At 39.1% G+C, this 72089-nt stretch overlaps 2 protein-coding genes across 3 annotated transcripts in view; both read right to left on the reverse strand.

Moving 5' to 3' along the window:
* Positions 1-15104, reverse strand: part of ywhag1 (3-monooxygenase/tryptophan 5-monooxygenase activation protein, gamma polypeptide 1) — a 21216-nt gene extending 6112 nt beyond the window's left edge. The window contains exon 1 of the mRNA XM_007255824.4: positions 14795-15104. Within this exon, the coding sequence (XP_007255886.1) occupies positions 14795-14881 (87 nt within the window). The 5' untranslated portion in view covers positions 14882-15104. The remainder of the gene's footprint in view (positions 1-14794) is intronic.
* A 4004-nt stretch (positions 15105-19108) lies between these two features.
* Positions 19109-57962, reverse strand: LOC103022596 (scavenger receptor cysteine-rich domain-containing group B protein). Of its 2 annotated transcripts, none has more exons than XM_022665825.2 (12): positions 57731-57962; positions 52661-52805; positions 48855-48887; positions 42713-42748; positions 39067-39369; positions 37473-37544; positions 33918-34232; positions 31545-31622; positions 30085-30153; positions 28185-28499; positions 22821-22898; positions 19109-21914 (listed from the first exon to the last, which is right to left on the reverse strand). In XM_022665825.2, exons 2-12 carry the CDS (start codon positions 52773-52775, stop codon positions 21598-21600), a joined length of 1731 nt encoding a protein of 576 aa, XP_022521546.2. In that variant the 5' UTR covers positions 52776-52805; positions 57731-57962; the 3' UTR covers positions 19109-21597. The 2 variants fall into 2 exon arrangements, with proteins under 2 accessions (XP_022521546.2, XP_049322335.1); XM_049466378.1 differs by lacking the exon at positions 57731-57962 and adding an exon at positions 52892-53040.
* Between the last annotated feature and the right edge of the window lie 14127 nt (positions 57963-72089).

The following is a 72089-nucleotide window of genomic DNA, read 5'->3' on the forward strand; positions in this document are numbered from 1 at the left end:
TTACACATTTAAACAACATCCAGACATTTAAATGCTTTTTAAATCTTATGTTCAGCTGTTTCTATCGTTTTTAGAGATGGAGTACAAGGCAGAAATAATCGTTAAATAATCGTTAAATAATCGAAAAAATAGTCATCAGATTAGTCAACTACCAAAATAATCATTAGTTGCAGCCTTTTTAACGAAAGTGCAACATAGAACTTTAACACTACAATATATACAATAAATACAACAGACAAGAGACTGTCTAACAGACAGGACAGTGCAGTACCAATACGGTATAATGAAATGTGCATGGTGAGGATAAGGTGCAGAGATGTGTAACAACATACTGTAACATATAGAACATACATGATCACAGCAGTTACTGAGGTAGAGAGTTTATAGTTTTTTAGAATGAGCAGCAAATATTGCTGATAGGGATAGAGACATTTCAGTCTCTGTGTGCTGAGTGTGTGTGTAGAGTGATGGATGGGATCAGTACAGTCTGGGTTCAGTACGGTCAGTCCCGTCAAGCTGAATGGTAGAGTCTTTTCTATATAACCTTTTTCTCACTATATTCGACCATATATTTTTGGCACAATAAAAATGAAAAGGCTGAATCTAAAAAGCGTCAGAACTGCCAACAGCAACAGAGTATGTAGAAACTCTCCAAGCTGCTCCCTGCCAATGATTTTCTGGGCTGTAATTTAACAATTTGCCAGCAAGAGGATTGCTGGCTGTAATTCAGTTTCTGCTCCCCTCCCTCTCTCTTTTCTCTTTTATCTTCCTTCAGCCATCTCCTGTGCTACCTTTGTGGAGCAATTCTCTTTTCTGCTGCATCATTCTGTCTCCTCACATCTGAAGGAGAATGCACTATTGCTATGAGTCATTTCCAAATTTAATACAGACAACAGCAGATGATGAGCGTCCGTCTCTTAATAAGAGTGATGAGTCTTCCTGCTATTTTCTCCTACCCTGTAAGCTGATCAAACTACAGGAGCCAAATGACAATTCTGTAAGTCACTGGTTGAACTCAGAAAGGTCATATTCACACAAACACACACATATACACAAACCTGCACACACACACAATTCTTGAAGATTGAAGACAAATTGCTCTTAATTATTTCAAAATCAAGAGTGTTTAACCTGATTAATTCAGGTGTTCTCTCATTTTAAAAGAATAATTTACTCTATTTAATACATAATGATCTAAAGCAGCACTCAATGTTAAATATTTTGTATAATACTCTTAAAAAGGAGCATAGTTATTTGTGATTACATAGAACCATTTTTTTATTTCATAAAGAACCACTTTTCTACCTTTAATTGGCAAAGGACTTTACATCCAATATGGGTTACCTGTAACGTATGCCACTCATAAAAATTGTTCTTTATTCCAACAATGCTTGGTAAATATCATTACTCAAAGCACATTTAATAAGAGTGTACAATATGTTATGCTATTTTATAATTTATGCTATATCAAAAAAAGTGTTTGAAGTGACACAAATCGAATTTATCTTAAAAACATGCTTTTTAAGACTTTTTTTTAGACCGCAAGACATATGATTTAAGTCCCAAAAATGTAGTCATATTTGCTTTTGTAGAAAATAATTTGTTGTATTGGAATTTAAAACTTAACGTAGCTAACTCGCCACTAAGGCTAATATGTTTTCTAGCTCGCCGCAAATGTTAGCTAGCTTGCTGCTAACCTTAGTTCTCTCCCTGGTAACTTAGGTAACTCGCCACTAATGTTATGTTAGCTAGCTTACCGCTAATGTTACTATGTTAGCTAGCTCTTCACTAACCTTCTCTACCCAGTAATGGAGCTAGATAACTAGCTGCTAATGTTAGCATGTTAGCTAGCTCACCGTTAACATTAGCTAGCTCTATGCTAACCTTAGTTGTCTTTCTGGTAACGTTAGCTAACTCACTGCTAAAGTTAGCATGTGTTTTCCCACCGGCATTAGACACACAGTCTGATTTTTTTTTATACCTACAGCAAATTTACAGTAAATTTAAGACAATTTAAGACCTTAATTACCCGGATTGTAATGTAAGATATTTTAAGACTTTTTAAGGACCTGCAGGAACCCTGTAAAAACCTGATCTGAGTCAGAACAGGTTTAGTGTCTTTGAATGTGTTTTGCCTGTACACATGAGCTTAATGCTGTTGGTAATGGAGGCCAAAGTCCCTATAGCAATGTCTGTTCACTCAACTGACATCTCTGCCATGCTGCTGGGCAATTACTTCTAAAACAATAAAAGACCAGACTCTATTAATGGGGAAAGACAAAAGCACTCAAACAAAAGGTTCCATCACTATCTCAAAACCATGTTTTAAAAGCATTAACAAAATCTGATAAATAAATTATGTTTACTGTCTGGCTTAATAATGCACAAAAATATGACTTTTCAGCTTGTCCTGTGCTTGCACAGATCTGCAAATCAACCCTTTTCCACTTATGACGTAAACTAGCAAGCTGATTGGCTCTTTTTGTTGAAATAGACACCAATGCCGAGCCCTACAAAAACTCTAATACACTCATAATTCATATTTCAATCGATGTCTGATCTCCACTTTATAATATTTCTATGGAGGCAACGTGCATAAACGGATCAATGTAAGCAAGTGCATGTTAATCCTTTCAGACATAAAAGGCTTTTTTTCCATAATGATGTAAGCTTTATCATATCTATTATTTAATAATGTTAGTAGGTGGAAGGTTTTCCTTGCTTGGGTGCCGTACAGGTTGGTTAATGAAGAAATATATAATCAAATAATACAGTGTCCACTGGATTGAATAAATCTGAATGTTACCAGGCCTAGACCCAGCTTTGCAGAACAACTACAGTTTTGTACATCACTTCCTATGTAGTACTCCCCGGAAATCATCCTTTCTTTTTAGAAAATGATGAGATTTTCTCTTCAAACACTAGTGCAAGGTGAGAAATGAGGAAAAACTCAAGTTTCTCACAGTGACCATTGTAACCTTAAAGGATTAAGGGACAGATTCATCCACAACTCAGACAGATACAGTTTATATGCATGTATTAATGTGAAACATCCCAATAATCAAAACTGGTCTGAGCAAAAATACAAATACAATTTATCTACAAATAGGGAAAAATCCAGAATCTCAGGACTTCAAAGGAAACAGCTTCACAACTATTTATCACACTATTCCAGCAACATGCTTTTGTCATTGCATGCCACCACACTGCTACCACCTTCAGCATCCTCCCTACACACACATACACATACACACACCTCTTTTCTTTCCCAGATGCTGAGGGTAAGCCAAGAGCAATATATCGCACACCATCTTCTGTTACCATAGAAACAGGGCGATCTTCTTTGTTTGCGCGCTTTCTACCGCAGCCCTGGATACAGCAGCAGCGTCCACACGTTCGCAGAGCTGCATGCATGCCTTCATGTAGGCATGCACGAGCAGCGAATACGTGCCATATAGGACAGTAGAGAGAGAGTATGAACGGCTAGAATGTGCGTGGGAGTGTGTTAACTGGAGAAACAGTGCGTGTTCCTGTATGTGATGGAGCGTGTGAGTGTGTGTGTGTGTGTGAGCTTAGCGCAGAAGTGCATTAGGGTGTGTGGGTGTGCAGGGTGGGGGCTGGGTAAAGGAGGAGAAGGCTGCAGCAGCTAGCTGGCTCGTTGGCAGCAGCAGACGATCCTCCTTTACTCCATCGGTCAGTTCATATCCCCCATAGTCACATGACCTTTACTCTCTTTCAGGCCCTTTCAAGCCTTCTACACCTTACCAACCATCTCCTGAGACCCAAACCTACTGCAGAGAAGCACAAACTGCTTTACTCCACTCAGCAACTACAGCAGAAGTGAATGGATCTCTGCTTTAACATACAGCCATGTCCAACAACTAGGGCTGATTATTTTGGCAGTCTACCTATCTGATGATTATTTTTTTAATGTTTTCGATTAGTCAATTACTTATAGATTATTTCTGGCAAGTCTTTCATCTCTAAAAATGATAAAAAAGCGCAACATGAGATTTACACTATGAGTAAATGGCACAATCACAGTGTACACTCAACTTAGTCTGTGTCTCCAAAAGTGCCCAAACTCAATAGATTTATATTATATTTAATCACTAAATATTAATAATTTCCATGTTTAAACGACATCTACACATTTAAATGCCTTTTAAATCTCATGACCAGCTTTTTTAGAGGTGGAGGACATGGCAGAAATAATCATTGACTAATCGACTAATCGAAAAAATAATCATCAGATTAGTTGACTACCAAAATAATCATTAGTTGCAGCCCTAGTTCAGTACCAAACATTTAACATTACCTACTACTTGAATTATATATACATACCAGTATTCTAACAGTCAGACTGGCTCTATAATCTAGATATCAGTTACACTACTTATGGGACAAAGAGTTGAGGCCAACTTCAGATGTCTCCAGTCTTCTTTTTGGCATATCAGAGTTTGCTAGCTTGCAGGCTTAGTCTTAGGAACCAAACAATTCCATTTGGTCACTATTTACGATAATGTGTAAGTAAGGCTTTATTTGGTGACAACTGGAGAAAAAAAACTATGCTGATACTGAATGTTAGAATACTGCCCATACCTATATACAAGCTGAAGAAAGCAGGCCATCCTTCTATATTAGCTTTGATTGCAGCTCTGTTACAAGACTATATGCACTCAAAAAACAGTTTAGCAGTCTAATGGTTGCACTAGTATTTCACAATCTGACTTGCAAAACACTGCATGGACATAACCATGCACTGTCCATGAGCTCTTTGTAGTAGCGCTGAGATTTCTAGTCGTAATCTCAGGGTGAAAGTTGCACAATAAGACCCATCATAAAGCTGGCAGCCAGCCGTTAAACGAGCAAGCACTGGACTTTGGACCTCCATTGTAGGTTATGACAAATCGAGAAATAATGAAAGGAACAAAAAGAAAAGCAGCGAGAAAAAAGGAGGTAGAGTAAAGGGAAAGCTGAAGAATAAAAGGTACAATGGTGAATGTTAGAAAACTATATACTGAGATTTATAATAATTTTACACTTTATACTGTTTAGACTTTTATAGAGGCCCTTGTGAAAAGGAAATATACTTAAGAGCATTATAGGTATGTTCAAATTAGGTTAAGAATACTAAAAGTGCATTTCATTTTAATATACTTTATGAAAATACACATTAAACATACTTTCTCTGTATTTCCATAAAATGTATTTTTAAGCAATATGCTTTAAATTATATGTTGTGTAGATAGAAAATATATGTAGTGGATTAAATACAGCATTTAAGTGCATTTTATTGTATTTTATTCCAGTAGCAATAAGGTGTGCACAAGATGTGCATCAATAAGCAAAGTAGTACATTTACAATATATTTTAGGTGTATTAAAACTTAAGTTCACAGAAGTTGTATGAAAAATGCACTCAAAAGCACAATTTAATGCCATACGTTGTTCCAAAATAGTACATTTAGTATGTTTTTAAGTACATATTTTACTATTAAAAAGTATGTACTTTTCCATGTTAAGTATATTTTTACTTCTAAGGGGGGGGCGGGCTGTTTCTTCTTTAAATTATTTTTGTCAGTTTTAACAGTTTGCACTATTTTTGAAATGTAATTTATTGGTCATATAAGCCTAGTTTAATTCAGTACTGACTATACTGAATGTAATGTAAAGTAATGTAAAGAATGAATAGAAGTATGTAGGCGATGATAATTACATTATTTAAATTAGATGAATTCATTTTCCTATGTAAAAGATTATGTATGAGCCTTTACAGGTGTGAGTCTTTGGGAAATCTTGGACCTAGTTTAACTTAATGTACCTGAAAACCAAGACAACTCCGTTTAACATCTTCAAAATCCTGTTTTCTGAGCATATTTGTGTTTTGTTCTGCCAGAACAAAGCCCATATTATTCATATCTAAAAGCATCTTCGGCAGAAATGTTCCAAATACAAATGAGGCCACAATTAATTAATTAACGCTTCAGACTGTCCACTATCTGCATTTATTTATTTAAAGCCTGGAGCGGTGAGAATCAGCACACCCAGCTTCAGGAACAGGCACCTCAGTGGCCTTGTTTGATCTGTGCTCTGCAGGCCAGCGGCTCCGACTAGAAAAGCGGTGATAACACAATGATAAAGAAGCTCTCTGTTCCCCCATAAAGCTCCGGCTTGTGCTGTATCTAAACATCACAACCTCCCTATCACAAGCATGACAACAAGCATAAGCCCAAAAAAAGAAAATGAATAATGCTGAACAGTACTCAGCATTGTATCTAAAAACAGACTTTCTGTGGAGTAATAATGTTTTAAGAATTGCTTGTTCAAAATTACACACCAGATACAGATCATGTTTAACAGAGAAATCTAATTTGAGACTGCAGTGAATTTCTATGTCGTAAAGTGGAAATGAATAGTAGTATAGGTTGTGTGGGCTGCAGGAAGGAATGACTAAGAGTGAAAGTACATGTAGACCAGCTTCTCTAAAGTTCTTATAGACAAGTCTGTTCACTCAATGGCTTTTTGCATCTTTGCAATTCTGCTCATCTGATATTTTCAGTCATACAAGAGCAGATTGTAGTGTTTCACTTAATGCAAAAATATATACCACTTAAAAATTATTAGTTTCTTTGATTTTACCAAAGTGAAAACCTCTGGAATATAATCAAGAGGAATATGGATGATCACAAGCCATCAAACCAAACTGAACTGCTCGAACTTCTCCAGGAGTGGCATAAAGTTATCCAAAAGCAGTGTGTAAGACTGGTGGAGGATAACATGCCATAATGCATGAAAACTGTGATTAGAAACCAGGGTTATTCCACCAAATATTGATTTTTGAACTCTTAAAACTGAAAATGTGAACTTGTTTTCTTTGCATTATTTAAGGTCTAAAAGCTCTGCATCTTTTTCAGCCATTTCTTATTTTCTGCAAATAAAAGCTTTAAATAACAATATCTTTATTTGGAATTTGGGGGAATTGTGTCCGTAGTTTATAGAATAAAAACAACAATGTTCATTTTACTCAAACATGTACCTATAAATAGCAATCAGATAAACTGATTCAGAAACTGAAGTGGTCCCTTATTTTTTTCCAGAGCTGTATATTTTTTGCCATGTTTAAGCTACTGCTCTTTTGCACAGATCTCCACTTCTAACATGCTGATCCAACAATGCTCATAGCCCATTCAACACACTAAGAGAAAAAAACTCTTTTTGCTTAAAAAAAAGGGTGGGACCTTATCTGTGAACAATTTGTAAATTGGTTAATTAGAACTTCCACTGGTAATGAAACTTATAGGTGAGTTTAGTAAGTAGATTTATATTTAGTGAGTAAATATGTATTCCGTTGTGTTTGGGCACTTTTGGAGACAGACTCAAATTAACGATTGGTTGTCAAAAAAAATTTGTAGTCGACAAATTTAAATAATTGAATAATCATTGCAGCCCAATCAAACAACTACATTATGCAAAAGGAAAATGCTTCCAAGCTTGTTTGTTAATGGATTTATTCACAATGAAATTTGAATCTTGCTTTCGAAAAAATTATTAGCCCAGAAAAAATACAATTATAAAAGTGATTAATTTTCATTTTTAAAAACACACTACTGCATCAAAATTAATATAACATTTTATGGAACTTGTAGACTGACAAAAGATGATAATTAACACTTTGTTGCTGCTGACAATCAATAATTATGGATGAACAATAATACTGGACTTATATCAGCAGAAATCAATATGTGGTGATGTATTTACTGAACTCCAGACATTCAATAAATACTAAAATATTTACTTTTGCATTACTTATAATTTCATAATGAATAAATGTCTGTGATCTTAGTCTTGTCCTATCATTTTTAATTAGTAGAGCCCTAATCTGGCGGGAATGGGCAAAATAAGGGGTTGGTAGTTGTAATGGTAGTGGTAATGGTAGTAGAAGAGACCAAAAATGAGCATCACTAACACCTAATCTGCATTGGTTTGCAAGTTTTAAAACAGTATAACTTATGCTATAAAATTTTAAATAAGGTCAATAACCACACCCTGCACAACTAAATGCAATTATTTTTTACTCTACTGCTGTAAAATACAAATCATGATGCAAGCTCCCTCTCCTGTACAGCTGTACATTTGTGTATTTGCTGACAGGTTGGGAGAACAGTCACCTGAAGTGAAATAAGAATGTGGACTGAGTCTTATTACAGGTTTTTACACTAATATGACTTTGAATTGTGCATTTTTATGCAGTTCTGGGCAGAAGTTTTGTTCGGCTTCATCAAAGTTACATTGTGCAGTAGTGTCAACCTGATATTAAAGCTGCTAATTTAAAGTAAAATGCAACATAATGATGCTTTTAGTGAAAATCTATCTCTACAGACAAACCCTCAGAGATGCCCCATTATATTATTTTTTTTCTATTCTGCACTACTAGTTTATTTACTGTCCACGGTTTACATCTCTACAAATTTGCACTATTAAATTAAATTATTATATGACTGTGTATTTGCAATGTCTGTTTGGCTGACATTAGTTATCCTCAAAATATGCACATCAACTGGTGTTCACTGTTCACAGACACTAAAGACTTATATATACTTTTATATACTTTTTTATATTTTATTGCATGTTATATGTATCATTATATCTTATTCTTCAATGTAACTTTTGTCTGTCTGTCTGTCTATCTATCTGTCTATGAATCTATACATCCATCTGCCACGATGACTGCTCTGCACCAGTGGTCAGTCTCACTGCATTTACTCTGTCTCTACTGAACATTTCTATTTCTCGTCTGTGTGTCCTTGTCTGGCACTTTCTCTCTCCTACTTTCTTATGAACATGATGTGACAACCCTTCCTCCATGGTGAGGGAGGGAGAGAGACACTGAGGGATACCTGGTGTGACATTATGAATGTGAACGGGACACATTCAGAGATAAGTGAGCGAGTGAATGAATGAATGAATGAATGACTGCATGCTGGGAACAGAGAAGGGCAAATTGAGGTCTAAATGAATGACTGAAGGAATGAATGAATAAACAAATAAACTGAAAGCAGTAAATGTGCAGGAGGCTGAGGGGTTGGGGGTATTCTTGCTTGATGTAGCTCACTGTTACGCAATCATAAAGTGACTGAATCTTTTAAAGATCCCTGAAGCTGCTGCATGTTTCTAAAAATAAAGCACATAAATGCTTTATAACTTGGAGGCTTTGGAAGAACATGAACTGCTGCGCTCCAGTGTCTCAGAGCCATGGCTGTGGTGGTGCCTGCTGAAAGAGCATGTGGGAGGATGAGAGCTGTGTGTTCTGCATTTGCAATATTAAAAATCACACTCTTGTGGGGAGCACTTAAACACGGCAGCTCCTTCACTGCTCATGAGGCATAAGGTAGAGTGTAATAATCGGTTTATCAAAGGGCAGCAGCAGCATCAGTCATTTCCGCCAGTGCTGGCTTACAGTGATAAAATTACTAAAAGTGACAGCATGGCGACATGGCACTAAGCCTGTTAGAGTATTGATTTTGACTAGACGATATAGTGGCTTGAAACATAAAAAACAATATTATTGTCATTTTAATACCAATTTATTCCACTGATACAATGATAATATAATGCCCTAATGAAGCAATCACATTGTTTTAAAAAGTATGCAATTTTGATAGCTAATTGGGAATTTTCACACATTGCTGTTAGAATATAAAATGTTTAAATGTCTTAAAAATAAAACTGAATGCATGGAATATTCTACAACAAAACTTGTTTACCTGAAGTTAACAAGAAAAAGCACTTTAGCTGTTCATACGATTAAGTAAAAATACCAAATAATTTATAGCAAACAACAATGTCAGCGGGGATGTTAAAAATGTTCAAATAAAAAAAGTGTTAAATAAATATTTTTTATATATATATTTTACTTTTTTTTTTACTTTCATCTGACATTTCAGTGCATACCCACTCATTAAATACACAATGGTCAATATTGATTAAGGTCAATTATATTGATTTTCAACATTGTGATAAGGGCTTTAGTCACTGATCAGATGGGGCCCTATTTATTAATTGTTAATATTGACTTTAAATTTAAATAGAATTCCACATATTTTATCAGGGATAGGTCTGATCACAGCAGTATGTGGATGAGCACTGTCCTGTTGGGATAGGGTACACTTCGGTATCTCTATCCCAACAGGACAATGCTCATCCACAAACTGCAATAATATAAAGCTCTGGAAAAAAAAAACACTTACAAATTATGAGTTTCTTTGATTTTACCAATCAAGGGGGAGATGGATGATCACAAGCCATCAAACAAACCTGAACTGCTTGATTTTTTGCACCAAGAGTGGAATAAAGTTATCCAAAAGCAGTGTGTAAGACTAGTGAAGGAGAATATGCCAAGATGCAGGAAAACTGTGATTAAAAACCAGGGTTATTCCACCAAATATTGTTTTTTGAACTCTTAAAACTTTATGAACATGAACCTGTTTTCTTTGCATTATTTGAGGTCTGAAATCTCTCTCTGCATCTTTTTTATGTCAGCATTTTCTCATTTTTTGCAAATAAATGCTCTAAATGACAATACTTTTATTTGGAATTTGGGAGAGCCCAGTGGTTTATAGAATAAAACAACAATGTTCATATTACTCAAACATATACCTATAAATAGCAAAATCAAAAAGCTTATTCAGAAACTGAAGTGGTTCATAGATTAGAGACTCAACAAACACACTTCTTTCTGTTTGGGAGGTCTGCAGTTTTATGAATCCATCACTGACGCCTTGATTTATGAGGGGAGAAGGCAGTTTGCTTTTGCTGAATAAATGTAACTGACCTGAGCTAAGCCCTGACCCAAAGGCATGAACACGTAACGCCAGTGTGACAGCTAGGCCACAACATGTCAGAATGAATTTGCCACTGGTACATTAATACAAAAGGGTGCCTTACCACACCAGGGCCTACTCCTGCTACTAAAAACAAATTACACTGTAAATACTCTTATCTTTGGAAAACAAATAAATGCGCCTCATTAACCACACTGTATTTTAAATCTGCTTTCCTGAGCTATTCATGTTCACTTTCATGTTCTAAATATACTCACAAGAGTTGTCTCTGTAAGCTGTAATAAATGTCTGCTGATGTGGAAAGGGACAGACAGATTGTATGCTTTTTTTAGATAGCAATTATAGTAGACTAGACGTAGTAAGGGGAAAGTAGGTTAGTAGTAATGAGCAATTAATAGTGGCATTAGTGACGGCAGCAGTGCACTATAGCAGTCATGGTGTCAGTGTTTTAATACAGCCCTACTACAGCTTGATGTCGTAATCACCAAGTCCTCCCCCATCACTCTGATTAATTTATTACATTTCTGCCTCGCAGGAGGGAGGGATTATGATATTTTATTAGGTCAGAGAGGAGTGAGGGATTCCCCATGGGAGGAAAAAAAGAAACAGGCATGGGTTTTGATACACCCTACTGGCCTTCTGCTGCAGAGGGACCCTGCTAATTCTCCCATATGGACCACATCCTTAACCCTGCCTTGATTTCTTAGGCTGTAGGGTCACTACAATATGCAGAAACATTGAGGGGTCATCAAAGGTGCCATTCTGCAGTGTTAAAAAAGACAGTTGGCTTTTACAGAGTGGAATAGTGCCCTACCTTGGGAAGGACTCAACACACAGCTAATAGCACTGTTAGCTGATCTTATGGATATGAACATGGTTTTATTAACAGGAAGACAATGTTTCTGGACACTATCAGATTCAAGTCTGATAAGACTATGATCTGACCAGACATATCACTTTTGACGTCTGTAGGTTGATATTTGTGTTATGCTTTGTGTAAAGTAGGGTGGGAAAAAATATCGATAACGCAATATATCATAACACTTTGATATTCACAATATATTATTCAAACATGGCATCAATTATCGATATTTTTGTTAAAACTCAGGTCCTCTAAACTGCCTAAGACTCGACCACCAATTTGACTTATTAAAGGCACTGCTTTATTACTTCACATGGTGGCGCTATAATCAAATGAATTGGGTTAACCTGCTGTGAAGAATGTTGGCTGTCAAATTCCTGATATTTAATTATTTGGGAGTATTTTATCCTCTTCAGTAACACAGATTCTATGAAGTATCATAGAGAATTGTCTTGCGATAGATTGAGTATCAAAGAAAATCACAGTATCATGATATCATCATCATCATCATGGCCAATGTATTGTGATAATATTGTACTAAAGGATGTAAAAAGCATGCATTACAAACTTTATTCCCATACAGCCTTAAGTCCCATAAACGTGGAAAATAAAGCACAAAGATTGGCTTAATGTATGAGTTACAACTATATAATATACATGGATGCACAATAATGGTGAAACCATATTCTACACTATTTATACTCAATTGTACTGAATCGTTTAGTCCAGTCCTTCAGCAATTCTATGCTAAAGTGCTAAACTGCCTTGATGTTATTCATTTACTGCTTTTGCATGTGTAATGATTGCCAGCCACATCCCTTCATTATAGATGGAATACCAATTTCTACATCTAATGAAAGCAATAACTGCATATAAGAATATGCATCAGCATAAGCAGACTTATCGATTAAAAATATCAACCCAGATTTCCCACATCAGTGCATCTCTAACCATATCCATAGCCATATCTAATCTGTTACATTACCCCTTAAAAGGATCTAATCGAAATGGCGATCATTACGTGCTAATGGCACATCAGACAGTGCACCAAAGAGCAGCGCACTTCGTCCCATCCCCTCCGTCACGTTCCATTTGGAGATAAGAGATGCTGGTTTACGCCCTCCCCCAAGAAAAGCCACCATCGGACCATGACGGAGCATTTTTCATCAACACACAGCCTGCTGTCCTCATTGCTTCCTAATGGACTAGTGCACTTTTCCGCTCAAGAGAGCCGGACACGAGGGGATGGGTGAGCCTGAGGCGAGAGACCTCGACATGCAGCGGTTTATCCTACAAAGCACACATCTCTTACGGTTGTAATAATTAGGGCCTATAGTAGACAGTTTAGTTAGAAGATTAATAGAAGATGGCTAGTTAGTAATTTGATTTGCAGGAAATGTAGGAGATACTGAATTACTGTGTTTCAATATGCTAGACCTATTTAAGTATGGGTAAAATCAGCTGGACGAAGATGAGGTGGGTGGGGTGCTGACATTAGGAAGGTTTAGCCATGTGTATGCTAGTACAGTCTCTGAGGGTTTAAGTACTTATTAGAGGAGGGTGTGTTGAATCCCATCCTATCTGGATGAGGTGAGGTGAGGGTTGATGAATTGTACAAAATGGTGCAATACGGGTGCTGCTGCACCACGACACGCCTAGTGGGAGACATGCATCCATGCACGCTTTATATATATATATATATATATATATATATATATATATATATATATATATATATATATATATATATATATATATATATAGGTTATAGATGTATAGTGGATCATGCACACATATAAGTACTTAGATAATAATGTGGAGTATACATTGTATATCAAGTAAATGATACAGAATTACAGCACGTTCACCACATTCAGGTTTTGTCTCAGTCATCCCACCCGAGACACAAAGCCATACTGAGGGCAGTGTGAGAGAGGAGAATGAGTGTAGACACTGGCTTGGCTGAATCTCAAATGACTCCCTACTCCCTATTAAGTGCACTAGCTATGTGGGTCATAGAATAACACCATGGTTTTCACACCAGCATAATAGATTAGATATGATATATATGTTTGAGTCTCTCTATATATATTTAACATGTATGCTACACAATTTCAGTGCAAACCATTCAATCTACTAATATAATAAATATGTATACTATCTACATAGTGAATAGTGAGCCAACTAGAAATCTGTGATTGGACATACTATGCAGATATCAGCATCCTTCAACCTGACAAGCACCTTGCCTCCACTAGTCTGAGGAAAGAATGTATTTATTTAACATTTCTACTGAATCACATCAATGGAGGTGAGAGAAGCTATGCTTCTGGTGCTGGTTTAGGTTCGGAATTGTGCCTTTCAGTCTTTGTACAGCAATGTAAGCTTGCTATGGCTGGTAGCCTAGAGGTTTGTTCTGGTACAAGGCACCGCCCCGACATCAAATAGCCCGCATTCACCCAGTACTGAAACTGGACCGGCTGGCGTCGACAACCAAAATTCAGAACATACAGAAAAAAACGATAGGTTATTTTATTTACATTTTTGGAGGGGTTTTAATTTAGTTTTATTAGCTCAAAACGAACGTTAATTAAGCTAATAGTTAGCTAACATGTTCTGTCCAATTTGACTAGTCGTGTAAACCCAAGTAAGGGGCGTTCCTGTGGTGAAATATGGTGAATTCACGCATGCTTTTCACACTATAATACAATTTCTGTGGAATATAGCCGTTAAACTTCAAACACGCATTCAAATTTTTGAATGTTAACGGATTAAATTTGAAATTTTGAGACGGTTGAAGGCAGCTGAAGGCTGGAACCGCGTCAGTAACGTTTTACACACATAGGTAACTTACAAAATGCGAATAAAAAGGCAAATATTAGCCGGTAAAACCGTTAAAATTCAAATTTTTTGAATGGTAACAGTTCAAATTTAAACTGTTAAGTCGTATAATGGCAGCTGAAGGATGGGACAGCTTCTGTAAATGTATTTAGAAGCAAATGGGCGTAAAAACGCGTAAGATAACACGTTAAATAACGCTTTAATCGGTCAGTTTATGTCACAATTTAATGTTTTAGCGTCCAACTTACCGATTTCATGGCAGCTGCCATGTCGTCGTATCTCTCAGCCTGCTCGGCCAGCCTGGCTTTCTGAACCAGCTGTTCGCGGTCCACCATGGTCGGTTCTTATGGGTTTTTTTGTGGGGTGCCTTTTCGTGGCTCGCGCGGCTCGAGCTGAAGTCTGAGGGGGGACCTGCTGAAGGTGTGTGCGGTGGCTCGTGGGCTCTCGGTGACGATGCGGTAGACAGCTAGCGTTAACGAACACGGCGGCGCGTGCGTCCCGGACCTGCTCCTGCTCGCTGCTGCAGCTGCTCCCCGCTGTGAGCGCGTGCACTACGGACCCCCTCTCACGCTTTCACACGATTGCGTCACCGCCGCCCAGAGGGCGGGACACGGGAGGCTGAGGTATACCGCCTTATTTGGGTAGGGGGGCGTTGGATTGAAAATGATGCAGCCAGTCAGGAGTGGCCTCTGAAATCAGGAGCTCGGATCCTCCCTCCTTAACCCCGCCTCTTCTTGTGCAGGGATGCTGGGTAATGTAGTCTTTTTTTAATGTCTTACTTTGCCAACGCTGACACGCCCCAAAATCAGTCACTGCTGCAGACTGTCTGTGGGATTTTTTTAGGATGTCTCTCTCTCTTTCCCTATGATCTTCCCTCTTTATCTCACTCTCCAATTTCTATCCATGTTCTACCCCATATGATCATCTCTCTCTATTTCTATCTCTCCTGTCTCTACCTATGATTTCTATCGCTTTTGTCCTTTGTGTGACCACTCTGTCTTTCCCTAGACTTTTTTTCTGCTTGCTTTTTCCATTTGAAACCCACCTGTCTCGCTATCTAGTTCCTTTTTCCCATCTAGGTTCAGAGCTCATCCTCAGTAGAGACTACTCTTTTGATCAGTATAACTAATGCCTGCCCTGTAGACTGCTCTTTTCTCCCTATGAACCCAAATCTTTGTGTAGACCAACCATTTCTCACTATGAGCCCAACTTTTTGTGTGGACTACCATTTTCTTCCAATGACCCCAACGTTTTGTGTAGACCACACTTTTTTGACCACCAGCCTCTCTCTGTAGACCACCCTTTTCTCCCTATGGCCACCAGCCTCTTTTCTGTAGACCACAGTTTAGTTTTCTTCCTATGACCACCAGCCTCTTTTTGTAGACAACAGTTTATTTTTTCTCCTTATGACAACCAGCCTCTCTCTAGTTTTCTCCCTATGGCCACCAGCCTCTTTCTGTAGACCACAATTTATTTTTTCTCCCTATGACCACCAGCCTCTCTCTGTAGACGGCAGTTTAGTTTTCTCTCTGTGACCACCAGCCTCTATCTGTAGAACACATTTTAGTTTTTTTCCCTATGACCACCAGCCTCTTTCTGTAGACCACAGTTTAGTTTTCACCTTATGACCACCAGCCTCTCTCTGTAGACTGTTCTTTTCTTTCTATGACCACCAGCCTCTTTCTGTAGACCACAGTTTAGTTTTTCTCTCTATGACCACAAGCCTCTTTCTGTAGACCACAATTTATTTTTTCTCCCTATGACCACCAGCCTCTCTCTGTAGACGGCAGTTTAGTTTTCTCTCTGTGACCACCAGCCTCTATCTGTAGAACACATTTTAGTTTTTTTCCCTATGACCACCAGCCTCTTTCTGTAGACCACAGTTAAGTTTTCACCTTATGACCACCAGCCTCTCTCTGTAGACTGTTCTTTTCTTTCTATGACCACCAGCCTCTTTCTGTAGACCACAGTTTAGTTTTTCTCTCTATGACCACAAGCCTCTCTCTGTAGACCACAGTTTAGTTTCACACTATGACCACAAGCCTCTTTCTGTAGACTGTTCTTTTCTTTCTATGACCACCAGCCTCTCTCTGTAGACCGTTCTTCTCTCCCTATGACCACCAGCCTCTCTCTGTAGATAGCCTTTTTCTCCCGATGACCACCAGCCTCTCTCTGTAGACCACAGTTTAGTTTTCACCCTATGACCACCAGCCTCTCTCTCTAGACCGTCCTTCTCTCCTTATGACCACCAGCCTCTCTTTGTAGATCACCTTTTTCTTTTGATGACCAACACCCTCTCCTGTAGACCACAGTTTATTGTTTTCCCTATGGCCACCAGCCTCTCTCTGTAGACCACAGTTTAGTTTTCACCCTATGACCTCCAGCCTCTCTCTCTAGACCGTCCTTCTCTCCTTATGACCACCAGCCTCTCTTTGTAGATCGCCTTTTTCTTCTGATGACCAACACCCTCTCCTGTAGACCACAGTTTATTTTTTTCCCTATGGCCACCAGCCTCTCTCTGTAGACCACAGTTTATTTTTTTCCCTATGGCCACCAGCCTCTCTCTGTAGACCACAGTTTATTTTTTTCCCTATGACCACCAGCCTCTCTCTATAGGCCACAGCTTAGTTTTCACTCTTTTCTACCTTTCTTGTCATTTTTCTCATCTTTGACATCTCTAGCCCACTTCTTCCAATCTCTGATCATCATTATCTTTCTGAAGACCATACTTCTTTCAAAGACCACCACTCTCCCATTTAAAACACCTGTTTCTCACTCTGATCAGCACTCTCTCCATCTTTGTAGACCGACTTTTACCATTTTTCTCTGTGCAGACCACCATTTTCCTTCATGTGTCCTTCACTTTCTCTGTGTACACCACACCATATCTTCTTTACACCATCATTTTCTGGACATGATCTCTTGCTGTAGAGCACCTTTTGCTCCCTATTACCACAACTCACTATCTCTTTCTTTCTCTGTATCACCATTTTCTCTCTATGACTACAACTCAATTTCTCTTTCTTTGTAGTCCACTTTCCCAAATCTGACAACAACTCTCTAGCCTGCTCATTTCAATCTAAGACCATCTGTCCTGTTTTAAAGACCATACTTTTCTCTGAAATACCACTAATCTCTGACTGTAGACCACTCTTTTCTTTCTATGTCCTCCACTTTCTCTGTGTACACCACACCATTTCTCTCTATCGCCAACTTAGACTATCCTCATTGACCTCTATGAACTCATTTTCTTTTTCTTTGTAGTCCACACTTTTCGGTGTCTATTAGTCACCATTTCTAAAGACCATACTTTTCTCTGTAGACCACTCTATGATCACACTTGCTCTCTTTTTCTATCTGTGACAATCAGCTTCTTCAGCATGCAATTCTCATTGCAGGCAAGCACACCTTTCTCTCCCTCTCTCTCCCTCTCTCTCTCTCTTTCTGGTTATCTTTATTGCAGCATCTCTTCCATTTTGTCTGATCTCAGCACAGCATGATGCAGCAGTGAGCAGCTGTTTTGGAGATGAGGCATTTATTTATTTGTTTATTTATTTATTGCTGGTTCTTCTGAAGGTGAGTGCCAAATGACAGCAGGGTCCCAGTAATCCTGGAGAAGCCTGTTCTCAGCAGCTTAGTGCTCAGGAAGAGGGCCCTGGGCCAAGAATCCAACAGACCTCTGGCTGTAGGCCGCCAGAGCCGGAGCCCAGCACAAACATGCTCTTACACTTACTCAGAGGACCACTGTGTTTTACCATCCTGGTCTGGACCTGCAGTTTCTAATCCTACTCCTAAACCCAACCCCAGCCTTAGGCCCCATCCATAAGAATCCAGATATGTTTTTAAATGTGACGTTTTTGTCTCCGTTTTGGCCTTGCATCCACACAAAACAGCATTTTCGGTCACTGAAAACTGAGCTTTTCCGAATTTTTTGAAAATTCTGCTACCAGGAGCCACGTGGAAGGGGAAAAGTTCACATTAGCTTAGCCTGTTCAGAATGAGTCTGAAACATGGGAAGCACCTGGATTGGTTCTCTTCTCTCTGCAATTTGCAGATTAATAACATGTTTACAGCTTAATTTAATGTTACTCTCACATTACCTAACACAGCGGAGGCACCAAAATGCACCAAAATTATTTTTTTCCAATCCTCCTATCTGGAGGTACAAATCTTACCGAGAACAGAGATTCTGGACCCGGCCTGGACCAACAAGCACCTGGTGGGCCAATTTCGAAAATGAAGTAGTTGTTGCTGAGAAGTGATGAGAAAACTTTGAATGTCAAGAAAATCCTTTGTGTCTTTGAGTGAAATGCTTCGATCTTGCTTTAAAGGGAAAACAACTGTTATTATATTGCTTGTTATTAATTTGCATGCACGCTTTTCTATCTCAGCGACAAAGGAAGAGCAGTATAGGGTTTCCATGTGGACAAAGATATTTTTAAAAAACGAAGATAAAAACCTCAGTTTTAAAAAATTTACAGGTTTGTGTGGATGGAGCCCCAATCTGACCCTAGCTATTATCTAGTCTATAAACCTAAGGAATAAAAACATGCAAACACAAATGTGATGAAACCTTTAATAAAATCTTCAGCACCACATATTTTAAAAAATAAATATCTAATGACTTATTGTAGCTTTTCATTTAGAGTATTTTAGTGAAATTCCAGAAGCAGTCACATTCTTGAAAGAGAAATACAGGAGATTAATTAATTCCCATCAAGCACATTGATGCCACATTTTATAAAGGTATGTAAATGACAACATTTCATGAGCTTTTCATGAGAAAAAAACTTTTTTTTTGAGTGAAATGTATCCTATATTATTGATGATTAAGGTTCTTTCTTTACTATTACAAAGTAATAAGTTCACACATACACTTCATCAAATCATTTTCAGAATAAACAACCTCTAATATCCCCTCACTCTCTTTAAATCTGAGCAATGTGCTAAGATAAAGCTAACTCAGTAAGCATTTTAAGAGCTAACTAGCTATCCAGTTGTGTGTGTGTGTGTTTGTTACACCTTGGTATGAGGTTCATTTACTCAGTTATGTCACAATTTAGTTTGTGTGCATTCTCTGGATTCCCATCCAACAGGAAAGTAGATAGAGCGTCTGACCTTGGGTTGAGTATCATTACGTAGAAACTTGATAGGTTTTTGAGTTTGTCAAGGACACAGTGGTGTCATCTACAACACAATCCAACAAATATAATAAAGTGTATTAGCTACATAACTATTTTCTTTATTTTTTGTAATCTTTTTTTTCACATAAAACTAATTTAGGCCTGGTCTCCATCAGAATAGACCATAATCCAATCAATTAAAAAAAAAATACAATTCAATGAAACAGTAGAGTAGCCCAGCGCACTTAATTTTTATCTAAATTAAGACCACTTTTAATCACTGTTTAGGGATGCAATGAACATAAAAAAAACATAAATAAATACATAAATACATCTTGAGTCCCTTGAGTCGATCCTCTGATGGATTAAAGGGATGTTTAATAGGAGTTGTCTGGTTTGTTGAATGGTGTGTTTTTAACTTTTTTTTATTTACTTTAAATTAAAATCTAATTCTATAGATTTGCCAGTGTTTAAATAACCACTATGGGTCAGTTAGGCAGGGATTAAGGGATTAAGGGACTACACAGCTTTTTTTTTCATTAAATGGAAAATATAGTCTGTGATAGGGGTGTGCCATATCATATCGCACACGATAATAACGTCAACATTTTTGAATATCGTGTACGATATTATACCCTGAAATATCGTGCCATATCACCCACCCTAATTATCACATCAGGGTACTACTTTTTTGCTGTTTTTATCTAAAGAAAAATTCACACTGTTCTCATTTCCCATTATATATCTACTAGAGACAGATTATATCTGTCCAGTATCATTTATTTTTCTATGTAATACTGGATATATGGAGATATGTAGAGCGCATTTTAGTGCCATGACATCCTGGATGATTGACTTCTGTTACAATTTTTTAAATATCTCAGTTAGGGGTGTGTCATATCATATCAAATTCAATAAGAAAATTTAATATTAATTTTGGTGCAGTAGTGTATTCTTGAAATCATTTTGTAAATTCAGTATTTCGTCATATCGTCAAGAGTATCGTTATCGCGATAATAGGGTAGAGAAATCTACCCTATTAGTGGTAATTTAACACTGTGGGTATTACATATTAACATGTATTATTAGGGCTGGACAATAATTCAAAAGCAATAAATATCACAATAGAAAATCTGTCATTAATGTTGATATTACTTTTAAACACATTTCCATGATTTCTACCACTGACGTACATCAGAAATTATTTTGTATGTACAGGCATTTTTGGCCAACTTTCTGTTGCATATGTATTGCTCAAATCAGTATCGGAATTATATTATATAGACCAAAAGGTCCAATGTCATTCAGCCCTAATTTAATGATAAAAGTGTTAAAATGTTTCCGTTTCCTAGTCTTTGGATTAAACTCACAGATATGGGTGCTGGGATGCTGCACGATTTAATGTTAAAATCAGTTTTGTCTTTTTTGTTTCCTAGCGTTGAGTCTGTGAGTATGCAGGGAAACTCTTTTATCTGAATGTGAATAATGAATGTTCTGGAGGCTGCAGAGAATGCAATACGTCTTTCTATGAGACTGCACGACTAGCAGTGTGCACTAAATATTTTAATATTGTACATAGAAAATGAAAGAAAGAAACAAGGACTAAAGCTTTGGTTTCCACTGTATATCAAGCATCCTTCCAAAATGGGTGTGGAGCAAATTGATGCGCATTTATACATACAGTATATATGTATTTGAGTTTCATAGAATTCATAAAGTGCATAATTGAATTATTTGTAATATCTGCCAATAACCATAGGTAAGCATCATTTGTCATTTTCTTTATTTGTATCACTTGCTAGCTATATTTATATCTTCAGAATAACAGCGTGAGCAGTTACTGCAGTTTCTGTATTTACAAAATGTACACAAAAGTCCTGTTATCTAAACCCCTCCCAGGTGGATGGGTGTGGCTCGAGGGAACGGAATCATGAGAGTGAACACGTCACGCCGGCGTCCTCTGAGTGGTTACAGTTGTGGACGTCCCACGATATGTGGGAGCACTGCTGGAGCGAGGCCTCTGTTCCGATACATTTCACATTGTCCAGGAGGATGGTGCCCCAGCCCTGCCCGAAGAAGGCCTCTACCTGAGCGGCTACAGCATCCCCGCAGCCGAGCAGCCTGCACACCACCTGGGCGTCTGGAAGATCCCAGGCATCGTCACATACAGTGCCCCACGCGCCGTTTAGATACAGCTCTACTCTGCCCTCGCAGCGATGATTACCACCAGCCAACCGCATTGCACCTACAGAACAGAATGAAAAAAAAGAGATATTAGACTTAACAGTTCCACCAATGTTAATCCCAATTTAGGTCTAATGCCAACATATTTTTTTCTTAGATAAATGATGACAGCTGATTTAGATATTTTGTTGGTTTTAATACGGGCTGAAATATACAGGGGTTGGACAATGAAACTGAAACACCTGTTTTTAGACCACAATAATTTATTGTGGTGACGGACAGTTCTGGTGGAAACAGGAGAGTTGAGGTGTACATTGAATTCTGCCGTGATTTGAGCAGCCGTGATTTTATGTTGTTTGAATACAATCCGGGTTAGCACCCGAACATCCCTTTCAGACAGCTTCCTCTTGCGTCCACAGTTAATCCTGTTGGATGTGGTTCATCCTTCTTGGTGGTATGCTGACATTACCTTGGATACCGTGGCTCTTGATGCATCACAAAGATTTGCTGTCTTGGTCACAGATGCGCCAGCAAGACGACCAACAATTTGTCCTCTTTTGAACTCTGGCATGTCACCCATAATGTTGTGTGCATTGCAATATTTTGAGCAGAACTGTGCTCTTACTCTGCTAATTGAACCTTCACACTCTGCTCTTACTGGTGCAATGTGCAATTAATGAAGATTGGCGTGTAGTGTGAACCAGGAGTTATGTTGATCATGCTGGTCGACCAGATTGGTCGTAACATACCACATTTAATTCATACCCTGTGTTGGCCAAACGCTGGTCAACCAGCTTAAACATATTAAATTGTTTTTAGCAAGGTAAAGATACATGTCTTTACACCGGTCAACACTGAAAAGACAATGTGATGCCTGATTTGACATCTATATCAAGAAAGCAGATATTACTGCAGTAAAGTCTAATGATTAACCAACATCATTAGAATAACATGTTGGATTTCTTACCCTCTGCAGGAGCTGTGGTGGTGACAACCTTCTCCGTTGCACCAAAACTTCTTGATGTTCCTGCCAAAGGCTGGAAAGCTGAAATGAAAAAAAGAAAAGGTTACTGTGTCACCTTATGTTTCCTAAACATGCTTTTGATTCCCTCTGGTTTGATCAAAACATGCTTTGAATGGAGCCAGGGCAGGGGATCTGTAAACCGAATTCAATATTCCATCTCTCTGACTGAATTGAGATGCATTAGCCTGCATTAGCACATAATGGAGTGAGTGCTCCAGCAGTGTGGCTTCAGCACAGGATATTTCAAACACAGGTCGCTGTGGAGAATAAGGCACCCGGCAGATGAACACTGGGGCATTTTATTGTATCGTGCATCGGCTAGTTGAGCTGCATGGGAAAAACCAACTTGCAATTGCGCGATTGAGGTGATTGGAAAATTATAATGGTGGGGACGGGGAATGCCATGATTGATGGCGGCCTTTCAAATAGTTTTCAAGTCATTTACTAATGCACATCGAGCACTGGCTACACTCAAGCCCAGCTTTTTAGTCATAAATTACACCTGGCTGCAGTGCACTGGTTCCCAATGGCAGTGTATTTTAATCCAACAACAGGCTTAATATGGACCGTCATGCTGTATCTGGAGTTAAACATTAGATTAAATGGGAATTATGTATAGATGAAGATTCATTGGCCCTACTCGACACTCAATCCAACTGTAAAACAGACATTCGCTAGGCTGTTACTTTGTGGTCACTAGATTTAAACTGGGGTGTTTTTATAAGGTGGTTGCTATGATGTTGCCAAACGATTGCTATGGTGTTGCTTTGTAGTTTCTAGAAGGTTGTTACTATTTTGTTCCAGTCGGTTGCTACATTGTTACCGGTTAGTTTGGTTATTTGTCGACATAGCTATAACATGTTGCTAAATGGTTATTATTGTATCCCAGGTGGTTGTTCTGGTGTTGCCAAATGGATGGTAGATGGGTGCTATTGTTAGATTTGTTGCAACATAGAAACCATCCAATCAAAAAGCCTAAATCAAAAAAATCTCAGCAATCTGAAGTTGAAATGATGCCAAAATCTTGTGGAAAACTGTGGAATAAGTTAGTCTGTTGCCATTGGCAGCTTCTTTTACAATGGATTTTGGCACCATTTATTTTCATACTGGGCATGCCCCCCAGTTTCTGACACTCACAATCAGTGTGTGGTCATTTCCCACAGGCTACCTTAGGTAAAACTTGTAGATTGTAGATCATATATTATGATTAACTACAAGGCCTCCAGATGAGTTTAAAATTTTAGGAATCCTCTTTTTTAACTGATTAACTGATTATGTCTTATTGAAGCCAAACGGGTAATAGCACAACCCTGGAAAAAAAAAGAATTACTTAAAAAATATATATATATATAATAATCTATTTTACTAAGGGTAGAATGAAGGAATTTAGAGAGATTTTGGAGGTTTTTCCTGAATTTTTCCTAGAAAGAGGAAGCTTGCTGACTTTGATGACTAATAATTAAGCAAGTTGTACTTTGATTTGATGTAAATATAGCTAGCCTGCTGAAGAAGCCTGAAGAAAAACAGCACAAAAGGACATTCTACAAAAAAAGAACATTAAACACTTTGAATTGTATTTTTATTTCCTTTTTATGTATGATGTTGGTAAGCTGTAAACTTTCTTCATAAAATACTGCTCCAATTTCTTCTGTCATTTTAAAAATCTAATAAAGATATTGTTTAAAATAAAATATCAGGCATCGGTTTTGTAGGCTGTAAGAACAAGCATCATTCTATGAGCTGAAACTTCTGATTTTAGTGAAATTAAATCAAAAAGACAAAATACAAATCAATTTTATTTACCTGACAGTGAATGTTGAAGTACAATTATTGTTCAAAGCAATTGATATTACAAAAAATATCAATCAAATTAACTTTTTCCTAAAATTATTGAAGCAAATTCAACTTATCTAGGCTTACACTGGACTGTAGGAAATCTGCAACTAATTCTCTATCTATAATGCACCACTTTATAACCACACTGAATATGTGTGTTCAGTGTTTCACACTAAAAACTGATTTACCTGGTCAAACCTTTAGAAAAATGAGTAGTTATGTAGTTAATGATTTTATGCATTTGTATTGTATGCATTTGTGTTGGATTTTGCCTCCTCATCATCACTGGTCTCGCGGTCTTTAAACTTGTGTATATGGGAATGTGCATGCATATATTTATGGCTGCTCAGCTCCACGTGGCTGAGTGGGATGTGGGTTCTCCCCCCTGTGGGCCTCAGCTGATGCTGATGTTCCCTGACTGGCCTCTCTATTTTGCATGCATCCATGGAGAACTGCCTCATACAGGGGGATTGTGGAAGTGATGCTGTGACGCTGGTCTGAGGCCAGTTTTGGGCTTTTTCTCAGAAGAGTTAAAAGTTTATGAAGCAGGTGCTGAGTTTGTGTAGATCAGAATCAAGAGTGTGTGGGGCGATTATTCCCAGGCAAGTGTATATCATCGCTGTCCAATGAAAAAAAAAAGTATCTCCATTTTTGTTGATTTTCAGTTTACTACATAACTTGAACAGACAAACTGTGTCTTACACTGTGTCAAAATTTCTAGATGAATGGACCAATAGAAATTCTCCAAAATTACTTGAAATATTTTTTTTTACATTGACTTCCATTGAAAGTTAAGAAGGTTTGATCTCTGTCCTAAAAAGTTGGTAAAGTTCTTGTAAATGTTTTGGAGATACTTCCTATTTGATACGATTCCTATTTTCCCCTCATTATTTACCATATGCGTCTTATAATCTGGTATGCCGGTGTTCTGACGAGTTGTGCTACCCTGTCAAACCGTGCTTCCCGGCTGTATATTAAAACATAAAACATACCAGAAAAGGCACTACATTTAAAAATGGTACCTGCAAAAGTCTCTGTAGGATATTTGGAAAGCCTGAATTAGTATATGAGGCTACAGTTAAGGGAATGGAGCTGATTAGAGCCTTTTTATATTCATATTTTCTATTGTCTATTTATTTATTTTATAATTAACTGCCATTTACACATTTGTAACACCCAGACAAATAATGACTGGGTGCTCTGGCTGTTCAATGCATCAAAGTAAATCAGAATTACCATAAAACACATGAAAACCAGAAAATAGATGTTCATTGATTGTGCACCTTATAATATGCTGAGACTTATATTCCATAAAATACTTTGCAGTTGTGTTTAAAGAGTAGATCTCCACATTTTCCAAAGGATTTAAATGTATTTTGAGAATAGTTAAAAACAAAGCTTTCAGGAAGTGATGTAACTGTAGGTTTGTCTGCATTTTGTGTGATTATTTGATGAGAATATTTATGAGCATATAAATCATCCTGTATGGCACCCAAACAAGGAAAACATTCCACCTGCTGCCATGATTAAATACAAAATAGAAGTAATACCACTAGGGTGGAATGAAATATCTATATTGCGATATATCCTATTGTTTATATTTGCTATACAATATTAAGACGTGGCATCAAATATCAATATTTGTTTATTGACACATGGCTGCTCTAAACTCTTAAAACAATTTGACTTACTTGATTTACTGCATCATTACTCTAATCTCAAATAGCGTAAACCAGAGGTGAGGAATATTGGTTGTTAAATTCTGTAAAACTGACACCAAGAAATCCATAATTCCTGGTATTTACCTATTTATTTTCCTTTTCAATAACATATGTAGATGTCACAAAATATAATAGAGAATTGTCTTGGAATATATTGAGTGTATCATGATATTGTTATTGTGGGCAAAGTATTGTGATAATCAGTAAATCTAAAATTTTGCGAGAAATTGTCTGTGAGTGTCTGAAGGGGTTAATAGAGTGCTGGTCGATATGAACGAAAGTTGTGTGGTAAGCAAGAAAGTGTGTGTGTGTGTGTGTGTGTGTGTGTGTGTGTGTTTGTGTGTGTGTTTAAGATGTTAAGAGGAAGAGACAGAGGAATAGAGAAATCAGCATTGCTTGGTTCAGCAGAATAGGGGTCTGGCTCTGTGCAACTTGGCTGTATTTGTTGGGTGGGGGAAGTGCATTAGCCTGGAGAAGAGACTGAAACTGAATGAGGGAAGAGTGGTGTGTGTGTGTGTGTGTGTGTGTGTGTGCACATTCACTGTTGGGTCTTTTATAGTGAATGATGGTGACTGGTGCACAGTCACAGTGTGGGTGTTATGAATGGGGTAGTGACAGTGCAGGAGGTGCAGGAGTGCACTTGGACATTTGCAAAAAGGCCTACAAATAAAATTATATCATATATATTTGGACAAATTTGCCTTTTTTTTTTTTATCGTGAACGATATTATACCCTGAAACATTGTGCCATATCACCCACCCCTAATTGTCACATCAGGGTGCTATATTTTTTATTTTATTTTTGTTTTTATCAAAATATAAATTAACACTGTTCTCATTTTCCATTATATATCTACTAGAGGCAGATTAAATCTGTCCAGTATCATTTATTTTACTTTAATCCTGAATATTTGGAAATAATTGGAGTGCATAATTAGTATCATGATCATAATTCTTGTATTTTTTAATATATCAGGGGTGTGCCATATCATATTGTATGCAATGAAAAAATAGTGTTTTGTCATATCGCCAAGAGTATCATTATAGGGAAAATACCATGAAATATTGTGATATTATTTTAGGGCCATATCGCCCACCCCTACCCCTGACACCACCAGACATCAAGGCTGTAATGCATCCATTTTCACTTCCTTCATGCTCTTTTTTGCCGACAGTCTTGTCTTCTGAAAGTAAAACTCATGATCAGTGTCTTTCTGGTCAGGTGACTGAATTGGTCATTCCAGTTTCTGCTCTGGAAAACTCCAGAACTGCCTTAGTAGAATCTTTAGTAGTTTTAATCAGCTACTTTAGCTTGTACACCTTGCTGACACAGATGTTTAAGGGCCCACCTACACAGCAGTCTGTAATACGTCCTGTTGTCAATATAATAGGACTCTCTGAAGCAGAAAGTGAACAGGGACTCGGTTCTGATACATCAGCTCACAGATGCCTTGTGCTGATTGGCATCACCCTTTGGAGTGATGAAGGGAGAGAGTACCATCTACCCACCCAGAGAGAGCAAGACCAATTGTGCTCTCTCAGGGCTCTGGCAGCTGATGGCAAGCCGCAAAACGGGGATTTGAACAGGGAGCTATCTCCCACTCATAGGGGCAGCATTTTAGACCACTCGGCTCCCCCCACATCCTGCAGTGTTACTGCATAGTCTTGTGTAAAAGTGCCAAATATATTTGGCCATTAATTATACTATTCTAATTATTATATTCTAAATATTTGTCCACTGGTGACTTACTTGAGCAGATGACCCCAGCGTCTTCATGGTGCCCGCAGTTGTGCTGCCCCCAGCCCAGGTTAAAGCAGTCAGCCAGTCCTCCCTCACTGCCCACGCAGTCCACGTTGTCCAGTAAGATGGGGCCGGTGCCATAGCCAAAGTGGGCTAGCGGGAGGGCTGCAAGGGCGGGGCCACACCCCAACTGTCTGCACACCACCTGAGCGTTGTCCATGTCCCAGTCATCGTCACAAACCGTGCCCCAGACGTTTCTGTAGGAGACCTCCACACGGCCCTGACAGCTGCTGTTCCCGTTCATTAAACGCACTGTGGGAAGATCTAAATAGAGAGATGGAAAGATTGGCGAAAGGAGAAGAAGAGAAAAAGACAAATAAAGGTCTGATTAGTACAATTAGCTCTCAGTACTGTCTATAAAATCCATTAGATTGTTTGTTCATATTATCACCTGACTATACATTACCCCTGGCTGATTATAATCAGTCCGAACATATTTTGCATAAAAATATATATTTTAACAAAGTAGGCAGAAGTTATAATCTTAATATACCATTATATATACTTTATAGATGCTTAGATGACAGTTTTGCACATCTTGGCTGGATTTTCTCAGTCAGTTTTATGAGGTAGAGTCACCTGGAATTCAGGCTTTCAGTTAACAGCTGTGCTGAACTTGTAAAGAGTTAATTACTTGAATTTCTTGCACTTTTAATGTGTTTGAGAGCAGTTGCATGATAAGCTTTGAAAGTATCCTCAAAAGCAGTCGAAAAGAGCATCAAAATGGTATGATGAAACTGGCTCTCATCAGGACTGCCCCAGTAAAGGAAGAGAGGGGCTGTTTCTCAATAGGGGGTACACAAGTTTTGAACTCCTGCACTTAGCAAGAACGGACGTGGTAACTTAGAGTCGCGAGTGCATACTTCCAAGGAAGGGAGGATGGGGACTTTTATTCTGTAATTGGAACAGCTGCGTACTTGATGATGTCAGCCTCTCAGGGGAACGGAAAGTGTTGTTTCGAAAATGCGGAAGCACATTTTCACATATAGCCACTTCCATAAAAAATAAACCACAATGCTCTCGCTTAAAAATAACTTTTATTTATTTATTTATTTATTTATTTTTTCAAAAAGTACAACTTACAGGTATATACTTTCTCCTCCGTCATTACAGCTGGGAGGTGCATTCTGGGATGTCGGACTGTAAGAAGTCCACACAAGTCACCTTCCATGCCTCCCACACATAATGTGGGATGAGCAAGAACACATCTGGGTATTTGTAGTGAACTTTGCTAACTGCATTCTTCTAATTGGAACAGTACTTGGGCTGTGAATAATGGCATTTCCACTTGAATACAAGAACAGAGATTAAGAAACGGCACAAGAGTTACCTCTGTTGTACAAGATAATTCATCAGAGTTACCAGCCTCAGAAACCACAATTTAACTGCACTCCTAACTGCTAAGAGCACCTAAATGCTTGACACTATTAAGTCACTAATGATTCTTTATGTATTCCTTCATAGTCTGAATGACTTTAGTATTAATGGTACTGGTACTGTATATCGGCATCGGCAAATATATACACTTGTGTAATATCAGATATCGGCATCAGCTCAGAATTCTCACATTGGTGCATCCCTACAACACACTGAAGCCAAAAACTTTATTTTTAGGAATGCAAGATGTTGGGCATGATATGTTGTTTTGTACTTAAATGAACGAAATTGCATAAAATAAAAGTTCTGTAGTCATTAATTGGGTTTCTTAGACCTGCACATTCAAGCCTGGAACATGTAGTAACTGTTATTTTTAAGACTGGGAGATGGACGTTAGATCTGACAGGGTTAAAGTAAAGACCTTAATAGTATGGCAGTGCATTTGAAGGATGTCTGTCCTCAGTTTTGTTACCTTTTGTGGTCAAGGCTGTGGAGGTCTCAGCTGCAGTGGTCTCAGTGACTGGCATGGTCATTCCTGTGACTGAGACAAATAAGAGAGAAGCGCACAGTGATGCACAGTGACTGGCATGGTCATTCATGTGACTGAGACAAATAAAAGAGACTTGTATAGTGATGCACAATGATGCACAGATAAGTACAGTGATGCAGAGTGATGTTCAGTGATGCACAGGGAAGCACAGTGATGCACAGTGATGTACAGTGATGCATAGTGAAGTACAGTGATGTACAGTGAAGCACAGTAATGCACAGTAAAGCACAGTGATGCACAGTGAAGTACAGTGAAGTACAGTGATGCACAGTGAAGTACATTGATGCACAGTGAAGCACAGTGATGCACAGTAATGCACAGTAAATACAGTGATGCACAGTGAAGTACAGGGATGCACAGTGAAGTACAGTGATAAAAAGTGAAGTACAGTGATGCACAGTAAAGTACAGTGATGTACAGTAAAGCAAAGTGATGCACAGTGATGCACAGTAAAGTACAGTGAAGCACAGGGATGTACAGTGATGCACAGTGAAGCACAGTGATGCACAGTAAAGTACAGTGAAGCACAGGGATGTACAGTGATGCATAGTGAAGTACAGTGATGTACAGTAAAGCACAGAGATGCACAGTAATGCACAGTGAAGCACAGTGATGCACAGTGAAGTACAGTGAAGTACAGTGATGCACAGTGAAGTACATTGATGCACAGTGAAGCACAGTGATGCACAGTAATGCACAGTAAATACAGTGATGCACAGTGAAGTACAGGGATGCACAGTGAAGTACAGTGATAAAAAGTGAAGTACAGTGATGCACAGTAAAGTACAGTGATGTACAGTAAAGCAAAGTGATGCACAGTAATGCACAGTGATGCACAGTAATGCACAGTGAAGCACAGTGATGCACAGTAAAGTACAGTGAAGCACAGGGATGTACAGTGATGCATAGTGAAGTACAGTGATGTACAGTAATGCACAGTGAAGCACAGTGATGCACAGTGAAGCACAGTGATGCACAGTGATGTACAGTGATGCACAGTGATGTACAGTGATGAGGTGAAGCCATATGGTTACAGTAGTACTGAATGAGTGGTGCAGTGGTGCTCGTTCAGCAGTATGCTACCCTCTGGTGGTTCAGCAGAGGTAGTGCAAGCTCCCACCTTCCTGCCTGAAAAGTGACTCCTGCTGGAGTGTGAATGTGAGTGTGCCTGTGAGAGATCACACAGTGTGCATGTGTGTGTGTGTTGTGTCTGTGTGTGTGTAAGTGAATGACAGATGGGCTATTCACTTCGATCCACTGAGAACGCCAGAGCTGTCAGGCAGACTCAGCAGTTCACTACGCTATCTTGGCTCTGCGTTCACCCATATGTGCTTGTGGGCAGCAGGTACAGATATGAACACAAATATAAGCACCATTTATACCTGCTGTGCTCTCTGTATAGAAGAACATTCTACCCATGGTCTCGGTGTCCACAGGAGGAACAGTGGTAGTGCCTGACCCTGCAGAGAAAGAGAGAAAAAAATTAAGAAAGAAATGGTGAAGATTTGTGTGTATTTCTAATATTTTTAACTGCTATTATTAGAAGTGCAAACACCATATTGAATTGCTCCTATTTTTCTTTATCATTATTGTTTTTCTTCTCTAGAAATGTTTGTAGAGTACACACTGTAGATCATCAAGAAACCTGTTTAAAAATTGGTACAAGTGTACAAGAAAACATAACAAATACATCTAGGTTTGTCTGAGGACAACCTAAAGCAATGTGAGATTCTGGCATAAAAGACAACATGTATATCAATGTTTGTCTGAGGACAGCCTTAAGCAATGTGAGGTTCTGTTTAAAAAACAACAACAAGTACATCAATGTTTGTCTGAGCCTTAGTTAATTCAATGTGAGGTTTAGGACTAAAATAAAGAAAAGTACATCAATGTTTGTCTGAGCCTTAGTTAATTCAATGTGAGGTTTAGGACTAAAATAAAGAATAAATCAATGTTTGTCTGAGGATGACCTAAAGCAATATGAGGTTCTGGCTTAAAAGAAAACAAGTACATAAATGTTTGTCTGAGGACAACCTAAAGATTTGTGGAGTTTTAGCTTAAAGGGGACAAGTACATCAATGATTATCTGAGTACAACCTGAAGCAATTTAAGGTTATGGCTTAAAAGACAACAAATACATCAATGTTTTGTCTAAGAATGACCTGAAGCAATTTAAAACTCTGGCTTAAAAGAGATCAAGTACATTAACACTTGTCTGGGGACAGCCTAAACTAATGCACAGTTCTGGCTTAGAAGACAACAAGTACATCAATGTTTGTCTGAGGACAACCTTAAGCAATGCAAGGTCCTGGCTAGAAAGACAAAAATACATTAGTGTTTATCTAAGGACAACTTAAAGCAATGCAAGGTCCTGGTTTAAAAGACAACAAATACATCAACGTTTGTCTGAGGACAGCCTAAAGCCATTAAAGGTTCTAGCTTTAAAGAGAACAAATACATCAACATTTTTCTGAGGGCAACCTAAAGCTTTGTGAAGTTGTAGCTTCACAGTTCAAGTACATACAATAATTATCTAAAACAATGTGAGGTCCTGATTTAAAAGACAACAAAAACATCAAAGTGTGTCTGAGGACAACTTAAAGCAATACAAGGTCCTGGTTTAAAAGACAACAAAAACATTAAAGTTTGTCTGAGGACAGCCTAAAGCCATTAAAAGTTCTAGCTTAAAAGAGAGCAAATACATTAATGTCTGTATGAGGATTAGCTAAAGTAATGTGAGGTTTTGGCATAAAAAACAATAGGTGCATCAATGTTTGTCTGAGGACAAACTAAAGCAATGTAAGGTTCTAGCTTAAAAGAGAGCAACTACATCAATGTTTGTCTGAGGACAACCTAAAGCAATGTGACGTTCTGGCATAGAAAACAACATGTATATCAATGTTTGTCTGAGAACAACTTAAAGCAATGTGAAGTTCTGGCTTAAAGAGAACAAGTACATACATATTTGTCTAAGGACAACCATTACCAATGTGTAGTTCTTGCTTAAAAGGCAACAAATACATAAATGTTTGTCTGAGGACAACCTTAAGCAATGCAAGGTCCTGGCTTAAAAGACAACAAATAGATTAATGTTTGTCTGAGGACAGCCTAGAGCAATGTACGGGGTCCCACTTTATAATAAGTGTCCCTAAGTACTATGTAGTTACATGGTAACAATCCACTATTACACATGTGTAAGTACACACACATTGTTACACATGTGTAAGTACACTTGCTCTATTACTTGTGTAAGTACACTCACCCTGGTACACATGTGTACTTACACAAGTCAAAATTAACCTTAATACACATGTGTAATTACATAACCTGTACCTCTGTAGTTAATCTGTAAGAATGTGTACTTCATCAGTAGTTACACTGTAGTTACATGGATTGTTACTGTGTAACTACATAGTACTTAGGGACACTTCTTATAAAGTGGGACCATGTACGGTTCTGGCATACAAGACAACAAATATGTCAATGTTTTTTATAAGGATGACCTAAAGCAATAAAAAAGTCTGGCTTAAAAGAGAACACATAGATCAAAGTTGGTCTAAGGACAACCTAAAGCAACCTAAAGCCTGTTCTATCTATGGACCAGAAGCAACATAAAGTTCTGACTTAAAAGTACACAAGTACACCAATGTTTGTGTTAATAGTTTAAAATTACTCATACTGCTTGGACCCTAATGACAACTGCTTATTTTAAAATAAATAATAGGACAGTAATAAGATAAGACCTCCTGATCCACCTTTGCAGATGACTCCAGCGTCCTCATGGTGTCCGCAGTTGTGGATGCCCCAGCCCAGGCTGTAGCAGTTGGCCAGTTGGCTCTCATGGCCGTTGCAGTTGACATTGTCCAGCATGATGAGGCCACTGCCATAGCCAAAGTATGCATTGGTGGTATAGGAGTCTGCATTGCCACAGCTGAGCTGTTGGCACACCACCTCGGCATCACGCATCCCCCAATCATCATCACACACCGTCCCCCAGCTTCCCCGGTAGTAGATCTCCACCCGACCCTGGCAGTGGTCTGAACCACCCATCAGCCGGATCGTACCATCTCCTGCAACACAAGATGAACAAACTTTTTAGGAGTCTGTGAGCCTTGACTTGACTTTGGATTCATCAGTCTAAAGCACATCGTCATGGTTTTTGTCTCTAAAAACTTTAATCTTGTTCTGAAATAGTTTTTAATTTGACATCAAGGGTTTCCTCTATGCACACCTCCCATGTGCCTTTACATTAACTGTGGTGAGAGCTACCTGTAGGTCCCTTGGTGATGCCATTTAGGATTGCTGAAGACTTCTAAACACATACAGCTTTGTAAAATAATAAGAGACCACTTAAAAATGATGTGATTCTTTGATTTTACCAAATTGAAAACTGAAAAATTGACAAACTCAGAAATATAATCAAGAGGAAGATGGATGATCACAAGCCATCAAACCCAGCTGAACCACTTGATTTTTTGGCATAAAGTTATCCAAAAGCAGTGTGTAAGACTAGGGGAGGAATACATGCCAAGATGCATAAAAACTGTAATTAAAAACCAGAGTTATTCCACCAAATATTGATTTCTGAACTCTTAAAACTTGTTTTCTCTGCATTATTTGAGGTCTGAAAGCTCTGCATCTTTTTTGTTATTTCAGCCATTTCCATTTTCTGCAAATAAATGCTCTAAATTACAATATTTTTATTTGGAATTTGGGAGAAATGTTGTCTGTAGTTTATAGAATAAAACATCAATGTAGATTTTACTCAAATATATACCTATAAATAGGAATATATTGTGCTTGTCTGGCCTCAGTGTTAAAGGCTATAAAAGCAAGTTACCACTAATTCTAGTGTTAAGCATGGCTTTATGCTGACTAAATGTTATAAAGGCACATGCACTAGTTCAGAATTATTCCATCGTTCCTTGTTAAATAGCCCTAAATTAATATAAAAGTCATGTTGGTTTAATAAATTAAATAATTCAGAATGAGTACATCATTTTTGATAAACTTAATTTTAACAGACTTTTTTGTTGTGTATATTAGATGATGCACATTGTTGTAAGAAAGCATGCTGTACTGGGCCACCCACTGATGCCCCTAAGGACACAGATCTAAAGAATGTATTATGAAGGAAAGGATATGGGGAGATGGATATACTGCTGCATGTGACCAAAAAAGAAAGAGACAGTGTTTTTACTCTCAGGTTGCTAAAGAAGAATGGCTGGACCTCCGGCATCTGGACCTACAACACGAGGACACGTTGAACCAGCTCAAAGACACTGCTGAAGGGCCTTGTTGCTTTCTTTAGACTAGAAGACTGTACGTCACGTTTCTGACACAGGATCTAATGAGTACAAGATCTGAGAGCAAGCCAGGTAAATACAGGGTCTTAACAAAGGGTGGGATCCTTATATGACACTGACCGGGGTTGGTGATAAGTGTTGTTAAAATGCCCTTTAGAGGGATTGAGCCAGGTATACTGTATTATATTATATATGTAATTCTCAAAGATAATATTTCACCTTGTATGTGTATTGGTATATACTGTATTGTATGTGAACTGATCTCACCTCTCTGAACTTAAACCTATATAAATCAAGAAAAATAAACATTTGAATTCCAAAAAAAAGAAGCCCTTTAGAGTAGATGAAAATAGAGAAAAAGTCCCTATTAGCTGCCATTCTTGTGGGGAAAAAATATATAATAATATCTCCTAAAAGAGTTACAATTTTAGAGTTAATTCAACACTGTATGGAGTCATATATTAATTACCCTCAGGGTAAAATAGCTCTCAATTTGTTTTGTTTTTTTAGTTTGTTTGAATTAATTTTTTTTGTATATTTTCTGATTTTCACACGAAACTATATAAAATAGTATCTATAAAACATTATAAAATTTGAGCTATATCAAATTAAAGTCAATAACTTTTTATCATATCTAAGCTTTATTTAGAACAAAGGAGACCCATCAAAAAATGCCAAAAAGCAGTGATACTCCCATAACACAATAACTCTTGTGTGGAGACCCTTATCCACCATCCAACCCAACACCAATAGGGTGAATAACGCTCCACCACCAGGGGAACCACCACACCTAAATTCCATTTACCTACAAACACATATAAGACACAAGCATTTGCATAAAATACATAATAACCCCCCAAAAAAGAATAATGGTGACTGCAGAGCATGCTGAGACTGAAGTAGAATTAAGAGGCGGAGCCTGTTAGACAGAGTTTAATTTTAACCCTGAATAAAAACACCAACTCTGTGGACTGTTTATCACTAAATGTTCCTATCACTAAAACTTCCAGAGAGTTAAAACATCTTTATACTATGATTTTAACACTGTGGATTTTACTGTGTGGTGTCCTACAGGTACCCTCACAATGGGATCAACTATATTTTATGATACAAAACATGGTTAATTGTTGGCAATTTTGGCAGAAAGTAAAAAAAAAACTAACCCAAATATCACACCTGGCGCTGAAAGCGCTTCTGTCTCTCCCACACTCTCTCTAACTGTGATCCCCAGCCTCTGGACTACGATACCCAGAATGCACCTTATACTGACATCGCTCCCTCACACAGTCACCAGACACTGCACACGGCATTTCCAGGAAGTCAATCACCTGAATATTGATTTCACCTGTTCACCTCAATAAATATACACCCTAATTTCACTCACACCTTGCTGAGTTTTGTTTGATTTACTCACTTTACAAAGCATAATTCCATTGCCTTTGTTTGCCTTTTTTTTTTAGATTCCAGAGAACATTGGCAGCACTACTGATACCCTCCTAAGACCCAGATTTGATTGTGCATTTTTTACTCATCCTAGTAAAAATCTATGAGAGTAGTATGACCTGACAAGTATAAAAACTGCCCTCATATGGGGACGGTAGTTCATTTTAACATTTTAAAAATGATCCTTGCCATTTGTAATCAGAAGGACCCAATTAGTCCAGAAACTAAATTTTAAACATTTACTGGCCCATGTTTATGCCTGGACTGGCTGTAGAAACGTTTTACTGGGATTCCCGCCATCTTCCTTTCAATTTAATTGAGTGTAATGTTGTCATGTAACCAGAAGATGGTATGGAAAGTGTCCGCATATGAGGTCAACATTTTAAAAACTGAAGTATTATTGTGCAGAGAAACAAAAATGTAATGTCCTAATATAAGAATGCAGAGTTTAAAAGGGTTCAACTTGTATTTGTTCAATCTATTTAAGTGTTTAGTTTTAGCCACACCCCAGTCCACCACTATGTGTGTGTTTGAGTGTGTGCACATGTGTGTGTGACTTACTTAACCCAACGTTTCTGCGGGACGGAGTGGTGGGCTCCTCAGGGCTTCCTCTAGGTCCTATCACAGTGTTACCTAGAGGAGAGAGAGAAAAAGAGAGAGAGAGAGATGGCGAGAAAGAGAGAGAGTTTGTATCCTGTTGACATTGCCAATGGTGTTACTTTAACGCTTTAACGTGATATCCAATTAGCATTACATGCATGAAGTGTTATATCCAGCTTTTATTAGCATCCTGAAGCTACAGCTGCTGAATAAAGCAATGCAGTGAGGCTGTGTCACTGTGAATTGTCACTCTCCGGGGTTAATTTGTCATGAATTAATAATGGAGCTTGGGAGTCGTGATCCCTAATGACTTAAACACTGGCTCCATATACCATATAAATGGAAAATTGCTTAATTAGAAGCATTTAGATTTTTTTAGAGTTTAACAATGCAAAAAAAATATTTTCAGGCAATGCTGATTTTTCATGTTCACAAAGTATCAAAACTTTGTATAGTTCTGCGTTACCATATTTTTTATTGACTAATAAAGCGCAAAAAAATCCTTTACTTTTCCCAAACATCATCAGTGTGCCTTATAATCCGGTGCACCTTATGTACCAATTTTACCAGTCAGGTATTAAGGAGTAGTAAAGTAAAGTACAGCATTATAAGGGTGTGTTTCAGTAAAGTTTCTCCAACACTAAGGCTGGATGTAGCAGCATTAGCATTAGCTCTTTCTTCATTCATAGGTGAGCATATTGGAATGTAGTCTGCATGTTTGCCATGTTAAAACAAGCTACGTAGGAAGAACCGCTAGCTGATAGCACTGTGGGTTACTGGAACAATCGAGGTTTCTCAGTCTAGCATTATTGGGTGACATTTACGTCCCGCTAGCGCTGTGGCTAGCAGCTAATGCTAATGCTGCAGCACCCAGCCTTAGTGATGGAGAAACTTCACTGAGAACTCACCCTTGTAATTGGAAATATTGGAAATATTGGAAGAAACAAAAATATATTTTTTAAAAGTACTACTCATTAGAAGGAAAACATGGAGACACCCTTGCTCACTTCGGTGTAGGCATCCATACTAGTGTCGCTTAGTGTGCCTTATAATCTGGTGCGCCTTATGTATGAAAATAGACGCTTATTGATAGTGCACTTATAATCCATTGTGCCTTAAAATATGGTATATGTGGATATATTGAAGCAATAATACAAGAGAACGATTGCTATTTCTGTTAATATTGGCACAGTTCCATTATCGCTGTTTATTGAAAAAAAATGAGTTAAAGAGAATAAGAAAATGCAATCTGTTTGGCTATAAAAACTCCATGAGTTAAAATAGTTCCATTGCTGCTCTGTTTTTAGCTGCGCTGTTTTACTGGCAGAATAATACATGGAGAGCTTCGGTTACAGTGCATTACCGGCTGATAATGTCACTCATAAAACACCACTCAGCCAATCGCATTGCAGGGTCGGAACTAATTGTGGTATAATATATATATATATATATCTCTCAGTAATTACATTCATGTCTATAATGAGTTTAAATGGTAGATGTGCCTTTATTTGTACTTGAGCCTCTTGCTGCCTCTCCATCATTGACCTGACCTTACCCTTGCATATAACAGCCACGTCCTCGTAGTGGTAGCAGTTGTGGATGCCCCAGCCTTGGTTGCCGCACTGGCTCAGGTCGATCTCTCCCCCCTTGCAGTCCACGTTGTCCAGAAGGATGGACCCAGAGCCCTGACCATACCTGGAGCTGCTGCCCACAGCCATGGCCAGACCACAGTCCAGCTGCCGGCACACCACATTAGCGTCCACCATGTCCCAGTCATCATCACACACTGTGCCCCAGGTGCCATTATGCAGCACCTCCACACGACCCTCGCACCGGCTTCTGCCGTTCACCAGCCGTACTGCAGGAGATTAAAGAGGGAGGAAGATTAACAGGAGAGTAAAAGTACAGCCAGGGGACAGTGAAGCATAGCCACAGAACTGCAGGGGGTGTACAATATATCATATAAGCATCATTATCATTGCAATGTGTGCATGCACAAAAGTCAGATAAATATATGTAAATATTTAGAAATCAAGAATTTAGAAAATTTAAAGTAAAAATGTGCTATTTTTTGAAAATATTGCAATTTATAATGGAGAGCAACAAAGTATTGCAATGCCAGTTTCTTCCCAATATCTGACACCATGATACTGATGCAAGAGCATCACACATCATTAAACCAAAGAAACACAGAATTAGAACTGAGAAAAGCCGACCATATAAAAGAGTCCTCGCTAAAATCAACAGCCAGTCAGTCATCCTCTATGAAAAGCACATTTTTAGCATGAAAAGTACTTTTTTAGCATTTAAAGTGCAAGTTACTTATCCTCAACAAAAACCTATGGGCTGTTGCTTTAAGAAACACTGTGAGAAAATTCTTTTCCATAGGATGTACCAGAAGATTTACCTACATATCGTTCTGCACAAGCTTATTTTACAGACAATAAGGGCGTTTTCACACCTGTAGTTGGTTTCTATGATCCGGATCAGTTAATGAGTTTGTTTATTAAAATGTTTTCTCACTCTGTTTGGTTTAGTTTTACACAGGCACAAACTTAAACGCACTAAAATGCGCACCAATAAACCATGTGAGGGCATTGTCTCTTCTGATTGGTCAGAGCTGTTTGACGTGGGAGCAAGAAAAAAAATATATAGAGAGAAGATTCTGTGTTACAGCGTGTATATCTGTGCAGTGTGAAGCTGCTTTAACACACATCGCTGAAAATGTGCTGCTGCACTTTTAAACAAAGTGTTTTCAATGAGACGTGCAGCACAGAGTTGCGCAGCTGTGAGCAGCGCATTTCCAAGAAACTCCTAAAGACAGACTTACTCTCCTAACACCTCTAACAAACTACCTTCTACTACCAGATCAGGAGAATCTCTCACTATCTTTAATAAACTCCTGAAGACTGAGCTCTTCAAAGAGCACTTACTCTCCTAACACCTCTAACAAACTACCTTCTACTACCTGATCAGGAGAATCTCTCATTATCTTTAATAAACTCCTGAAGACAGAGCTCTTCAAAGAGCTCTTACTCTCTTAACACCTCTAACTAACTACCTTCTACTACACTCTAAAAAGTGATTCTGTGTTTTAGTCAGTGGAAACTAATATTATTAAGTGGAGTGAACTTATCGGCCAGTATAACTCAATAAAATGAGTTCAGAGAACTTCAACCTGAAAACTTAAAAATGTTGGTTGAACCAATGAAAAAATGTGATTTGAACCAACTTTTAGTCACTACCTGTGTCAATGCTCTTTCTAGAGTGTTGGTTCATGCAGCTTTCCTATAGGCTCCTGGCACCATATATCTGCATATTGGGTGTGGCCTCTTCCTTACTTACCATCTTTGTGTTGTCTGTTGCCCAAAGCTACCTTATCCTAGGCGTGCAATATTATAATATAATTTGATTGCCAGGCCTCAGTGTTTGTGGGCTGTAAGAGCACATTAACTTTATTCTGTGTTTCTAGTGATCACAGTATGCTGGCTTTGAGCTACAGAGTTCACTCTTTACTGAGTTTACTCCAGTATTATACTGTCAGTATTTGCAGTTAAATAATAATATACTAAATATGTTGAGAATACCACATTGAGTTAACTCAGCCTTTTAAGGCAGCAGGAGAACTTATATTGCTGAGTTTAAACAACTTGAAATGTTTTACAGTGTACTTTAAAATTATGAAGCACGTAATTAAGTTGGATAAACTGGATAATTTAAGTTGATTTGCCTTAAATTTAAGTTGAGACAATGAAAACTGTCAACTTGAACGTAATCAAATAATTACGTTGAGCTAACTTAAAGGAATTGTGTTGATCTAACTTGTTTACTTAATTTGTAAAAACTTAATTTATTTATGTGTTACCAATTGAAGTAATTTTTTTAAGTTGGTCCAACAATTCTCTTTTTTCAGTGTACCTGATCAGGAGAATCTCTCACTATCTTTAATAAACTCCTGAAGACAGAGCTCTTCAAAGAGCACTTACTCTCCTAACACCTCTAACTAACTAACTACTTCTAACCTCATTTCCTTCTTCCCCTCCTTCACTTCTCTATCCCTTTATTTCCCTTCGACCTCCTTTAAGCCCTATATAAAAATGTTTTACCTTTAATCTTCTATTACTTTGCACTTGACTATTGTAAGTCGCTTTGGACAAAAGCGGCTGCCAAATGTAATGTAATGAAATGTAATGTAATGAAATGTAATGTAATGAAATGTAATGTAAGCAGCATGGAGCAGCAGAGACAGCGATAGTTTATACCTGTGGTAATTAGTGTTACCTGGCTGATATATCAGATTCAACGTGTTCAAATAAAGCAGGTGTGAAAACAGTAATCGCCCTCTGGTGCAGAACAAAAAAACCAGACCAAGACCTGCTAGAGGAGGTGATCTTGGTCCAGTTTTTTGATCTGCACCCGAGGGTGATTACTGTTTTCACACCTGCTCAATCAAACCACAGTAAGGGTACAAACCAACCAGAGTCTGTTTTAACTGAACCAAATAGTTCTGGTTTAAAAACACCCTAAAAGACACTGAAATGTTTAGGACTGAGGACTGATATGTGAATAATGTCCAGACAGGGCTTTACACGACTACAGTATACTGCATATTAGTATTCACTCAGTTGACTCATTCACACAGGTGAGGATATCTCAATTGTTATTTATGTAATTAGCTTATTATAGACTGCAGGCCTCCGTGTGTATGAGAGTCTTCAGTGCTTTAATGTTAACATGTTGTCCTTTACCAGTCAAACAAAAGGGAACTCTGAGCCGCGTGCCTCTGATATAATGATGGCTAATAACAACAAGAATGCCTCTAATCCTCCTCGATTTAAGGAGAAATAAGGCTAAATATGAAATATGACTCCCAGAAATGAACAAGATGGACGGGCGAGAGCCTGAGACAGAGAGAGAGAGAGAGAGAGACAGAGAGAGAGGTGGCACAGGCATGGAAAAGGGGATTATGTAAATTGAGAGCAAGGGGAAGTGACCTGTTTTTTGTGCCTTGTGGGCTGATGTGATCCTTCCTCTTTTCTCTCTGTATCTCTCTTCCTCCCTCTCATTTCCATAGACCCTCCTATCTTAACCAGTGTGTGTCGTTTTTGAGGTGTGTGTGTGTGTGTGTGTGTGTGTGTTTGTGTGTGTATTAAAAGGAGAAAGTGCATCAGTACAACAGTGAGGCGTGAGAATACACTCACCTTGTGACGAGGTGAAGGCCGTCATGTTGTCATTGGCTGAGAGAGAGAGAGAGAGAGAGAGAGAGAGCGAGAGAGGGAGAGCGCAAGAGAGAAAGAAAAAGAGAGAGAGAGAGAGAGAGAGAGAGAGAGGGAGAGATTTGATCAAATTATTTGTTGAAAGGAGGTTCTTGGCCTTCCATAGCTACAGTACTCAGTATCTACTATATCTATTTTCCTGTAATTTTAGACCTGCTGAAGCAGGAAGCCAATTTAGCCCAGTCTGTGTTAGCAGCCAGACTCACTGCAGAGCAGACCTATTCACAGCCGAGCCAAGCCAAGAAACGTGCTGCTTTTTTAAATGTAGCACAGCCACATAGCGGAAAATTAGACCCGCACATGCACTGCTCATTTGATGCATGCTAATACATTCATCATTTAAAAAATAGTTAAAGTTGTCCAGAAGGACAAGTTGGATTGCAATGCTAAAGGTTACCAGGAAGAATTAACAATTTAAAATTTTAGACTAAAATGGGATCTCTTTGTCTTATATATTGAGTGTTACACATGTCAGACGTCTTGTGATGGAGTTGTAGAGGTTCCTAATGGTGTCCTGCCTTAATCTATCCTATGCAGCTCCAACATTCTCACACAGTTCCTGCAGATTTTGAGGTAGGGCTTTCATCCCACACATTTCCAGTTGGGATAGGTCTGGTGATACGACAGGCATTTTTCTCCCATTAATAGCTAAAATGTGTTACTTTGAAATAAAATGTGTTACTTTGAAGTAATAACACATACAAAACCTTTCGTAACTTTTAAAATATGCTTTTATTTTGGTCATTTCCGCCTCTGCATCACCCTCTCAGGTTCAGCTGTGCTATAGATAAGGACGATGTGTCCGTGTACTTTGGTACGCAAAAACACCACAATATGCAGATCAGTCAGTCAATAATATCAGCCTCCTGCTGTCGTCCAACCATCAGCGTCTCATCGCTATCAGAGACACACTGCTGCTGCTGCAGCTCAGCCAATCAGCTCTCCCTCCTGCCCCGCCCCTAAACCCATACATTACCCAGTTCTCCTCCCAAACTAACCCTCACTTTTTTTAGGATGGAGTTTTTTAAGGGTGGAGTCAGAAAAAAATCAGAGGGCTTTGTTATGTAGTTGTTAAACTTATAGCTGTTGTTACAGTCATCCTGTAGGTGGCATTAGCAATGTGTTAGCTCATGTGAGTTACCCAGTAAAAGAAACAAGAGTTCGAATGCACCTCTGTGTGTGTGTGAGTCACTTTACTGAACAGAGACTTTGCACGCTGTTTTTATACATGTTATCTTAATGAAGACATAACATATTTGGCGACCAGGTGTTTGAATTGCTTTTGGACCCAGCAGAGTGTGTAAGTTGGCTCTAGTTTTTGTTTTGAGAGAGTTTTGGGAAGAAAGCAAGTAACATGGCTGCTACCATTGGCCACATTGAGGTTTTTGATGAGAATATGGAGCAATGGACAACCTACATTGAAAGATTTGAGCATTTTGTGGAGGCAAATAGCATTGAGAGTGGAAAGAAAGTGCCTGTTCTACTGAGTGTAATTGGTTGTAAGACATATGGCCTACTTCGTAGCCTTGTCGCACCGGAGAAGCCTGGAGACAAGAGCTTCAACGAAATAAAAACAGTATTACAGCAGCATTTTTCTCCTAAGCCTCTGGTCATCGCAGAAAGATTTCGCTTCCACAAACGGAATCAAGAGATGGGTGAGTCCGTTTGTCAGTATGTAGCAGTGCTTAAAAAACTTTCTGAGCATTGTGAGTTTGGGGAACAGTTGGAAGATGCGCTCCGAGACAGATTTGTTTGTGGATTGCAGAGTGAAGCTATGCAAAAACGACTGCTCACAGAGGCTTCGCTCACATTTCAAAAAGCGGTCGAAATAGCAGCATCCATGGAAACAGCAGCTCGAGAGTCACAGCAGCTCAGTGGTTCACTAAAGGTGCATGCCCTCTCTCTCTCTCATCAAGCAAAGTCCAAAATAAATGCAAAAGATGTGGGAAAACAAATCATAATGAAGATGATGATAATGAAGAATTGCAATTCGTGTGGAAAAAAGGGACACATAAGTCGTGTTTGCAGATCTAATAAGACGACAATAAAACAAAGTAAAATGAAGAACAGACCAACCAGAGACAAGGGTTCTGCCGAAAGAAAACGTGTGCATCGTGTGGATGCAGGAAGGGTTTCCAGTGATGATACAGACTCTGACCTAGCCCTGCACAAACTTTCTAAAGCAGGAGAAAATGCACGCATCATAGTAAAACCTGAAATTGAGGGAATCTCTTGTGAGATGGAGCTAGACACAGGGGCAGCAGTCTCACTGATGTCAGTAGCCACGTATGAAGCGAAACTGAACCATTTACCCCTACAGCCAACTGACATAGTGTTGAGGACATACACTGGTGAAGCATTGTGTCCACTAGGGGTAGTCAATGTTCAAGTGAAAATGAATAAACAAACTGCTGTGCTTCCTCTGTATGTTGTCCAGGGCGAATATCCACCGTTGTTTGGCAGAGAGTGGTTGCGTCAAATCAAATTGAACTGGAAAGAGATACGGGCAGTTCAAATGGGTACGCTGGATGATGTGTTGCGGAAACATGCTGCAGTGTTCTCTAAAGAGCTAGGAGTGATGAAAGGCATTGAAGCAAATGTGTCACTAAAGCCTGAGCACAAACCCAAGTTTTTCCAGCCGAGAGTGGTCCCATATGCTCTACGCCCAAAGGTTGAAGCTGAATTGACCCGTCTTACTGAAATTGGAGTCCTGTCACCTGTACAATATAGCGAATGGGCAACTCCAATAGTTCCAGTGGTAAAAAAGAATGGAGCAGTGCGCATTTGCTGCGATTTCAAAGTGACAATAAACCCTTTCCTCCAAGTTGAGCAATATCCAATTCCACGTATTGAGGATCTTTTTGCATCCTTGGCAGGAGGACAACGTTTTAGCAAATTGGATCTATCCAATGCCTACCTGCAAATGCAAGTTAACGAGAGCTCGCGAAAACTCCTCACAATCAACACACAGAAAGGTCTCTTCTGTTATAATCGTCTTCCTTTTGGGATTGCCTCGGCTCCAGCCATTTTTCAAAGGGCCATGGACCAGATCTTGCAAGGGCTACCCAACGTACACTGTTATCTGGATGACATATTAGTGACTGGCTGTACTGACGCCGAACACCTACAACATCTTGATGCAGTGCTTGGACGTCTGGAGGAGTTTGGCTTGCGAGTTGAGAAGGACAAATGGGAATTTTTCAAAGACTCTTTGGAGTACCTGAGTCATATAATTGATTCTGCAGGATTGCACAAATCTCCAGAGAAAGTGCGAGCAATTGTCGAAGCACTGGCTCCCATCAATCTCACCCAGTTGAGATCATTCCTGGGTCTGAGAAATTATTATGGGTGCTTCATACCGAATCTTGCAACCATTCTGAATCCTCTGAATGCCCTATTGTGCAAGGAGACACGTTGGCATTGGTCTGTGGAATGTGAATCTGCTTTTAGGTGGGCAAAGGAACAGCTTGTGTCACACAATGTATTGACACATTATGATCCCCAAAACAGCATTCGACTGGCATGTGACGCTTCACCCTATGGAGTAGGGGCAGTAATATCCCATGTGCTACCTAGTGGAGAGGAGAAGCCAGTAGCATTTGCGTCACGGACTCTTAGCAAAGCAGAACAGAATTACGCACAAATTGAGCGCGAGGCCTTGGCGATCATTTTTGGTGTGCGTAAATTCCACCAATATCTCTATGGGCGAAGGTTTACACTTCTCACAGACCATCGCCCCTTGACCACCATCTTTGGAGCACAGAAAGGCGTGCCTTCCATGGCAGCAGCACGCATGCAAAGGTGGGCTCTACTTTTGTCTGCACACAACTACACAATTGAGTACAAGAAAGCAGCTCATCATGCCAATGCTGATGGCCTCTCAAGATTACCTTTGCAGGTGGAACACAGAGACAGAAAAGACACTGTTGATGTATTCTATCTGAAGCAAATGGAAACATTACCAGTCAGTGCTTCTGAAATCCGTTGCGAAACGCAGGCAGACCCAATCTTATCTGCAGTCTTGACAATGGTCACTCAAGGAACTAGAGGATTGAGCAGTGCCAGTACCAGTGAGTTTTCACCATTCATTTCCAGGCGCAATGAGTTGTCAGTGCAGCAAGGATGCCTAATGTGGGGCATAAGAGTCATTGTTCCAGCTACATTAAGACAAAGGATCCTTGAAGAACTGCACAGTGGCCACCCTGGTGTGGTGAGAATGAAAGCCATAGCTCGAAGCTATGTTTGGTGGCCTGGTCTTGATAGCGACATTGAACAACAAGCAAGGAGCTGTCTATCTTGTCAGCAGATCCTGAAAATGCCATGCCAAGCCCCTCTCCACCCATGGGTCTGGCCAAGCAAACCATGGGAACGTATACATGTGGATTTTGCAGGACCAACTGAGGGTCACATGTACATGGTTGTGGTTGATGCTCATTCGAAGTGGCCAGAAGTGCAGATTATGGAGTCCACAACCACAGACAGGACTATTCGTGTTTTGCGGCATCTTTTCAGCCGCTATGGAATTCCTGAAGTCCTTGTCAGCGATAATGGACCTCAGTTCACGGCACAGGAATTTGCCACATTCCTAAAAGCTAACCATGTCAAGCACATTCGCTCAGCTCCGTACCATCCAGCCACTAACGGGCAAGCTGAGAGGTTTGTACAAACTTTGAAACAGGCGTTGAAGTCCTCAAAGCACTCCTCAACCCCTCCCCAACAGAGGTTGGATGCCTTTCTCCTGACCTACCGTAACACACCACACTCAACGACTAAAGAGTCTCCAGCCATGCTTTTTCTGGGCAGACGACTGCGCACTCGTCTGGACGCTGTGAAACCAAGTGTTCAGTCTGCTGTGAGACGCACACAGGAGTCACAGATCCTCCGTAGAGCCTCTCGTTCCAAATTGAGACATTTTGCAGTTGGTGATGTTGTGTTGGCTCGGGATTACAGAGGGGGAGAGAAATGGGCAAAAGGAGTCGTTAGGTATAGCTGAGTGTCGTCAGCAAAGCAGTGGTAGGAAAAACCATGTGAGCGGATAACCCGACCTAGAGAGGTGGTGTATATTGAGAAGAGAAGAGGTCCCAGTACCGAACCCTGGGGAACCCCAGTGCATAACCAGCCCTTTTACAATAACCACACCTTTTTTGAATAGAGCTTAATAACGTTTTAAAAACCGAATTCTGTGGGGATATAAAAAATTGACAATATAAGCAGAGGTTACACTAGCTGTTGCATTTAAATAATGGAGGTAGAATTACAGTATACTGGGAAAAAAACGTGATTGAGAGTTGTCTGTTTTGCCATTGAAACCTATGGGGATGGGTGGAGTTACACAGCTTTCTGCAGCCGAACAGCAGGGGGCGCCCGACCTGTGGTGGCTTCACTTTTGAGAGACGATGCTCTGTCCAGCTATACACAGTCTATGGGTAAATTAATGGAATTAAAGATTAGAGCAAAACTACAAAACAAAGCTAAGTTTATCTTGGCCAGTTAACTCTTTTTGGACATTTTGAGATGAAAAAAGATTCCTCTTTTCTCTTCGACATAAAAACCTTATTGACGCACAATCAAATCTCTTGACGCATACCTGTACCTGTCTTTCATTTCAGGCTTTTATGAAGCTCTTCCACATCCTGTCTATTATGATTCTCTGGGGCCTAATTTAGCTGTATCCTAGATCTTGTTTACTAGACATCATACACAGATCTTTAGGATAAAACTTTCAGATCTCCCTATAGAGGCACACTCTCGAGCTCTGGGTCCTGAGTGTCCAGTTTCAGTACAATAGAAACAAGTCTCTTTACAGTAGAGCTTTTAGGTCATTTCACAGGCTTCTGCTTTTATTACTGATCCCCCGGGGCTGTATTATTCTTAATGCAAAGAACACCAAAACATGTACTCATTGTATATGAACACAAAAGAGCTGTGTACACAAGCAATGATTGATTTCTCTTGATTAAAAATTCATTTATTATTATAAAAATGTCCAATATACTAACCAACTTATGAATGTTTTCTAAAAAACATTTTCTAACAAATAAATGGCCAAAAAGCATAAAATACTTACTGGGAACTGATCGTCGTGTCACTCTGTGATCATCTGTAAGGGAATAAAACAAATAAATCAAATAATATTCTATTAAATATGTATTTGAATGGCTAGAAGACTCAGTGTAAGAATACAGTTTAATAAGAAACCTGTTATAAGTGATTACTTGCCATTAGCAACATTTACTGCACTGCTCTGTTTACCCATTAGCAACATCTACTACACTGCACTGCACTGCTCTGTTTACAGATATATCTTACCTTGTATAGTAAGTTTTTATAGCCTTATATATTTTTCTATTCTTCTGTGTTTTAATTTATGTTTGAATATGTTTCTTATTATATCTACTTATATCTTGATTACATATTATACTGTATAAGAATAAGAACACACAAACACACTGTCAGGCATAGTCAATCACACATCTTAAGGTCATTCATGTATCAATGTAGTCATTTTAGCTCCTCTGAACATCCAGCATACTACATAAGGGAACATCAATGCTATTTTGTTTTTTCTTCTGTTTATTGTTGAGTTAAAAGTTGGGTTTGTACTTTGCAGTGAGTCCGTGTGTGTGTGTGTGTGTGGACTCTGAACCATGGCTGGCCATTGTCTGGGTTAATTTCAGTCAGTGGCGCATCTGTGTTTTCCACTGTCAATATAGTGACACACCAGACATTTACCTGAACACACCTCACTTCCAGACCACCACGCCCATCATTGTAGATTTAATCCTAAACTCCAAAGCTAGGCGTGAAAATAGTGGATGACTACTGACAAGGTCTAAGGCTGCTGTCAGAAAGCAGCAAGTAGAAAGTATAATTTGCAGTTCTAGCCTGGCTGTCCTATTCTTCTTGATAATTAGTGGTTTTCATCTTCTAGTAAAGCATCTGTACTTTTTTTTATGATGGCTTCTGCAAACAGGAAGTTGTTGCTGATGAAGGTTTTTCTATACAACAATGTTTCTGTCATCAACTGCTGTTGTTTTCCTTGGTCTACCTTTTCGACATTTATTACTTAGCACACCAGTGACGACTTTCTTTTTCAGGATATATCTATACATAGATACATTTATCTATTAACCACACAACAGTTTACTCAGGAGTTTGACTAGAACTATGAAACTATGAAATATAAGGTGGGTTGCTGGTGTATTAACGTGCCCAGACAACAGACGGCCAGTCAGGAGGAAACATCACCTGCTGCTGGACCTGTGGACACCAGACGCCCACTAACAGCCATAGCAGTGGGGTAGGTGCCAGAGTCCTGCAGCTACTGCTGGCCAATATATCATCTACAGGTCCTACACAACAACTATAAAGACTGATTTTTTGGTTTAGCTTTCATATTGTCCCAGAAATTTGAGTGTATTGTAAATGTGAATATCCAGTTCTGTCAACTGTCATCAGTTCAGTGAGCTTTTCTGTTAAGGAGAGGTGCCGTTACTTTGCAGGGCAATTACTCTGTAGGGCATAGTCTGTACTGGGCTTTACACATGAGATAAAGAAGAAAGCTATCTTCAATAACACAGAGGCAGCAGAGAACGTCTCTAGAATGCTCTGAATCAAAAGATCAGATCTGTGGGAGGATGCTTCAAGGGCACAAGCTGATGTATCTGATGTTGATAGAACTAAAACATCCAAGGAGTCATACATTACTGACTATGTGGCCTAAATAAGCTTTACAAGAAGTTATTTAATATTATCTACTAAGTTCTGAGACATTAGTTTGTTAGGGCTAATTATGCAACTTTCAAAGCTTGCACTGTAATAATTTTGGCTAGCGTACCTCTTGGTGAAAGATCATTGACTACTAGACATTCACTTTTTTTTACCCAATTGACATTAAAAATTTGGAGAGTGGCACATCATTGGACTGAGAGAAGCAGGATGGTCGTTTTGCTAAATTGAGTACCATTTAGACTGTCCATCAGTTAGTCAACCATGTCTTTGATTGCAACGGTGTTGTGCACAAGAAATCTAGACTTTAACTTGGATTTAACTTGGATCTGTTTGGACTCTGACAATGGACAGGTTTGAGTATGGAGAGCTCATGATTAGATGTTCCATCCTGCCTCTGCTATTAAGTGACATAGGCTATGTTCACATTGCCAGGCTGAAGTGACTCAAATCAGATTTTTTTTGCTCAATGTGGCTCAAATCTGATTTTTACATGGCTGTGTGTACTTGCCAAATCAGATTTGAGTCACTTCCAGATGTGGTCCTAAATTAGATAGGTATCTGATCCATGGACATTTGCGGTCAAATCGGAATTCATGCGTCTTTTTTTCTTTTACGCATGCCCTACATGCTTCTCTCTCGTACCCACACTCTATCTCTTGGTGCAGCTGTGCAGCTATAGCTGCAAAAAACAGCAAAAGCAAACCGCCTGGCCTTTTTCACGACCTGAGCATGAACTTCAGACCAGCTGTTTACTCTCTCTTCACTCTCCAGCAAAATATGCTCCACAACTGCTAACTCATCAATTTCACCTTTATGAAGCTATAAGTCATGAGACGTTTCAGGGACAGACTTGTTCACATTACACACAGATACAGATCACTCACATTTGTGAATGTGAACAGATTTAATACTGTCCCAACTGCTGGTTTGATGACCTTGGGATCCATCACATATGATAGTCGGTCACCTCAGTAGCGATATGAGAGACACTGACAGATCAGTAATATGTGCAGGACATCCTGATTTTCTGATCCTAATTTCAACAGCAGAGTAAAGAATGATTCTCAGCACACCTTACAGCCTTACAGCCCCTCAGCCTAAACATCACTGACAACCTATGGATTAACTCCAAAAGATTAGTGTAATAATATAAAACCTAAGAGAATATATAAGACCTAGAAGCCTTTTGCAAGTACACACTAAGAAAAGTGAGTACAGATTTGAACTTAAAAGGGTACAAAGCTTGTCTCTGGGGCTGTACCTTATATTGAGGGACAAAAAAGTACCTTTCAGTGAAAGTCCTTTTTTGAACCCATGGTTTTTGTGCCAGTAAAGATTATAAACATTATAAACATTATCATCAACTGAATATGTCTCAAAAACTTGATGATGGAAAATTGTCTGGCTTTCAAATAAAAAAATGTGCAAATAAAATATATCTTGTTTATTAGTACAGTGATACAGAATACTGAATGTACCCTTTGGCTGGTTAAATGGTACAAATTTGTACTTATTTCTGTTAGAAATTACTTTGTACTTCAGAGGGAACAAATCTGATCCTGTAAAGACCAATATTGTACCTTTGAGGGTACAATTATAAAGAGTGTACCTCTGAGTACAAAAAAAAGTACTCATGTCGTACCTCTGTTTTTTAGAGTGTAAGAACTGGTAAAATTCTCCAAACAAGAACTTTTGTTGGTCACAAGAACTGTTTATAGGTTCTGGTACTTGATAATAAAAGTGTTATTATGTATTTACTGTGTTTTAAAACTGGAATATGGGAAAAATCTTTTGGATGCCACTTGATGTAAAACCACTAGGATGCTGAATTTGCTGAATCAAACCAGCACCCACCTACATAGCTACACAGGAAATTTGGCAGTGTTAAATCAACACTGTTAGTGTTAAATCAACACTGTTAGTGCTAAATCAACACTTATTAGTGTTAAACTTACACTCTCAGTGTTAATTTAACACTAAAAGTGTTGATTTAACACTACCAAATTTCCTGTATACTTTTAATATAGTGTAAACTACAGCACACCAGCATGTCTAAACCCTGATCTTCAACCACCATGTTCAGACTGTGACTTAACAACACACATATTTGTACATACACACACACACAAAACGTGTACTCACCAGGCCGCAGTAGTACGGTGAAGGCCAGCAGCAGCAGTGAGGCCAGAAAGACAAGGACGCAGGCTGCAGATTTCCAGCGCCTACACACGCTGTTCAATACACCCCGGCCTCGCATGGCAGTCTGAGAAACGACCAAGCTGCTCACCTTAAATATACAAACACACACAATTCAGCACAGTACAAACTGTATTAAACAGGTTTGAGGCTACCCTTGGCTACCCTTTCGTCCACCTTTATCTTGTCTTCTTCTCTCGTCTGGTTTTATCTGTACGTGCTTCTTCCTACACTCACATATTGTAGCGTGCCTCATCATCAGTGTTACGCCAGTATCTGGGCTACTACTGCACTTCGCTCCAATCTGATTGGACAGTGCTCTCCCCCATCGTAGACATTGTTACAATAACAACACAAACGAGAGCCACAACAACACATTTCAGGCCTGCAGGCTAGCCACTGTGGCTTTGGTTAGTGGACAAATCCCAAATGCTGCTGTACTTAACATGTAGTGCACTATGTAGGGCACGTGTTATTGGTTTTTAGACCGCGTGAAGTGCACTAAATATCAAGAACTGTGTTATTTGGGACTCAACCAGAGCTGTATTGATGTAAGAGGTCATTTGGTTTGGCACTGGGGCAAAGACCAATAGCTGGCACTGACACTATGACTTTGAGCACATAAAACAAGAGCTGGAGACTGGTCCATGCATTCTGGTGACTTCTCCTATAGCCCTACAGTCAAGTGGGGCGTTTATGTCTTAGTTTTATGGTTCCTTTAGATCTTATTTGGGTTTATTGTCCGTTCACCATTAGTTTTCTTGTTGTTGATGTGTGTAATAGTGTATGTGTGTATCTGGTTGTGATCATCTGATCGATAGGCAGTTGGCACGTGCCCAGCTTCTAGTATTTGACCTCTTGAAACGTGAGGTCGACCCATTTCCCCAGGCCTCCACACACACGCACACACACACGCACACACACACACTCACACACACACACAAATATAGAGCTGTTACCAAGGCAGAACTAGTTCACTGATGGAGAAGAGTCTCTGTGCTGACAATTTCAAACAGTCCCCAATTATAGCCATGGAGAAATGCCTCACTACAACAGTTTATTTATTTTTATTGTTAATGATTCAATTATAGCATATATGGTATTACTCAGTTTATCTTATATTATCTAGTATTATGATATGATGATACATTAGGAGAATATTATAATAATTATGAACTAGATTCTATTTAAAACCACCAACCATTCGTTATCCTGCGGTTGCTGACTGGTTGCTGACTGAATAAGTTAACAGCCAATCTCCAAAGCTGAACTGCTTTTTTTTGCTGCTGGAGTATACGGCATAAGGTCACCCAAAAGCAGTGTGTAAGACTGGTGGAGGAGAACAACATGCCAAAACAAATCAGGGTTATAAATGAGGGTTATTCCACCAAATATTGATTTCTGGGTTAAATTAGTACATCAGTACTGCTGTTTGTTTTCTTTTCATGTTTTGAGGTGAGAAAGCTCTGCATCTTTGTCACTATTTTGACCATTTCTCATTTTCTGTTAGTAAATGCCGTAAATGACAATATTTTTATTTGGAATTTGGGAGAAATGTTGTCAGTAGTTTATAGAATAAAACAACAATGTTCATTTTACTCAAACATAAACCTCTAAATAGCAAAATCAGAAAAGCTGATGATTTTGAAATTGTCTCTTAATTTATTCTGGAGCTGTGTGTCTGTCAGTCATGCTCGTGATGAATCCACGTGACTGTTTTTCCATTTTTCCCTTTTTTTTTTTTTTTGTTTCTTTCCCAAATCCTTCCTGACCTTCCACTGGAATGTGAGCGAGCAGCAAGGCCGGGGGCTCAGGATCCCAGGGCGAGCGGAGAATTTGATATTCCGGCCGAGCAGATAGTGGACATTCCGAGCCGAGGGCGCACAAAAGCTGTTTCTGCTGCCCGTGGCTGCCGTCGGCGGGGCCTAAGCGCTGCTTCCTGCGAATCTGTCACTGGGGCTCTCCACAACGCTTAGGCAGCTGATGACACCAGCAGGGCGCCTCTCGTCTCCCTCTCTCCAGGGATATGGGGGGGGGGCAGGTGGGCGGCGACCCAAGGGAACCAGAGAGGAATCAACAGAGACTGTGTGCTTACAGTCAGCTGTCAATTCCCTGCTTTTCTACCTAATTAGATGCTGAGTTTTTCCTTAAATATACAGCGTAACAGACTGGAGACAGCTCTGGGTGTGGCAGCCCATGAGTTCACAGCAAATCCTTTGTTTTCTTGTTTAGTTTTAAGATAAAATCACATTTAAAATAAATGAGATTAACATAGGAAAAGGAGTTAATCTCTGTAAGTTTTAACCCCACAAAATATGAACCTTGGGAGTGTGAGCCAATAGAGAACAGAGCAAGGCCAAGCAGGGCTGCACCCAATCAACAGTGCTTTTCTCCCACAAGGCCAATAGCCAGGCAGATGTCCACCCTGAGACAGGTTTCCTAATATGCTCTACATTCTACAAGGTCTTGCTTATAAAGAAGACTTTGAAGATGATGCTAGGTGGTGTCCTTATTGACCTGTTGTGATGCATTTTAACCACAGTAAATCACTTCACTTAATAGATGAAGCCTTTCTGCACTCCTAAGATCACTAAAGTTATTTTTTCTTAAAAACTGTAACTCCTATAGTCTGCAGATGAACTTGTAATAGCTGTAATATTTTTTTGATTAGATCATGGTATTTAATCTCTCAAAATCTCATTTAAAAGCTTTTTTAACTATCAGAGAAGCTTGATGTAATTTTGAATGTTTTATTTATTCATTTTCAAGACTTTTTAGAACTTCATCATGATTTTCTGTTACAATATTATGGGTAGTCGCCAGATTATATAAAAAATATAATATGACAAAAGCGTAGCATTAACATGAGCAAAACGTATACAGTAGTGTTAAGGTTGTTAGCCAATTATTTTGTTGCTGTCCAAATGAAAAAACAAGTATCTCCAAAACAGCACCTTTACGGCAGAGAGATACTGTAAAACCTTTTTAACTTTCAATAGAAGTCGATGTTATTATTATTTTTTTTTTCAGGTAATTTTGGAGAAATTGTATTGGTTCGTTCATCAAATTAATTTGACACAGTTTAAGGAACAGTTGGTTTGTTGAAAATATGTAATAATCTTAGAATCGACAAAAATGGAGATTCATTGGACAGTTACTTTTATTACATCCTAAGGAATACTAGCTGGTTGGGTTGGGTTGGGTAGTCGAGTTTAACGCCACATCAGCTCGTCGGCTATTTCGCGGCAGGAAAGGTACTGTCTAATCACAAGGTTCTACGATCTAAGCCATCGCAAGGCAGACAGACACAGACAGACACACAGACACATTCACTCACACACTCACACCTAAGGGGCAATTTCAATCAAGTTCCAATTAGCCTGAACGTGCCGTCTTTGGACTGTGGGAGGAAACCGGAGAACCCGGAGGAAACCCACGCAGACACGGGGAGAACGTGCAAACTCCACACAGAAAGACCCGGGACGCCCCAGCCGGGAATCGAACCCAGGCCGTCTTGCTGTGAGGCGGAAGTGCACCGCGCCACCGTGCCGCCCGAATACTAGCTGGTAAATACATGCAATATATGAGTTACAAAAGTTACACCATAGAGAAAAAAAGCCAGGAGCCTTAGATAGTTGGATGTTTGTTCTTATCATTATTTTAAAATCTACACAGTATAGACTGGATATACTATAGACAGCTATTGCATCCTGTCTAGAGACACTATTATAAGCTGTATGGATTGCAGGCTTACAGTACAAGCTTACAGGCAAATTTGAAGCAAAGCTTGCTTTATTCAATACCATAGTTCTGGCCTACACTGACCATGGCAAACTACATCCTGGATGGATACTACAACTTGACAAATTTGTTTTTTTTTCCACTGTTCCCAGAAACATAAAGATATGTTGAGGTGTTACAGGCCTTGTATCTTTTAATTCTGTATTAATATTATCAATGCATTTTTGCAACACTACAAATAACTATCATTATGTTCAACTGTTACATCAACTATAATAAAACAAGCAACAATCTTCTTTCCAGTTCTTTCTCTGCACATATTATTTCTCCTCTGCTCTCCTGACTCTGCCGACTACGCCATCCACTGCCTGGGCTCGAACAGCTTAAACTGTGCAGCTCTCTTGTTTGGAAAAAGCCCATCACAGAGCTCATTGTCCCCTCAATTAGGGCCTGCCGATGCTTTAACACTGCCGCAGAGCATTCTGAGCACTGCTCTTGTAAAGTGCTGCGAGCTGGCGGACAAACGCCTCAGTTATGAGGCATGAAAAATAATCTAGTCCCCCAATGTTGTGTTTTTCAATACGCCATTCATGGCTGGATGCAGCACGGATCCGCTGGGGAATAATGTCGCCTTTTGTGTCGTCCCGCACTTCCCCTCCCTCTAGTCTCCTCTCTGACTCTGAGAAACGTCTGAAAGATCTCGGAGAGCGCAGAGGAAAATATACCCCATTTAAAAAGTGCCAGTGAAAAAACATAGAAAAAGAGCTTTTCTATGCTCTTCGGTCATGATTTGGGGAAATTGAAGGATTTTGCATTGGCCTTCAACTTAATTGCATCTGTCATCGAGTTTATCAGATCCATGTAGACCCTGTTTTTGCAGATTCAGTAATATCATGCCAATAGAACTTATGCCAATAAGCAATGAAACTACTCTAATTGCAAAATGAAATACTCTTCTAGATAGATAGATAGATAGATAGATAGATAGATACTTTATTTATCCCGAATGAAATTTAGGAAATCTATGAACATTCCATGGATGTAGAACTGATTCAAGATATATGTATATGTATATTTTTAATCCACAGTAATCCACATTAAACATAAATTAAAGTATATAATCAGCCAGGGACAGAAGTTCTTACAATTATTTCCTAAACCAAAAGTTAAAGTATGTGCAAAAAAGCACAAATCAGTATTTTCCATTCAGCACAAAATTACAAAAGCAAACTCGACCATCCCTGAGAGCATAACAAAATATTTAAAAAAACATACCTCAAAGAAATGTAGCAGTTTTTTTCTTCTCCTTTCCAAACACACAATTTTTTTTTAAATAGAATCCCAACAAAATATGAGCTTTATCACCAACAAAAGCAAGCCAAAAAAAAAGTCCTCTATGATTTCAGACGTCTGAAACTTCACCGGGCTCTTCTTCACCTCTCAGAGTTTGATGCGAGCCCTTGCGCATGAGAACGAGGGGGAAAAACGAGTTGTCCAGCCGCACAGATATGGAGTCTTTCATCTCCGTAACCTTCAGAGGCTATAAGTACCTGTCCTCCTCTCCTATGGGTTACGTAAACCCAGAGAGGGCCTTGCCATTGTGTGTTAATGTATTGCTGTCACACCTGTGCCCTGCCTGCTGTGTGCCTAAGAATGGAGAGTGGTACCAAAGCGAAGGGGGGGGGGTGGGGTGGCAGACAGCTGAAAGCCAATCCTTTACAGGTACCCGAGCATCTCTAGTTTCAGGCTGGGCTCTGGAAAGGCGTGGTCCTTGTTGGTGGCGCGTGTGTGCAACGTGCTAACGTACATGTGGGTGTGGCGGGGTGTAGTGAATGTGGGGAAACGGTCATGGATGTGGAGGATATTTGGGTAATTCAATATGGCAGCAGTAGGTATGTGAGCTCATGTATGTAAAGGTGTTTACAGGTGCACCATTTCACTTTCCTGAGTAAGTTATTGTATGGTTGTACCAATTCAGTACTTTGCACAAAAATTTAAACACAACATTTTTGATTTTGCTCGAATTTTTCATGAGCTGAACTCAAAGATCTACCACTTTTCTCTCAAATTTTGTGAACAATTGGGTGTAAATCTGTGCTATTTAGCACTTTTCCTTTGCAGAAAAAAAAACATCCACGAGTCACAGGTGTAGCATATCAAGATGCTGATTAGACACAGTGATTATTACACAGATGTATCTTGAGCTGGCCACAAGAAAAGTTCACTCTAAAATGTGCAGTTTTGTCTCAAAGCACGATGCCACAGATGTTGCTAAGTTTTATAGGAGCATGCATTTGGCATTCTGACTGCAGGAATGTCCACAAAAAATGTAGAGAAAAAGGCCTTTTGGTTACATAGGAAAAGTCTTTAGGTATAATGAAAAATGGAAGCAAAAGCAAAAGTAGTTGCATTTATATTTTTTTATAACTAATTTATACTCTATTTGTTTTTTTGCAGATCTGTTCCATAAGCTGCCAGTTATTGCTGCAGTAAAAATCACTTCATTTTATATGTGCATAAAGTGTGCACATCTTTTTTATTGCTTATGTGGTTTGCGATCCAATCTAACTGACAAATCTGATGTTATTAAAGCTTTCTTTACTTTTATTTCATTATATTTAGTATAAACCAAAGATATTTAATAGTTTATTTGCTTAACTTTACTTTATTCATTAATATACTACAGCATCTCAAACAATGAAAATATAATTGAAAAGTTAATTTATTTCAGTAATTCATTTAAAATTGTGAAACTCATATATTATATAGATGTATTAAACACAGAGTGATCTATTATAAATGTTTTCTTTATTGATGATGATTACGTTTTACAGCCAATGAAAACCCAAAAATCAGTGTCTCAGAAAATTTGAATATTATATAAGACCAACTGGTACTTTTGGCAGTGTGGGCAGTGTGCCAAGTCCTGCTGGAAAATGAAATCTGCATCTCCATAAAAGTTGTCAGCAGAGGGAAGCATGAAGTGCTGTAAGATTTTGTGGGGAAACAAAACTGCACTGACTTTAGACTTGATAATAAAACACAGTGGATCAACACCAGCAGATGACATGTCTCTCCAAACCATCACTGATCATCAGTAAATTTTACATTTCATTTGTAAATCAAGGGAGCAGAGTCTGGAGGAAGAGTGGAGAGACACACAGTCCAAACTGCTCGAGGTCTAGTGTGAAGTTTCCACAAATTAGTGATGGTTTAGGGAGACATGTCATCAAACCCAGCTTTTACATAAAACTATATATATATATGTATATTCTCTGTTAAAACGTGTCAAAACGTTGCACTGTTAAAATATCAACGCGCCAAAGTCACAGTGTAGTCACTTAAAGAAAAGGAAAACTGGCACATTGATTGGTTTATTTCACATAATGCCCAAAACATACTCATGATTAATTAAGATAATTAGTTCATGTCTTTTGCACATTTTGAGCTGTGAAAGGCTTACTTTTTATTTCTTCACGATACCAACGACGCACCAACATGCCCTAAATTAAGCTGTGTGATCTGCAATGGATGTGTGTGCTATAGATCACTAAAATAGGGCCCTTTAGGTTTAGGTTTTCAACAAGAGGCAACTTTTTGTGAGGTAGATGTGAATCAGACCACTTTTTATTAGGTATCAAAAGCAAAAAGCCTGGGGACTCCAACTGGTTCACTTACTGCACATTTTCTTACAGCTGCATCTATAGGTGCATCTTTATGCTTCCCCAGCGGATTAGGAAGCCATGTAGATATCCCACAAACTTCCTTTCCCTAAGGAGGCTTCCAGGACGTGCTGTTCTGTCTCTGCAGGTTGAAAGATTCTGAATAGGAACGTTTTCACACAGTGTTCAGGGAAGGTGGGACGAAACACATTTGATATGCTTTTGATATGTTTGTCTCTGGTAATATGAGACGATGGGATAGTATTTTTGGAGGGGATTGAGACACATAGTTGCATGTCTGGTGGATTTCAGAAGGTGTTTTTTTATTAACTGTGGGACGGAACAGGAACAGCTTAGAGGGAACGACGTCCTTTAGAGACAAATGTCAGTCGTAGCCATCAGATGTCTTAGATGTCTCATATTTTAAAAAGATATCGCTTTAATTTAGCGAAAAAGAATGAATACCATGCTTCAGCTGCTTTAGAAAGACTGAAATCTAAGTAAGGCCCTGAGCCTCATCATCCTTCATACAGCGACTGCTTCTAAACAAGCTAATCCTCTCTAAATCACAGAGAAGAGAAACGTGCGGACCTTCCTGATCTTTTGTTCAGCTTTTCAAGGGCCAGTTCAGGCCCTGTGCCGATGGTGTGGCCTAGATGGTGGGGCGAATGGATGGGCATGCGATTCTGTTTCACCCAGGATAATCCGTTTGGAACAATGCGCTTTCATCTGAACACTTTGTGCCTTTGTGTCTCATCTCTCTCACAGCTTGTTCAGGCTGGAATTATGCTCACGAAAAAAGGCGAAACCATGGCAGGATAAAAACATGACAGGTTTTTTTTTCGCATATTATCGCTTTAACTAATGCATGCACTATAGGTAAAGCTGTGTCTAGGCCAACGTACTACTGGAACTACTGTAAAACTACTGCTAAAACTACCAAACAAGTACTTATGAGGTTCGGCGGTCGTCCATGGGCATGCTGCAGACTTCCTGTCCATCCATCTCACTCCCTCTCTCCCATAATTCCAGAGGCTTGAGGGGCGGGGAGGTTGGTGGGTGCCGGAGTGGGTGGGACCTTAAAAAGCCAGCAGCAGGAGTTTCTCAGCAGGATGTTGAGTGTTTCCCGTAGTTCTGCTCAGTCTAAGTGGCTTTCGCCATCTTTTCTGTCTGTCTGTCTCTCCCTCCTTCTCTTCCCGATCCTCACTCTCTCTCCAAACCTGTTTTTCACGAGCACTGGCTGCCAGTGAGAGTTACATAATGAAGGAGAGAATAGAAGAAAAGACAGAAGGAACAAAAGGAAGATGGAAACAGAAACTGACTTAATTGTTGAACGGGAAGGTGATAACTGAATATGGTCTGAATAAAAAAAGGCAATCTACCATATTTTTCGCATTATAAGGCGCACTGGATTTTAAGGTGCACCATTAATGAACGTCTATTTTCTGGTCTATTTTCATAAATAAGGTGCACTGGATTATAAGGTGCATTATGCGACACTAGTAAGGAACAGGGGCGTCGCCATGCTTCACTTCTAATTTAGAAGGTCTCACCACTGGATGGTGGTGGTGGTGGTGGTGGGGGTTACTAAATTAAGTAAAGCTAAGCTAAAAAAAAAGTAAAATTCTTAAAAAGTCAAATGAGAGCTGGATGTTAATCTACACAGGTTTCTCTCCTGAAAACTGTTTATTTGGGTGAGTAAAGCGCCTCCGTTAAATTACAGTAAGCTTAGATTTCTCGATTTACACAAAGGCTGAATGCAGTAGCATTAGCAGCTAACCGCTAGCACTAGCTGTGCTTAATGCTAGTATATGCAGCCCGACAGAGCTACACTAAAGAACCCTGAGTGTTCTGTTAATCCACGGTGATATTAGCTAGCGGTTGGTCTCAAGTAGATTGTTTTAACACAGAAAACACACAAGCTACAGTCAGATATACTCGCCTCTGAAAGGTGAAAGAGCAAGTGCATAGTGCAGTTAGTGGCTAATGCTAATGCTGCTCCAGCAGTGCTAGCCAGTGAACGGTGAAAGAGTTAGCGCATAGTGCAGTTAGTGGCTAAAGCTAATGCTGCTCCAGAAGTGCTAGTCAGGGTTAGCAGCAGAAAGAGTTAGCACATATTGTAGTTAATGGCTAATGCTAATGCTGCTCCAGCAGTGCTAGCCAGGGTTAGCAGCAGGCTACAGTGCGATATACTCGCCACTGAATGGTAAAAGAGTTTTTTGCGTAGTGTGGTTAGTGGCTAATACTAATGCTGCTCCAGCAGTGCTAGGCAGGGTTGGCTGCTGTCATCTGGTTCTAAATGAAGTCATGTTTTTTTTTATGAAATGGCAAAGTTTTAAAAGAAGCACCAAAACTGAGGAGTAGCTTGAACTGTAGAGATTACTAAAAACAGTAAAGTAGCTAAAAAGTCAAGTGCTGTTCATAGTTGAAAAGATAAACCTAAAAAAAGACCAGGAGAAGTCTTAGAGATGCCTCAATCACTACCATCCAACTGCAAGATTGACAACAATAAGAGCCAAAATTAATAGATTAGGTCCCTTGATTGAAATGGAAAAATGTGATTTCACTGCAATCCCTCTGTTTTTTAAAAATAATAACAATAACATGTATTATTATAAGTTAGCTCCAGCACTATTGAGGCTGATCTCATTTGGGACTAGGTTTATATGTGAATCAGTGCACTAACACTGCATTCACTGTACGAGACAAAAAGCCCTTTGTACATTAAATGTCCTCTGGTCAGACATCGCTGTACTTTCACATCAGTCTGAACAACCTAATGGTGCCGTGTGGGTCCCCACTGACAGCCTTTTAACTCCATCCTCATCTCTTTTAATCTCTTGATCAGAACACGCAGCTTCTATAGCTTTTGTATCTGATGAATGTCAATTCTGTTGAGATTCACGTCTTATGGATTACCTCTTTAGTCCAACGAACAACAGGCATTTCTATTAGTAATAATTAATCCTGTATTAATCCCACAGTGGGGAAATTTAACCTCCTCTTTTAACCATAACCCATCCATGCAGTGAACACACACACGTATAGATGAGTGAGTACACTCAGAAGACACATGGAACGTGGAACACGTGCTGGAACCCAACAGAAGCATCCTGCCAAACCCAGGAATCGAACCTAAAACTTCACGGAACCACCACTGCCCCACACAGTGACTGGATAGACCAATCGGACAACAGGACCCTCCATGCAGCTTTAAGATGTGGATCAGTGGACCTTTTTTTCTAGAATTATGGAGCTCCATCCAGTACTGTTGAGGAGGGGTGGTGTAGTGATCATCCAACATCATCCGACCTCATGAATACACATGTTGCGTGTTTCACTTTAAAATAAGGCTCCTTTATAAAGGGTTTATAAATAATTTATAAAGGAGTTTATTAATGGTTCTAAATTAGATTAAAAACCTTTAATAAACAGTTACAACACATGAGTAGGAAGGGCACCAGTGGCCTGTTGTGTACCAAATAGTTATTCCACATTCATTTTTACCGTTAAACATCATTAAACCTTAGATTTTACTGGATTCGTATCTGGTAACGCTTTTTAATATAGGCTGCGTTTTAGAGGATAAGTTCCCTTTATTTACGGTGTAACTTGTCTGGACACAATACAAAATTAAAAATAGTAAATACAAAAAACTTATGGGTCCTACATAAACTTAAATATACTGTATGTACAAATAAAGCACAGGAGAACCTGCATTTGTCCTAAACTAGTGATGCAATTTTCATATAAAATAATGTATAATCATGTTGCCCTTTGTTCATGGCAGTTATATTTGGTGGAATAACCCTGGTTTTTAATCACAGTTTTCATGCATCTTGGCATCATGTTCTCCTCCACCAGTCTTACACACTGCTTTTGGATAAATTTATGCCACTCCTGGTGCAAAAGTTTAAGCAGTTCAGTTTGGTTTGATGGCTTGTGATCATCCATCTTCCTCTTGATTATAATTCAGTTTTTTTTTTGTAAAATCAAAAAACACACCTTTTTTCCCAGAGCTGTACAACTATATAGTCATATACACAGAGTACCAGTCAAAGGTTTGGACGCACCAAAAAATTAGCATTTTTTTATTATTATTATTATTGTTTAAACATTTTCTGCATTGTAGATTAACACTAAACTCATATGGAATTATGTAGTGAACTAAAAAGTGTTGCTTAGATGACATTAGTTTTGCACATCTTGGCTGGATTTTCTCAGTCAGTTTTATGAGGTAGAGTCACCTGGAATTCAGGCTTTCAGTTAACAGCTGTGCTGAACTCGTCAAGAGTTAATTACTTGAATTTCTTGTCTCTTAGTGTGTTTGAGAGCATCAGTTGTAAAGTAGTGAAGAGGTAGAGTTACAGGCATACATTGAATTAAGCTCTATTTGAGTAATGTTCTAATACATATTATAGCAAGAACTACTCAACTAAGTAAAGAAAAAATGACTTGAAGAGGAAGAAATGAAGGTCAGTAATCTGAAAAAATGAAAAATTCTTATACTTAAGTGCATTTGCAAAGACCATCAGAACGTTATGATGAAACTGGCTTTCATCAGGAGGAGCAAGGTAAGGAGGAGCAAGAGTTCATCAGAGTTACCAGCTCCCCAGATAAGAGAACCTAAACACCTTACAGAGTATTTTGGTTTGTTTAACACATTTAAGTAACTACATGATTCCTTATGTGTTCCTTTATAGTCTGGATGACTTCAGTATTCATTTATAATGTAAGTTCGACTGGTGCTGTACTTCCACCTACACATCCTTCCTCACAACCATGACAGGAATTAAATCTTTTTTTTATTTTAACTTCCACTGAAAGTTAGGAAAAACATTATTCATATGAATTTTATCTGACTGGTAAAATTCATACATTTTTGGGAAAATTAAAGGATTTGACAGTCTGAAAAATACGGTAATCTTTTGAGACGACAGCAGTATGTGGACGAGCATTGTCCTGTTGTAATATCACACCTGGAAGTGATGTCAGAAAAGGTCAAGCCACTGGTTGTAGGACCCAATCACCACAAATTTTGCCTGTGAAAGTGCCTGTAATGAAAACCAAAAAGGAAAAAAATCTGGCTTTGTACAAAATTGCACTTCTCACCATGACACCAGGACTTTTCACCACTGACCTGATCTTTTTTTTATTTTAACTTCCACTGAAAGTTAGGAAAAACATTATTTATTTCTGCAGTGAAGTAGATATTTTGGAAATCTAAAGTTTCTGTGTGACAGCAAGAGTTTACAGCACAGAAAAGAACCATGCACAGAGATATATTTACACAGTCAAGTGGTTCTGAAGTGTCATGGTTGTATAAAACAACTGCTTTTAGAAAAGGGCACAAATGCACTTAATCAAGCCCTGCAACAGCTAATGTCCAAATAAAAGTGAGAGGAGCAGCAGAAGTCTGATTGCCTGAAAGCAGAACTGCTTACTCACAGCTCCATTACTCTCTGCTCTACATCCAGTTGTTACAGTGCAGCTTGTGTCTGCAGGTTCACGTGTCATGGGAGACACACAGACACACCCTGCTGTGTCTTATCCACCATCATGCTAATCAGTGTTTATCACTGCAGTGCTGAGAATAAATTACCCACAACCCAAATAATACAGGGGTTGGACAATGAAACCGAAACAACTGTCATTTTAGTGTGGGAGGTTTCATAGCTAAATTGGAGCAGCCTGGTGGTCAATCTTCATCAATTGCACATTGCACCAGTAAGAGCAGAGTGTGAAGGTTCAATTAGCAGGGTAAGAGCACAGTTCTGCTCTAAATATTGCAATGAACACAACATTATGGGAGACATACCAGAGTTCAAAGAGGACAAAAACGTCTTGCTGGAGCATCTGTGACCAAGACAGCAAATCTTTGTGATGTATCAACAGTCACGGTATCCAGGGTAATGTCAGCATACCACCAAGAAGCACGACCCACATCCAACAGGATTAACTGTGGACGCTGTAAGAGGAAGCTGTCTGAAAGGGATGTTCGGGTGCTAACCTGGATTGTATCCAAAAAACATAAAACCACGGCTGATCAAATCACGACAGAATTCAATGTGCACCTCAACTCTCCTGTTTCCACCAGAACTGTCCTTCAGGACAGTAAATGATTGTGGTCTAAAAACAGGTGTTTCAGTTTCATTGTCCAACCCCTGTAGGTTCCCTGCTCTGTGGTCGTTTCTCCAGTAAGGGTCCTGACAATTGAAGATCATGGTAAGAGGAGTATAATAAAGTATGCAGAGAAACAAATTAACAAAGTTTTGCTTTTTCTTTTTGTGGCGGGCCCTTAATAGCTTGGTGGTCAAGACATAAAAAAGAACATTTCTCCAACTGGTATGTATGTAAGTTTGTGTGTATGTAAGTTTATGTATGACTGTGTGCCCGGATATGGATTGGCACTGTGTAATGTGTAAAATGCTCTATTGCCCAATGCAGTCATCCAGATGTACGGTTGTTTCTGGTTAAGAGTACGCTGTGCGCTATTGGCTGCCGCTTCTCACTAGTGTGTAGATGAGTGCTGAGTATGAATGGTTGTGTGTAATACTTTAAAGATACTACTGTAAAATTGTAAAGCATCCTTGGGTTTTTAGAAAGGCGCTATGTACAGTAAGTATAACTTCATTCAGTAGCTCATAATATACCACCAAATTCATTATTTGATCTTTGAACTGCAGAAGCTAGTGTCAGCCTCTCTTCAGTATTGTATTAAATGTGTGTCAATGTGTGTAAAGAGCAGAGGGTTTATGTAATGTGCTCCCTGTTCTTTTGGAGAGCAAGCAGTTATGTCACGGTTCTGCAGAAAACAAGAAGAGCAAGGGTCTGCTAGATGCTATTGTTCTTGACCAACATCCATTCGTGACATAACCTGTGACATAACCCACTTCTCTGACTAAGACCAAGATTTGTATCTATTCCTCAGTTCCAGCCATGGCCTACAGGTTAGAGAGGCAGGCTTGGGACCAGAAGGTTAGTAGTTCATGTCCCCTTGGGCTCCTGGTGGTCCTCTGGGCTTGCACAAAGTGGAGGCAGAAGATGGGTGGAAGGAAGTGAACAGCTGAATTTAATAACAATAATAACTATCTAAATAATCTCATTATAAGTGACCGGGTCACACCCACCCTTCTCATTTTCCACTCTTTTCACATACAGACTTTACTTTTCACCAGAAGTGGGTTATGATTAGATTAAAGTGGGTTATGGTGACACTCATTGGATATGACACAGTTTTATTTTATTTTTTTCATTTTAGGGACAATAAGCCGCTATCTTCAAACTGATAGAGTTACATTAGCAGAGGTTGAGTCATACTGTATTTACAGCAAAATATTAAATACACTATAGCTTAGAGTAGTGGTAGTGATTGGCTTCATATATAATGCTTGAAGGTTTGTAAAATCTTTGGACACTTCTCTATTGCTCCATAAATTTGACTGAAAACTGTAGAAAATGTGAATCAATTTTGCTTATTTATTTATTGAAGGGAAATTAGCCAATATTACATGTAAAAATATAGACAATTCAAAAGGGTGTACAAACTTCTTTTTTTGTGGAAGGGACAGAGTGTTGATAGTGGGTCCAATTGCATCCCACATATTTTTAATTGAGGCTATGTCTGTTGGTGTGGCTGGCCATAGCATAGCATCTGTAACTTAAAGGTATTGTATTTTTCACACTATAAAATGCAACGGATAATAAGGTACACTATCAATAAACATCAATTTTCTGGTATATTTTCATACATAAGGTGCACCGGATTATAAGGCGCATTTTATGCGACATTGGTAACAAACAGGGGCGTCTCCATGTTTTCCTTCTAATTCAGCAGGTCTTTAAACCTGTAAAGCAAAGCAAAGTGGAGTAAACAAAACTGTAATTCTTAAAAAAAAAAAAAACATTTCAGATGAGTCAAATGAGCGCTTCGTATCAATCTACATAATTTCTCTCCTGAAAACTGTTTATTTGGGTGAGTAAAGCACTTCTGTTTATTTACAGTAAGCTTAGATTTACAGATTTTCAATAAAGTTGGAGATTAGCATTAGCAGCTAATCAGCTAGCGCAGGTATAATTAATCCTGCTCTAGCAGTGCTAGCTGGGGTTAGCAGCAGGCTACAGGTCAATAATGCTCACCTCTGAACGGCCAAAGACCTAGTGCTTAGCACGGTTAGCGGGTAATTCTAATGCTGCTCTAGTAGTGCTAGCCGGGGTTAACAGCAGGCTACGGGCTGATAATACTCACCTTTGAACAGCCAAAGAGCTAGTGCTTAGCATCATAAGCAGCCAATGCTAACACTGCTGGAGAAACTAAACTGAACTAAAACTCCTGTATAACACTGTACTTCAGTGAAGTGGCTTTACTGCTCCTTATTATCTGACTGGTAAAATTCATACAAAAGGAGCATTTTTGGGAAAATTAAAGGATTTTAAGTGCGCTTTATAGTGCGAAAAATAAGGTAAGCTCTTGAGACAGCAGCAGTATGTAGACAAGCATTGTCCTGTTGTAATATCACACCTGGAAGTGATGTCAGAAAAGGTCAAGCCACTGGTTGTAGGACCCAATCACCACAAATTCTGCCTGTGAAAGTGCCTGTAATGAAGACCAAAGGTAAAAGATCTGGCTTTGTACAAAATTGCACTTCTCACCATGAAACCAGGACTTTTCACCACTGACCTTTGAGATGCACAGTTGTAGAACCGTCCACATCTTATCTCAATAAGACTCAGCAGAGGCAGAAACTTCTAGACTGATGCTCCTCTGTTTGCGTTGCTTGGTCATTCAAAATGTGCTTACGTAATACCCAATATCACAACTCACCTGGACGTTCTCCACCTATGGTACCTGGTTACAAATGCAGTCATACCACACCCGTTATACTGTACCGTCACCTGTACCAGTGTGATTCACCTTTCAAGTCTAACCATTACTGTTTCAGAAATAACACTCTGACATTCGAAACCACACAGACGCTCAGTATCCTTTGTGTACAACAAGCCCAGAACAGACTCAGATGATCCAAACCAGAAGTCGTATTTTGTTGCTTTAGATTATTATGACAGTGTAGAACAATCTGGCACCCTTCATACGGAGGCTTGTTTTGTTGACTCAATAGGGCTGATCCAATTATCCCTGGTGTAGCAGTATTGTGATTCATCTCCTGTCACATAAAAGTACAGGAGAGAGTTATGGTAGTGGTTTCCACCCTCAGGCTTTACTGAGAGTGTATCAACGTTCCTCAGACACTCAACACTAAGGGTGTCACATTGGGTTCTTTCACAGCTCTGCAGAAGCTTCACCTCATATCTGTTGTATTCTGTAAAAAAGAAATTCAGGGGCTCTGAGTGGTCCAGTGGGCTAAGCGCTGCCACTATGATTGGGAGATCGCCGCTTTGAATCCTGTTTGTGCAGCTTGACATCAGATGCTGGAGCCCTGAGAGAGCACAATTGGCCTTGCTCTCTCTGGGTGGGTAGATGGTGCTCTTTTCCCTCATCACTCCAAAGGGTGATGTCGATCAGCACAAGGCATCTGTGAGCTGATGTATCGGAACCGAGTCGCTGCGCTTACCTCCGAATGTGCTGTAATTCTACTCGGCAATGCTGCATCAGCAGCAGTTCAAAAAGAGGTGGTGGCTGAGGTGGTGTCTTTCCCCTCCTGGTGTTGAAGCATCACTAGTGAGTCCTAATGAGTTGGTTGTGTTATTGGCTGTATAAATTGGTGAGAAAATGGGAAAAAAATAGAAATACAATTATAAAACAATAAATATAAGAAATTCAGTGCAGTTTGTTACATTTCAGTCACTGCAGTGCTCAGAATAATGACCCGCTGGCTAATGTTAAAGATTGTTCTCTGGTTTATATGAGTCAATATCAGATCATTTAAATGAATAAGTCAAAACATCTATTTTTTTTTTACTTTTTCTTCCACTCCTGTGTAAGAGTGTGAAATGACCAGAGGTATCAAGTAATGAAGTACAAATACTTATAAAGTACCAACGTTTTATCTTTACTTTTTACATTTTTTTCACATGATTATCTGAACTTTCTACTCCTTGCATTAAAAAAATAGCCTCATTACTCCTGTTTCATTTTAGCTTGTTTTCATTCGGGCTTCCCATCATTCAAAAAACTCTTTCCAGGTAGAGTGAATCTGATTGTGATTGGATGAGAAGTATAAACATATACCATTCCAACAACGTATTGGTTTATACAATCCATAACATCTGCACACGTCACGTTTTTTTGCCCCAATTGACAAGGCCAATCACCCATCCCACTCATTAGGACTCCCCCCTATCACTAGTAATGCCACAACACACCAGGAGGGAGAAGACTAACACAGTGCAGGAAAGTGCAGCGACTTGGTTCCGATACATCAGCTCACAGACGCCTTGTGCTGATTGACATCACCCTAGGAGTGATGAGGGAAAAGAGTGTCATCTACCCACCCAAAGAGAGCAAGTCCAATTGCTTTCTCAGGGCTCTGGCAGCTGATGACAAGCTACATAAACAAGATTCAAACTGATCAGCAGTCTCCTGATCATAGTGGCAGTACCTTAGTCTAATTTAATAAGATCAATCTCTGGTTTATTTGAATCGATATTGGATCATTTAAATGGAGAAAGATTTGAGTCAAAAAATGTATATTTATACCCATCCTTATGTGTTTGGTAGTTATTATTAGTCGTGGGTACATAAAGGGCTTAATTTTAATATATATGGTAAATGGTAAAAAAAAATTGAGAACCGCTGATCTAAAATGAGTCAAACATGGTAACCTGAACTTTCCCATACTGCTATTATCTTATTGTTGCGATAGGCCTCAGTTCTTTTCGCTTAGGTGGGAAAAGGTGCAGCGTCCCTCCTGTTCGTGCGAACCAAACGTCTGATTTCGGGCCAAAACTGGCGGTTCCTCCCGTCCCAGAGACCCAGCCCGAGTGCCTCCAGGGGCCCCAGTATGACGCAAGATAAACCTCCTCACATGAAAAGAGATATTCCCTCCTGAACGCAGTAAAAAAGCGCACCCCCTGAGGGCTGCTGTATGTAGGACAGGGCTGTATGACGGACTCCCAAATCTTCACAACATGTGCGGATTTGGGATTCCAGCATTGTTCATGCAGAAAGCAATCACAGCGGTTCGTGAGGAGCACCTCCACAGAGAACTGGAGGGAAGGGAGGGATGAGAAACGGAGGGATGAAGGCCATGAGAGGTTAGAGTGAACTGAGGGAACTGGGTCAGAAGAAGAATGAAAGTAAAGAAGGAATAGAAGGATAAGGTAAACAGGATGAGATCGTGTGATGAAACCAAAAACGAGAAGGTTTATTAAAAACATATTCTGCTTACTATATAAGCAATATAAAACCCCAGTGTGATCTGAGCATCTGTAAACACCTTTAGAAGCTCTCCAATAACTATTATCTTATCTTTCATGAACATGAACATTTATAAAGTGCGTTGTCATTCACAGTATACACCAATCAGCCATAACATTAAAACCACCTGCCTAACATAGCGCAGGTCCTCCTTGTGCTGCTAAAATAGATCTGAGCGTTTCAAGGCTTGGACTCAGAAAAGTACAGCTCTGAAGATGTCCTGTAGTTAACAGCAGATCCTCCCAGTCCAGTTGCATCCCAATGCAGATACTGGGAACCCTCCACAATAGTGGCCTGATGTTTTGGAGATGTTCTCACCAAGTCCTCTAGTCAATTAAAACAACTGATCTTGTGCAGGTGGCTCAAATTTTTACACTTATTTTATTCAATTTATATTTAAACAGAAAAAAAATCTTCTGTCTATGCATGTTTACAACAAATGCAGCAATGGATTAGTGTATTTTATTTGGTCAGAGAGCCTATGTTAGTTATGAAAAGATATTTTATTATTATTGTTTGTTTAGGAACATAACATTAAATTAATATGCTCCTAAAGCTCATCTTTGAAATCTAGTTTGAAGTTTTTTTTTTTGTT

Source organism: Astyanax mexicanus, chromosome 1 (genome assembly GCF_023375975.1).
Source record: "Astyanax mexicanus isolate ESR-SI-001 chromosome 1, AstMex3_surface, whole genome shotgun sequence".
Taxonomy (NCBI): Eukaryota; Metazoa; Chordata; class Actinopteri; order Characiformes; family Acestrorhamphidae; genus Astyanax; species Astyanax mexicanus.

What these genes read in the sequence shown, in the direction of transcription:
- LOC103022596 (XM_022665825.2), bottom strand. Translation starts at nt 52,775, where the DNA reads ATGCGAGGCCGGGGTGTATTGAACAGCGTGTGTAGGCGCTGGAAATCT. An exon ending in CACCGTACTACTGCGGCCTG is followed by an intron (nt 48,888 to 52,660) that starts GTGAGTACACGT and finishes ATTCCCTTACAG; the next exon opens with ATGATCACAGAGTGACACGA. An exon ending in CGCTGGGGTCATCTGCTCAA is followed by an intron (nt 22,899 to 28,184) that starts GTAAGTCACCAG and finishes TTTTCATTTCAG; the next exon opens with CTTTCCAGCCTTTGGCAGGA.